Below are 72,089 nucleotides of genomic sequence, written 5' to 3'. Positions count from 1 at the left end.
TAGCCAGCTGTATCCTGTGGGCTAGGGTTAGCTGTTAGCCTAGCACCGGCCTAACTCCCACTCACTTTCCTGGGTTTGACTTCTCAGATTGTTCCTGGCAGTCCAGAGTGTTTTAGAGAAAGTCAGCATTGGTGATGATCAGCCTGGTCAGCGTGGATTAGCTTTTAGCATAGCGTGGAGCTATTTTTGAGTGCCCCGAATTTGAGTGCCCCTTCTGCGGGACGGTGGCACAGGACACGAGGCCTGGGTCCTGTGGCAACCCGTATTCCCATAACTAGCAGAGTCTGGAGGTGCTGAGCTGCCCTCAACACCATACGCAACACCATATTCTCCTGAAGTCACGCTTAGCCAAGCTGTAGAGCTTTTGCTTCCTCAAAGTATTAATTAGGGGCGGAGTTTAGTGAAAGGTGAGCTATGATTGGTTTACTTTCCAGTTTTCTGTATTGAGTATTGACACACTCATGCAGAAAGTATTGACAGAGAGAAGCCTGAGCCCTTAAAGCAGCAGTATGCAAGTATTGGTTATTTTTTGCTCTTGGGCTCCCCCTAGAGTTAGGGAGTGTAATTCACTTTTACTCCGCTGCAGTAAAAAACCCCTCATGGACAGCTGTACACGTGCATTTCTGGACAAGCTGATCTGAAGGTGGAGCAGTATGTGGGCTGAGGCGGTAGAGTAACACTACAGTATTTTACACTAATATGAGTCTATGGGTTCTGCAGCGTTACACAGCAGCAGTTCTGGAGAGAGGTTCTCCTCCTGCAGCTCCACCACCAAAGCTCCATAGTGCAGTAGCAGCAGCAGCAGCGATCCGGCCCGGAGTGGGAATGACGGAGACGCCGTTCTCCCCCTGTTACAGACAGTGGAGCATCAGCATGATCCTGAAGCTGCTGATTTAAGCTAGAACTGCTGCTTAATGTTGCAATGAGTAATTACCTCTGACCATACTAAGCCAGGCTGAGTCATAAAACTGGACTTTCTTTACTGCAGCTGAGTGAGGCTTAGAGAACTAAAAACACTGTGAATGAGTGAATGAGTGAGCGGCTAGGAGAAAGTGTAGGTGTCAGCTATGTGGTCGCTTACTCAGACAGCACTGAACAACTCTCACTTTTCCTTCCAGCCACACATACACTGAATGTGCAAATGTTTGTGGACACCCCTTCTAATGAAAGCATTCAGCTACTTTGCAGCTACATTGCTGACACACATGCAAATACATGCAAATACACTAGTCCCTGTAGAGAAGTACTGCTGATAGAATAGGACTCTCTGGAGCAGATAAACATGAACCTATTGGCACCATGCTGCTGCCTAATGCCCGGCGTGGGCTAGAAGTGTATAATGTCCCCTAGAATTGAGCTGTGAGTGATGGGTGGTGCTCCATCCAATACTTTTGGGATGATGTGGATTGGTGACCATCCAACATCCTGACCTAACCAAGACTCTTGTCCCTGAATGCAATCAAATCCTCACAGCAATGCTCCTCCATAAGCTAGCAGAAAGTCTTCTTCCCTGGACAGTAGAGACAGTTACTCCAACAGAAGCAGGAGAAGCTCTTTTAATACCCTTGATTTCAGAACAAACAATGAATGAGCAGGTGTCCCAATACTTTTGTCCATATAATGTCAGAATTAAGCTCTCTCTCTCTCTCTGTCTGTTCATATTATTGCTGTATCATGAAACATACACACACACACACACACACATATCATCCAACATTTACCTTAAGCCCCAAACAGCGAAGTCTTTCATTACTCTGTTGGTTCTGCTTCCTCAGTTTCAGACACTACACCTAATTCTCACAGGAAACAGCAGTCTGTCCTTCCGTTCAGCAAGAGAGAGAACGAGCGCGAGAGCTAGCGTGAAGCGCGAGAAAGACAGCACTGCAGTCGTTTCTCCTTGTTCTATTCATATTTGCCTGAGGGTTGCGTCCCAATTGAATCCATTGCCTGGGTTGCATTTCTCAGCCGCTGCCTCAGGAAAGGCTGCCCCGAAGTGAAGGATCCTTTGTATACAGCCTAGAAATGCAGCCTATGTTCTGAGTTATAGTGAGGAGGCAACTGATGTATCCTCTCTGCCCCTCAGTTACCCACAGTTCTCTGCACACATGCAACATGCGACTGTTGCATTTGCATGACCAACGGCCCCTAATCCCAAGTCCCTGCGTCGTCGCTGTACGCCTGGGCTGGAGTACTAGAGTTATCAGACCTCACAGAGCGTCCGCCGCTTTACAGCTTCCTTTAGAAATCTTCACTGGAGGACCGTTTGCATGTCTGGAAGTCCCTCCAACATGGACAAAAGTCCGCACGTCTGCCGCAGCATGCCGTTTACCGCTGCACTGCAGGCGGCGGAGCGTATCGGAAACGGGAATTCCTCTAGGAATCATGATCCTCTAGGAATTCTCCTGTGAGGAGTTTAGCAAAGCAGAGAAGGAGCCGAGCGTCTCTTCACGCTAACACCACATCACCTCATCTCTGACTGGGCCGACTAAAGACCAGCACTGACTGAGCTTCATTCTGGTAGAGGAAGCATCAAGCTCTTCCCACTGAGGGGTCTGACCCGGCACTGAGGGGTCTGACCTGGCACTGAGGGGTCTGACCCGGCACTCAGGGGCCTGTTTCTCCAGGGGTGTAACCAAACCTAGCTGAAACAGTTTAAATGACTTAGCATTAGCTTTAGCATTAACATTTTCAATTCCAAACATGAGTAAACCTGTCCCACCACTCAGCCATGGAGGAAACGATAAACCTATATATATATATAATTTACCACGTCAGCAGATTCTCTGCATTCTCTGGGGTGATGGAGCTCCATCCAATACCTCCTCACCCAAATGTTCCAACATCTAGTGTAAAGCAAAAGGAGGCGGGTGGACTCGTACTCTGACAATTACTGTAAAATTTATGTAAAATTTTCACATCTCCCAGATACACTTTTATTTATTTTTTTTTTCAAAAAAACAAAATCTTTATAAAATCAGTTTTTTTTAAATAATAAACATTTGACTTTAATTTATATTTGAGACAAAATTTCTACACAAAATATTAACTAAATGACTCCTGGCTGTCATGCCTGCCCCTGTTGTCATGTCTGCCTTTGTTTGGTTTTGTCATGTGCTCCCAAACACATGGCTCTGTTTGTGTCTTTTCCGCCCTAGCCACGCCTGTCCATTAGTGTTTCCACCAGTGTTTCTTTTGTGGCCATGCCCCCTTGTTAGTCCCAGGTGTTCCTCGTGAGTCTCTTGTTAGTAGTCTAGAGTATCAAAAAGACCTTCCAGCCCTGGGCTGTGGAGCAGCAGATTCTCTGCATTCTCTGGGGTGATGGAGCTCCATCCAAAACCTCCTCACCCAAATGTTCCAACATCTAGTGTAAAGCAAAGGAAAGGGTGGACTCGTACTCTGACAATTACTGGCCTTGATTTCAGACGAACTGCTGGATAAGCAGCTGTCTATAACCCTCTGGGCATGCCGGGCTGGTTTCCCAGGCAGGGGACTCTAGGATTTGGCCTAATTCCTGTCCAGGAAACCAACCCGATAGTGTAAGACTGCTATCCTAGACTCATCCTAGTACAGATACTAATGTTTTATTTAAGTCTAAACCAGGACGTGCATGGAAGATTAGAAACTTTAGGAACTTTTGTGGGTTTCTAGTGAGGGGACAGCTGTCCCAACTCAGGCTTTACACACCATCTCAGTCAGCAGAGACCACACAAGACCGCACACACACACCTCCTACAATCTTCTATCAGGCCAAGATACCAGAGGCCTATCTCTGACCATGGTGAGATCAGTCAGAGTTGCTCCTCCAGAACCTCACAGAAGGTTTAAACATAAATATATTAAATATAAATATCTGAAATTGAGGCTCTTTGATAGACTGATCTGTGCACATTCTAATCCCTGTGTCATTCTGTCCTCTGATTGACCACTCAGCAGATCGTCTCATCATGTGGGGCCTCTTCCCCCTCTGTGAACGCAGATGTATATACAGTATATGAGTAATGGACTATATCCTGCTAGGATGGAGTCTTCATGGGACAGTCCTTCCGGGTACCCGCCCTGTCTCAGCTGCAGCCTTGGCTTTGGAACGCAGCTATGGTTTCAATGGACACTCAATTGTTCCAAAATTGTCCCAAAATGGAGCTAATAAGACTGGGACACAGCCTCGTTTCTATCTATAAATATTCAAACCACCCATAAACTCTTAATATTTCATTACAGCTACTGGTTATATACTGGAGATATAAGCTGCTGATCATAACGGCGCTGTCCAGTAAAAGACACGTGTCTCCAAAACGGTGGCTTTACAGGACAAGGCCAACTTTGAATCAATGGTAGTCAATGCAAATGAATGTTAATTCATTTTTCAAAGTCATTTGTAACGACTAAATCTGCTGCTTTGAAAGCGCATATGTATTCACAGTATATCGCTGCTGTTCAGTGTAAACCATGTATCTCAATTTTTGTCCGTTTTTAGTTTTTTTCTCCATGGTTTGACCCTTGTAGCTGCTTCTGTAAACTGTGTATATAATTCTGAATGAATGGACCAATAGAAATGCTCTAAATGACTTGGAATAGAGTCGTATTTTCCATTGACCTTCATTTAAAGTGAAGGATGTTTTTGCCTTCTCCTGTAAAATCACCAATTAGGAGATGCAGGTTTTTCATTGGGCAGTGGCGATATGCACTGTACTATATTACACTGTGAGCTATATTTATGCCTCATTTCACAAACATGCAAACATTTCACGTCTCCCACTTATAACTTTTTGTTACTTTTCTAAAAAACAAAATCTTTATAAATTAATTTTTTTAAATATTAAACATTTGACTTTTTAAATTAAAAATGCTTGATTTATATTTGAGACACAATTTCTACACAAAATATTAACTAAATGACTTCGGCTGTCATGCCTGCCCCTGTTGTCATGTCTGCCTTTGTTTGTGTCATGTCTGCCCTAGCCACGCCTGTCCATTAGTGTTTCCACCAGTGTTTCCTTTGTAACCACGCCCCCTTGTTAGTCCCAGCTGTTCCTCGTGAGTCTCTTGTTAGTGTCTGTATAAGTACCCCTTTGTTTCAGTCGTCCCTTGTCTGGTCTTGTGCATGTGTGTGAGCTGATGTTCCTGTGTGTGTGTGTGTGTGTGTGTGTGTGTGTGTGTGTGTGTGTGTGTGTGTGTGTGTGTGTGTGTATATATATATATGTTCCTGTGTATGTTCCTGTGTGTGTGTGTGTGTATGTGTATGTTCCTGTGTGTGTGTATGTGTATGTTCCTGTGTATTTGTATGTGTATGTTCCTGTGTATGTGTATGTGTATGTTCCTGTGTGTGTGTATGTGTATGTTCCTGTGTATGTGTATGTGTATGTATGTTCATGTGTGTGTGTGTGTGTGTGTGTGTGTGTGTGTGTGTGTGTGCCAGTTCCCGGTTTGTAGATTTGGCCTGTTTATGTGAGTCTTTTGTGCTTGTTTGGTTTCTGTTTTCTTGTCTTGTATTCAAACAATTATCCTGTGAGTACGCCCGCCTCTGTCTCGTGACAAACTGTGACAGAAGACCAGACCCAAAAAGTTGGAAGTAGCAGATAATCCCTGGGCCAGATGTGCCCTGAGATGGACCCCCCTTCTGGGACCCCCCCGTTGGGTATGTATGGAAAGAGAAGGAGCCTTCCTCCACCCGATGCTGCAGGAGACTGTGATGGCGGGGTTCCCCTGGTCTCTCCCTCATATGAAGGTTTTCCTCTATGGAGGAGTCCGTCCAAGCTCCAGTGTCTGCGCCCAGGGTCCCGCCGCCCACCGGGTCTGCTCCAGTACCAGCGGCGCCCATGACACCGGCCCAAACATTATTGACTATCTTCACCTCCTGATTTAGACCCCTAACTAAATATATTAAAATTAAATATATTAATTAAAAAATATTCATTCTTCCTTTTTTTCATCTTACTCTATTAACAGTTATTTATGTCATTTCAGTCATTAAAAAACTGAAGATTAGGACTTTAACTTACTTTTGGGAGGAGAACCACACCCTTAACCCCTTAACTCCATCTCCAGGTCTTCATCCCCTTTATATATACACACACCTCACGGTCTACAACCTTCGTGCCCACCTCCACCCCGTCTCCTCCCTCTTCGTCAGACCAGGGGTCAGGCTTCACGCGCAGACCACAGAACAGCCGAGCCGGACTCCTGCCCACCGATGCCTGTCCCAGTGCTCTGCTCAGCTCTGTTACCTCTATAAAACTGCATAAAATCTGCAAACAGTTCCAATAAAAGTCATGTGACCCACACTCAGTGATGTCACTTCCTCTGGCGGGAAACATGTAAAGAAAGTAAGATATGTTTTGTATGAACTTCTGATCTCATTGTTTTGTATGAAATGTTGAGGATGAATCAACAGTATAGTCATTTTTGTCAGATCTTTTATTGTGCTGAAAATTCTATTTTTAGACTTTTTAGCGCTCAGTGGAACCTAGTTTGAGGTTAAGCCACAAAACGGTGGAACATTTCAACTCTGTTACTGGTTTAAATGGTTTAAACAGTCAAATCCGTCCTAAAAGTGTTAAAATAAGCACCATGTTCATGGTTCAGCGTGTACCGGGTTCATGGTGTCAAAGGCAGCCTCGAGGAGGATGAGCAATGAGGAACGTGCAGCTCTCCCTGGCTGTCCAGGGCCACAGGAACCCACAGTAAGGCGGTTTCTCTCTAATGTCTCGGCCTCTATCCAGACTGGATGATGTGCAGACAGCAGTTCCCGCACAGCCTCTGCCAAGATTCAGACAAAAATGACCAGAATGAAAGGAATGAATGAGCTGAAGTTGTGTTGAGGTCCAGGGTTTAGTCAGTGCTGGTTGTTTTTAATGAGCTACATGACTGAAATGTACTTGTTTACGTACTTACTTTGCTCACTAAGCCCTGATCATGTTTTAATTACATGCATTCTTATAGATAGTCTCGAGAACTGGGCTGGACTGTCAGAAAAAGGTCCTGAAGTGGTTCAGTTTATACCTGCAAGGCAGAAATGACTTTGTGGAAATAGGAAATTGAGTTTCTGAGAGTGAGCCGGTGACCTGTGGTGTGCCCCAGGGTTTGCTTCTTGGGCCCCTTTTGTTTAATCTTATGGTTTCTCTTGACCAGATCCTACAAAACTACAGGACACCTTATCACAGCTATGCAGATGATACATACAGTTATAGTTATAAGATAAAGCAGATTACCTTAAATCCAGTCGATCTGCCTGTCAAATCTAAAGAACGAGCTTGTAGGCTTGGCATGCTGACGGACTCTGGTCTCAGTTTCTGCAGTCCTGTTAAAGCAGGGACTGGATCTGCATTTTAGCACCTGAAGAACATCAACAAGATTAGAGATGTTCTGGCTAAAGCAGACCCTCATCCAGGCCTTTATTTCTAGCAGCAATTAGCTAGTCTGCTGCTCTTAAATGGAACCAGTTGACGGAAAACATTAGAAGAGCCTCAACAGAAGACAAGAAATTTTAGTTCTACTACTATAACTTCATATTACTTAATTATCCTAATTAAAATTAGTTTGATGTTTAATATCTTCTCATTTTAACAATTTTTGGTATTTTTTGCATGTTTTTAATGTTTTAATTTGCATTATCTCTTACTTTTCATGTCTAAACCACCTGATTTCTCAGAATGAACTGTGTTCAATTTATCCAGGAGGTTTAATGGAATTGTCTGAGTCCGACCATTAAATCCCACTCTAGCATTATGTCCTCTATGATCCTCTATGATTCTATGGTTCGAATCCCGGTCATGCTGCTAGCCATCGGCAGCCGGGGCCCAATTGGCCTTGCTCTCTCCACGGTGGGTAACAGGGCAGGTAGATGGCGCTCTCTCCCCATATCTCTTCGCTGCGGTGCTGGTCATCCCTGGCTTCTGCAAGGTGGTGCGTCGAAGCTGGGTATGCGGCGTGTTGCTTGCCCAGTGATGTTGCATCTGCGGCAGTTCGAAAAATAAGTGCACCAGTCAGAAGGGGGCGCATGTTCGTCCATTCTCACTAGTGTCTCATGCGATTGGGGGAGAGAGTACGTACGGGTTGGGTAAATGACGGCCCAAATTGGGGAGAAAATGTGTGAAAAATGTATTCATAAAAATATATATATATATACACTGTACATTGCCCTCAGCAGCCGGAGTCAGAGAGAGCACAACAGACAGCACTCTTTCCCCTTACCATCCTTAAGCGATATTGGACATTATCGATATTGATATTTCCAGCCTTGTGTCGGGAGCATTGCTAGTGCTAGGGGGGAGCTAGAAAGGGGTGGGTTAATTGGCAGCAACACAAATGGGTAAAAATGCACTAAATAAATAATAACAAATATGTGGTAGCAATGTCAGCACCACGGTAGTGATGGTAATGTCGCAATAGCAATGCTAATGCCATGGTAGCTTAGCTAATGCTGCAGTAACAATGCTAATGCCAATGTAGCAATGTTGACGAGGCCAGCAGTAGCAATGCTAATGCCAGGAGACCCAACCTCAGCTTACCTAAGATCACAGCTCCTCCCAGCAGCACAGATACCTGTTAGCTTCGTGGCAAAATATCGTCCTCAGACCATCAGTCTCCTCACTCACTCTTACCACTATGGAATTTGTGAAGTTGTGGGAATTAAGTGGCAAAAGTCCTTTTAGGAGTCATTTATGGAGTCTTACAGGATTTTGACAGAGCGGGTTAACCGAGAACGCCCCTTAGTGAAGCACATCCCCAGCTTTTGGTGTGACCTCTGTTCTCTGGGTTCCTCTGGTATGTTCTTACACACTGCACTGGGGATGCACTGGTGATTATGTTATCCACCCTGAGCAAATTCCTCACACTAGAATCCAGTACTCCCCTGATTTCCCAGTAGACCCTTCATGACATGCTAGCTGGAGCAACAGTCAACACAAACATGTTTGAGCTGGAAACCTCCAGATCAAAGAAGATCTTACTGGAATATTCGTGAGGTCACTGAGAAAACTCCCTCAGCCTGGATCTCTACAGCCTCCCAGATTATAGTTATGGTGATATGAATTATTAGGGTCTATAAGCATTATTCTGAGGGTTGAACTGATTCTAGTAGGGCTCTACTTCTAGGCCTTCAGTTTAGACCATGGATTTCTGATAGATGGATGGATGGATTTATCTGAGGCATGTAGCATGGGAGCTTGTCTGCAGCGGCAACCTCCATTTCTGGACACTGAACCTGCTCACACTCCTGCTCACAATCACAATCAGCGATGTATCTAGAACCTCCAGGAGAACTACAGTGACATTTGCTCTCTGATTAAATTGATCCTACCCACAAGGAATCCAAACAACATTGGTTGTGAGTACTATTGGTTCTCAGACTTGTCTCGTACTCGATCATATTTGTATTCAGACTTGCCTCATACTCTAAAGTATTTGTACTCATTCTTTCTTGTACTCAATAGTATTTGTACACAGACTTTTCCTGTACTCAGTAGTATTTGTACTCATTCTTTCTTGTACTCAATAGTATTTGTACACAGACTTTTCCTGTACTCAATAGTATTTGTACTCATACTTTCTTGTACTCAATAGTATTTGTACTTATTCTTTCTTGTACTCAGTAGTATTTGTACTCATACTTTCCTGTACTCTAAAGTATTTGTACTCATTCTTTCTTGGACTCAATAGTATTTGTACTCATACTTTCCTGTACTCAATAGTATTTGTATTGAAACTTGCCTTGTATTCTAAAGTATTTGTACTCAGACTTGTCTTGTACTCAATAGTATTTGTACTCAGACTTGTCTTGTACTCAATAGTATTTGTACACAGACTTGTCCTGTACTCAGTAGTATTTGTACTCATTCTTTCTTGTACTCAGTAGTATTTGTACTCATTCTTTCTTGCACTCAGTAGTATTTGTACTCATTCTTTCTTGTACTCAATAGTATTTGTACTCATTCTTTCCTGTACTCAATAGTATTTGTACTCATTCTTTCTTGTACTCAGTAGTATTTGTACTCATACTTTCCTGTACTCAATAGTATTTGTACTCATTCTTTTCTGTACTCAATAGTATTTGTACTCATTCTTTCTTGTACTCAGTAGTATTTGTACTCATTCTTTCCTGTACTCAGTAGTATTTGTATTCAGACTTGCCTCATACTCTTAAGTATTTGTACACAGACTTGTCTTATACTCGATAGTATTTGTACACATAACATTGGTTGAATCCACTGTCAGTTGCAAATGATACTGGTGGTTAATTTCAGGTGTTTGGCCTTCAGTTCTGCTCCTGAAGTCCTAACCAATGGGAACACACCCTTGGTTGTATCCTGATCCTTGTTTTCAACTCAACAATAAAATCTTAATTCTGTTCAGATTGATACACTGATACTGATTTATCATCTATTCAATAAAAAAACAAGCTAAAATTAGACATGTATTTCCAAGTCCAAGAAACTAGATAGAATAGAAAGCCCTGACGGTTCCACCCAGCATCTCCAGCTTTTCCAGCAGCAGAACTGTCCCTTGTATCTCTTCCTCTCCGTTCAGGGGTTTTGTTGTTGCTCATGTTGAACTTCAACACATAGCAATGGCAGGAAATGACTGAAGGTCAGCAGGAGGACAAAGGTGATCTTAGAGTCAGAGAGAGTCACTCTTATTTCAGTCACAAGTGGCATAACACCAGCCACTAACTACAGTGACAGAGGACCCCAGTAAAAACGCTACTGCACGTACAGAGGCGTCAGCATGAGCTCTTTAGAGGAAACGGCATGCCTCACTTCTTTTAATGAGGTACAATCTAAGCCAGCCAATCAGAACAGAGCTCATTAACACATCTTAAAGTCACAGTAGCAAAACCAGCCTGTTTTATTTTACTTATGCTGGAAGGTTCTGGTGAAACGGCAAAGCAGAGCTTCAGCCAATAATCCAGACTGACCAGCGTCCAGACCAGTTCCAGAGAAGAGTCAAGGCAGATCAGCTGCAGGAGAGCTGAGAGGCTGGCAGAGTGATTTCCTGCTACCGGATGCCGTGTGGTTGTGAAGCAGATCTTAGGGTGAAGGGGGGCTAATTAGAATTATTCAAGGCTGGAATCTAAAGTGTCTCTGCCCATCTGTGCTCAAACATTATTTTGTACTCAGACGCGGGACTGACTGTATATGTACTCAGACACGGGACTGACTGTATTTTTACTCAGACACGGAACTGACAGTATTTGTACTCGGACTCGGGACTGACAGTATTTATACTCAGACTCGGAACTCACAGTATTTGTACTCAGATGCGGGACTGACTGTATTTGTACTCAGACGCGGGACTGACTGTATTTGTACTCAGACTCGGGACTGACAGTATTTGTACTCAGACGCGGGACTGACAGTATTTGTACTCGGACTCGGGACTGACAGTATTTATACTCAGACTCGGAACTCACAGTATTTGTACTCAGACGCGGGACTGACTGTATTTGTACTCAGACGCGGGACTGACAGTATTTGTACTCAGACTCGGGACTGACTGTATTTGTACTCAGACGCGGAACTGACAGTATTTGTACTCAGACGCGGAACTGACAGTATTTGTACTCAGACGCAGAACTGACTGTATTTGTACTCAGACTCGGGACTGACTGTATTTGTACTCAGACGCGGGACTGACTGTATTTGTACTCAGACTCGGGACTGACAGTATTTGTACTCAGACGCGGAACTGACTGTATTTGTACTCAGACGCAGAACTGACTGTATTTGTACTCAGACTCGGGACTGACTGTATTTGTACTCAAACTCGGGACTGACTGTATTTGTACTCAAGACTCTGGACTGACTGTATTTGTACTCAAGACTCTGGACTGACTGTATTTGTACTCAGACTCGGGACTGACTGTATTTGTACTCAAGACTCTGGACTGACTGTATTTGTACTCAGACTCGGGACTGACTGTATTTGTACTCAGACTCGGAACTGACAGTATTTGTACTCAGACTCGGGACTGACTGTATTTGTACTCAGACGCGGGACTGACAATATTTGTACTCAAGACTCGGGACTGACTGTATTTGTACTCAGACTCGGGACTGACTGTATTTGTACTCAGACTCGGGACTGACTGTATTTGTACTCAAGACTCTGGACTGACTGTATTTGTACTCAGACTCGGGACTGACTGTATTTGTACTCAAGACTCTGGACTGACTGTATTTGTACTCAGACTCGGGACTGACTGTATTTGTACTCAGACTCGGGACTGACTGTATTTGTACTCAAGACTCGGGACTGACTGTATTTGTACTCAGACTCGGGACTGACTGTATTTGTACTCAGACTCGGGACTGACTGTATTTGTACTCAAGACTCTGGACTGACTGTATTTGTACTCAGACTCGGGACTGACTGTATTTGTACTCAAGACTCGGAACTGACAGTATTTGTACTCAGACTCGGGACTGACTGTATTTGTACTCAGACGCGGAACTGACAGTATTTGTACTCAAGACTCGGGACTGACTGTATTTGTACTCAAGACTCGGGACTGACTGTATTTGTACTCAAGACTCGGGCCTGACTGTATTTGTACTCAGATTCGGGACTGACTGTATTTGTACTCAGACTTGGATTGGACTCAGTATTTGTACTCAAACGTGTTTCAGACATCATTGTATTTTGTACTCAGTAGTATTTGTAGTCAGACTTTTTGAAGTCAGCAAAAATAGGTACACAATCCAGAATGTTAATTATTTAAACAGTATAGTAAAATAAAAATATGTAGAGCAATAGTTCACTTTCAGAGAATTTTACCAAAAAACCCTGACAAGACTGTGAAATTTGCACTGTATTGACTTTCCTTAGACGTTATTATTTTGACTGTTTTGACCCAAATCCTGACTCATCACAGTCCTGAGGTCCACATAGGAGGTCTTGATCACAACTCCTGATTCCAGAAGGTGGGCTAGGATTAAAGTGACGGAGAACGCAGAAGACAAAACAAATCTGTTTGGTCAAGTTGCATTTTTTTAGATTAGTGTTGTGCAGGTTTAGTCATACACTACATAGACAAAAGTATTGGGACACCTGCTCATTCAGTGAATCTAAAATCAAGACTGTTAAAAAAAGCTTCTCCTGCTTCTGTTGGAGTAATTGTCTCTACTGTCCAGGGAAGAAGGCTTTCTACTAGATTTTGGAGGAACATTGCTGTGAGGATTTGATCCAAGAACGTTGGTGAAGTCAGGATGTTGGATGATGATCACCACCCCACCTCATCATCCCCAACTCATCCCAAAATGATTGGGTGGAGCATGATTGGGGGGGGGGTGTATACACCCCTCTAGCCCATGCCTGGCATTAGGTGGCATGGTGCCATTAGGCTCATGGGAGCCCCAGAGAGTCCTATTCTATTGGTGGTGCTTCTTCTCTACAGCTGTAATGTCTTCTAGTCTCAGCAGGAGAGCTTCTGAGCTCCCTGCCTCCCTGTATTTGAGCCGGGTTTGTCGAAGCTCATCATAACATAAGGGAATATGAGCCATTCTTTCGTTCTGAACACACAACAAGCTCTAAATCTTGCTTGCAGACACCGTAACACAAACGTGGGCTGTCTGGGTCTCGTGCTGTTATGGGATTACCAGGTTAAAGTTTTGAAACTGGATTTTTTTCATGTGCGAACAGTTTAAGGAACTATATCGCTTCCGATCTCCCACAAAGACACAAAGGGACTTTTCTCTACAGAATGTGGAAGAAGGCCAGAGACTCGAGTGTTGGTGAGCAGCTTTAGTACACACACTCTCAGCTTCTGCTGGCCTCCACTGGACAGAAATGGACATTAGGGTGTAAGGGTGAGCAGAGGCAGAGTGAAGGTGGGTCATGAGGGCAGAGGTGATGGTTCTTCAACAGAATCCTGGGTATGCAGAGCGCCATCTGCTGTCCTCAAGGCACCATGCTAAGAACATTATAGCCCAGCCGGCTGCAGCAGCAGCAGTGTGGACGTTCTCAGAAGGTAAATAAAGGAGTTGAGGTTCTGCAGTGTGGAGCTATTTGAGCTATTTTACAGTGGAACCTGAAAACAGACCATAATATCAGACCCTTTATAAAACTCTCACTGAAACGCTCTCACTGTTTTACCAGCGGGAGAACCGGAGAACCGCCCAGTCGCCTTTCTCTGTTTATAAACCAGCACTGAAGAACCCGTTCAGAACCGAGTGGAGGCTAACGCTAATGCTAATGCTAACACACACACACACTATAGAAACCCAAAGCAGATAAACATGAACCTTGATGGTCATGATAGCAACATGGAGAATTTAAACACTGAGCAACTCGGGCAGCTCCTATAATCGATCATTTATTGTAATCAAGGTCGAATGTTCACTTAATCGTGGTACTGTTTTGAGGTCGTATCACCCAGCGCCGGTCTAAAGCCCCCTAGAGCTGTGGAACCAATACTTTTGGGACGAGTTGAGGAGTCGGGGGGGGTATTGTGGGGTCTTTTTTCTCCTTGATTGCAGAAGAAACAATGATTGAGTAGGTGTCCCAATACTTCTGTCAAAACTTGAGTTTTCTCTTAAGTAATTCTCTTCTAGTAACAGACGGCCAAATCCCCTCGATTACATCACAGACTGAGGAGGGGCTGGAGTTGCAGCAGAAGAGAAGTTCCTTTGGAGGAACCCACCAGGGTTGCTGGGATGTTCGACCTTAAAGAAACACCATCAAGCAGCACATGACCAGAAGGAAAGCCTAGATTCAGAAGCTTTATCAGAAGCTCTAAACCCGGCTTATTTTATTCCCCCCGGTGCAGCCCACCCTGCACATATTCTGCAGTCTATGGGCTGGTTTCCGGGACAGACAATGAGCCTATTTATGGAGTAGGACCTCCTGTTGCACTCAAAACAGCTTCAGTTCAAAAGTGCATGGATTCCACAAGATGCTGGATCCATTCCTTGGAGATTCTGGTCCATGTTGACATGGTTTCATCACTCCTGCAGGCTTTTCAGGAGAACGTTCAGCACTGGGGTCAGGAGGGGATGCAGATCGTCAAGTCCGTGGCATTGAAGCGATGATTGATGGGTATTAGCGATGCCAAAGCGTAGCAAGAAAGCTTTCCCCACACCATTACACCACCGCCACCTCCACCACCTCCAGCAGCCTGGACTGCTGACGCCAGGCAGACGCCAGTCCTCTTCCAGACTCTGCAGCCTCAGCGCCTTGGCTGACAGGAGTGGCTTCCTGCTCACCATAATTGTAGAGTACGCTTCTCTGAGCTACTGTAGCCTTTCTGTCCGCTCCAACCAGCTTGCAGACCTGCCGAACTGCCGCTCACTGGAGGCGTTTTCCTTATTCCACCATTCTGAGGCACTAAAAAAAGCCCACGCCTGGCATTAGGGGGCATGGGAGCCCCAGAGAGTCCTATTCTATTGGTGGTACTTCTTCTCTACAGGGACTAGACAAGCTCTGTGTCCTCTAATGTCTTCTAGTCTCAGCAGGAGAGAGCTTCTGAGCTCCCTGCCTCCCCGTGTTTGAGCCGGTTCTGTTGAAGCTCATGTCCACGAGGTGTTCAGACTTCCCAGCTCATCATATCACAAGGGAATATGAGCCATTCCTTTATTCTGAACTTGCCACAACCTCTAAATCTTGCTTGCAGACAGCGTAACGCAAACGTCTGGGCGAGGAGGATGTGCACCAACAAGGCCTGTCTGGGTCTCGTACTGTTCTGGGATTTCCAGGCTATAGTTTTGAAACTGGATCTGATTCCTTTCCTTATTCCTCCATTCTGAGGCACTGAGAAGTACAGAACACACTGAGGGAGGTCCTAAAGGTCACATCAATGGTTTGGTTTCCTAACCAGGAATTAAGCCAGGAGATTTACTACAGGATGGGCATAGTGACTGCTTACACCTGAAGAGGTCATCTGCACTGACCAGTGCTTCTTTACTGCAGCAAGTACCCCACCACCTGAAGATAACCCGTCCACAGTGCTAACGCCAGAATTTAACTTCACACACACACCCCCACACACACACACACACACACCCAAAGAAACGAAATCGCTGCTGGGCTGAGCTTTCATTTTTTTTAAAAATATTTTAATGCACCATTAATAAAGGGTCCAACGCATTAATACAAGAGAAATATTGCAAATAATATTAAAATAATACAACAAATTCAAAGAAAAAAAACAAAAAAAAAACAAAACAAATAAGAACTGAATGATAGGTATGTACAATTTTTTCTCGCAATGGGAAAGTAGGAAAAAGGAAGAACATATTTACAGACTGGAACCAGTGTGTTTCTACGAGAAACAAACACCTCTACAATATTTACACGCATTTCTTTCCAAGTTTTTTTTCTTTGTTGTCCTCTTCCGTTTCGAAATCTTGGTTTCCGAGAGTCGGTGTGTACTGAGGGACCGCTGCAACTCTACATATATTACATGGCTTCCTTTCAAAGAAGGGACAGACTGCTGACGGGGCCTTTTTTTTTCTTTTTTTTCTTTTTTTGGACAAGTTAAAAGTAGCTAAAAATGAAGATTAAAAGCAGGGAGAGGAAAAAAAAAAAAAAACTGAAAATAATAATAATTATAATAACACTGCCTGAGCTGAGAGAGCTGCAGACTGGCAGGCACCTCCGCTTCGTTCTGCTTTCCCATGCCTCCTTAAATGTACTTTGGAAAATAAAAGCATCCCATTGGCTGCACTGGAAAAGGGCTATGAAGGTTGGGAAGCATTGGGAACCTTTAATTCCACACTAATTCCCAGGCTAATTACTAAATCTGATTCAAGTTCATTAGAACCCCTTGGTCCACCAGAAAGAAAGGACAAATATACCTTGAAAGCTGAAAGCCGGTTGTCTAAGAGCTGTCACATATAGCGGATGAGGAGGAGTACGGACACGGTCAGAACTGAGGCATTCTGCAAGAACGGGGGGGGGGGGGGGGGGGGGTGTTTGTCAAAAATGCCAACAGTAGCTGTTTCGGCGTGAGTCACACCTGCATTTGAAAAAATATAGAATTGCAGTAATGAAACTTCATATAAAACAGAAGTCCTTGTATTTTGAGTGTGGCAAAACAAAAAGTTTGAGAAAAAAAAACCAAAAAAAAAAAACAACGCTTATCAAGAACCCAGAACGAAGGCCGTTATCCCACCCTTTCACCCCACCTGCCACCGCCCAGCTAGCTTTGTGCGCATGTGAGCACTAGAGACACCAGTGCGTGCTGTTGCTCAACAACCACAATCTGGCACACAGACCTCTGAAAATAACAAGAAACCAAAAGCAGCTGCAGGAAGGAAATAGAGATAATGGCCATACAGCCTGGAGGAGAGCTCTCAAGATTTATGAATCATAAGTGGTGCCGAAACCCCTATGAAGACATCGGTCTTCCAATCACTCCTACACCCAACAGCTGCGTGGTCAGATCCAGACAAAAACGTGGTCACGTCTCTATTAATACATCAGGTCTGGCGAGCACATGTAACGAATCCCGCCAAGCGTCCATTACAGTAACTGAATATGGACACCGAGTACAATACGGCCCCGTCTGCCCTGCACTGGAGGACCGGAGCGGACCAGGCTGGGGAAGCTGAGCATGTGGGAGAAGGAGAAGCGTAAGCCTGGATGGAGGAGTAGTGCAAATCTGTCCCAGGACTTTAGTTGAGAGTTCCTCTGCAGTTCTCCGTCCCACACAAGCAGGGGATCTTGTTTTCCTCGATGGGGAACTTGTAGTCATACGTGATCTCTTCATTCACTCCGATTGGCTGCTTGGAATAGATGACGATCTTCTTCTGAGACTCGATGGTGATCACCTTCGCGTAGCAGTTCGGCTGGAAAACAAGAGGAGGAAGTTGAAATTTGGCACAGCTCGTTGCGGGGAAATGTAAAAGTAGTTCTCACACACACACACACACACACACACACACACACACACACACACACACACACACACACACACACACACACACACACACAGGAAAAGGACATTCAGAAAAGTGTTTATTGCCCTCCATTATCAGAGTTATTACTTTTAGGCAAACCCTTTCCAGGACATCCGTACACATGAACCTAGGAGGGGTTTTATTATTAATGGACCAAACAGGCCAAAATTACTTAGGATAAAAGTAATGGGACACTCATTCATTGTTCCTTCTGAAATCAATAGTATTAAAAAAAAAAAAGTGCATCCTGCTTTTGGGGGGGAAACTGTCTCTACTGTCCAAGGAAGAAGGCTTTCTACTAGATTTTGGAGGAGAAGCAGTGCTGTAAGGATTTGGATTCGGTGACTAACCCCCCCCCCCCCCCCTCATATGTACCGTAACACAGAGCGCAAGACTGCTGCTAACCACCAACCATTTCCATCCTCTGAATTAACCCTCTCTGCCAATGAGAAACAGCATCTAACGGAAAGCTCTCCCAGTCAAAACAACCACAATTGCAGGTCCCTACAATTACAGACTACTGGATTTGTTAAATAAGCCGGGCAGAGGCGACTGTTTTAGCACTGTAATCACTGCTGTTGCACCATCTGTGCTCCAGTGCTTAATTAAATCGAGCCCACCAGTCCTGACCCAAGCAACAAACCAGAACCCATCGTAGGGCATTTACAGCAGTCTTTGGATACTCCTGCAGTGCACATGGCTGCTCGGAAAACAGCCGACTACACTAACCAGCTCAACTGCAAACCCTTCTGTAGACAAACGGCTTTAGAGGGCTGTGTTCGAGTACGGAGCAGGGCAGCATAACCTGTGTGTTGGGTTTGGGTGTGAATTCAAATAATACAAAACTCAGTTTGAACAGTAAGATCATGGCTACATCACACCACAGCACACCATCACAGTAGCAATAATTTGTGTTTTTTTTTGTTGTTTTTTTGTCTTTTTGTTAATTTTTTTCCATCACAAGGTCAAGAAATATCCATATCTTAGTATAATCTCATCATACTGGCATGCTTATTTTTTATTATCTGATTTTACTGACTTACTGCTAATAGTAAGCTTGTTTTGTTTGTTACTTTTATAATTTATTGATTAAAGTATAATATTTTATATAAAACAACCTTTTGTATTTGTATCTTTTTCCCCAGCTTCTCTAAATGGAGTTTTTCTTCTTTTTTTTAAATTTATTAATAATAAAAAAAAAATGATAATAATAATAATAATAATAATAATAATAATAAAACATTTAATTTTAACAGTAAGATAAAAACTAAATAATACCAAAATATACTATGACAGCAGTAATAATTTATATAGAACACAGAAATATCCACATCTCAGCACATTATACTGGCATGCCTGTTATTATTTATGATCTTTGATTTTACTGAATTTTATTGCTAAATATTATGCTTGTTTTGTTTGTTACTTTTATAATGTCTGCATTAAATTCTAACATTAAATAAAACCTTTTGTATTTGTTTTTATTCATTTTTAATTTTCAGATTCTCTAAATTGAGTTTTATTTAATAATATTTTAAAAAAAATATATGATTATTATTAATACTACTAATAATAATAAATAATAACAACAACAATACAATTTTTTGGTTGGTTTTCTGATTTTTTCTTTTTTGTTACAGTTATAATTTATTTATTAAGTTATAACACTCTGATATATATAAAAAATAATAACTTTTGTACTTTTGTTTGTGTTTATTTGTGTCTAAATGGTGTTTAATTTCATTTATGTATTTGATTTCTGAACAGTTTTATTTTGGATGGAATTATTTTTAATGGTATTATTTTTTAGGTACACTGTCTACCTCATTTCCTCGGTGCGTTTGAGCTGCATTTCTGTCTAAAAGGTGCTCAACAAATACAGATAATCATTATAACGAGCAGGTTTTCCCACGCCCTGTTTATATTAGAAACCGCCGGGTAATGATGTAAGAACATGTGAGACAGGTGTTCAGAAAGGTATTTGTTTCAGATAGTTACAGCTAAGAGCTTTGATGACTTATTTGTTTAATCAAAATTTTGCAAATGAACTGCACATACTCCAAAGTCCATGTGCGTGCAAGAAACTGATAAGCAAGCAAGGAAACCAGCACACCATGCCAGTGTGTGGGAGCCGCTTTACTGTGTGTTACTTACTGTGCAGCAGTGGTTGATGAAGCGAGCCAGGTTTCCACACTTTGTGGCATCGATGATGGTGTCGTGATCGACACGGAACAGGTAGCTGCTTCCAATTCCTTCCTGAGCGTAGCGTTTCTCCCGATTGTCCGCCACCATCTGACAAGAGACGATCACGGTCAGAAACAAGGACAGTGATTATAATTATAATTATTATAATTATAATCTGTGATTATAATTTTTTATACATTTAAAAACATTGTGCACACAAACAGGGAGATTCAATCACTTCTGAAAGCACTCGCTTGGTGATTTCACTCAGAAAACCAGACTGAAAGGTTTCAGACAGGTTCCACTCTGTAATCAGGACGTCACTTTTTCCCGTCAACATAGAAGCTTCTGTTAACATATGACCATTCCTGTAACTCCCCGGAAACTAACAGCCTTGGGCCTTGTGTCAGTAAATGTTGACAATAGCTGTAGCTGTGTTACACTGCCAGTAAACACCTGGTAGAACCGCATGTGCGAGGGAGGCTTAGGATATACTGTAACACAGAGCGCATGTGTGCTCATCGCCAACCACCAATCACTTGTCATTTCCAACATCTGACTTAAATCACCTCTGCTCACCTAGAGCAAAGCTCTTCCAGTCAAAACAACCATTTTCGGACACTGGCCACCACGACTGCACGATATAAGCGTCCTGTATCGAAGCTTATGATCATACGGGTCTACCAGCAGTGGCAAAAACCACAGTTTCACACCTGGCTTCGCTTCTAGGCAAGAACTGTAAGAGGCCTTTGCTAATTTCTGCTGACGAATGAGAAGAATTCCCTCCCATTATGGTAGACTTGCATGAACATACTCTTTCATACACACCTGCTGATTCAGCTATGTGGTATTTGGCCACGCCCAAATGCTCAAAATCACTAATTTTAGCCAATCATTAACATCTGCTTTGAGACTTGATTTCCACACATCCAATGACACACGCTGCACTGTACCAACCTATTCTCAATGTCTGAGTCCTGTCACACACCCTGCAGGTATTTACAGCCTGATCATCCTCTCACAGCGCCGTCTGCAGGAGCAGGAAGTTACTACCACCTAAAACACGCAAGGTGACTCCTTTTTTGCCTGGGGAGCTTATTGTTTGTTAGTCACTGTTACAATCATAGACCCAGTCTCTCTCACTGCAGAAGGCAATAATACCCAAATTAGGCCTGTAAAAGGCACATTGTCCTCAGACTGTGACTAATAATTTACTGACAAGCCTTTACCTCACAGACACAACCCAGGAAAAAAAAGAGACAGTGCTGTACTTCATATAAGCAAGGCTATGGGCTCCTGGGAAAAGGGGCAAATACCCACACTCCAAGATATAATACAGCAGTCAGTCTAGTCAGAGTCTAGCTTCATTTGTCACTTCCTGTTAGGAGCCATTATCAGCCATGAGACGAACTGAACAGGCCAAGATATTTTTAGGTGGGGTCTACACTCAGCAGAGACCACATGAAGTTATAAATAACAGTCAACAGTAGCCTACTTGAGCATGTGGCTAATTCTCGAGGCATTTTCTTTCGTTGAGAAATATCAAAATATCTACACGCACTGGGGTCAACCTACTGGACAATCCGCTGACAGTCAGACCAGGCAGGGGCAGAGGACGGCCACAGCGCAGGTATTGAAGTGCTGGGCAAGCACCAGTAATTGGTCTCACGCTTGCTTGCTTTAGGATCTGTTTACTGTTGACTCAGCATCACTGTTCTCACTGTATCAGCGTCTGTATAACACCCCTGAACTTCAACGCAGCTACACTGCTGCTTCACTGCACAGAACACCCTTTTAAGAACTGTTAGGATTGAATATGCTTATCAGGGGAACGTCTGTTAAAAAAAAAATAAATAAATTGGAAAGCAAAGTTCAATTTTATTTTTTGGAAAGATTCAGGTAGATTGAAAAAACATGGACGGGTTCACATATGTCCTGAGAACGAGAGAAAGACACAGACATGGCCGATTCAGACATATAAAGGTCACTGAGGACCCTTTGTGAACGTGCAAACTACCCCAGGACCTTGTCCATTTAATCCTGTCCAAAAAGAGCTTCAGTATTTTTCATTAGGCCTGGATAAGATCACTTGTTCCTGAAATTATTTGACAATTCTGACAAAAAAAAATTAAATAACACATTTCTAACTTTACCCTATTTTCTACCCAATCCCCCTTCACATGGACCCCCCCCCCCCCATAACTAGCAATGCCCCAAACACTAGGAAGCTGAAGACCCGCACAAGTCTCCTTCAACACATGTGAACTCGTCACTGCCATTTTTCCAACTGCTGCTGATACAGAACGCTCTGAGGAAAGCGAGGCTCCTATGCTCCGATACAACAGTTAACAGATGCCGGAGCTGACCAACATCACACTAGGAGTGATGTGTGGGGAGAAAGTGCCATCATCTCACCCCTGAGCCTATTGTGCTCTTTTGGACTCCGGCTGCTGATAGCAAGCAGCATGAGCCAGGACTGGAGCCAGGATTACCTTAATTTCTTAATTCACCTTAATCAATATAAATAACCATCAAATAACTCTGTTGGTTACCTTTAATAATTAAGGCCCCTACCTATAACAAGACTATTTTCTGCAGGTACTATGATTTGACATTTTAGATGGGTCTCTGTGGGTGTTTCAATAAATTAATGTTGAATTAACATCAGATCAAAGGTTCACCAGTGTTTCAACAGATCAGGATTATAGCATGTAGCAATAGAAACGCGATATACAGCGTGTGGTGATGGTCTTGGAGACAGTGACATCATCAATACACTTGCTGATGTAGCCAGTGACTGATGCTGTGTACTCCTCCAAGTTAACAGTCTCTCTCCCCTCCGTCATGGACATTTACACCACCCGCTGCATCCGCAAAGCAACCAGCATTGTGGATGACTCCACCCACCCTTCACACAGACTGTTCTCCCTCCTGCCATCAGGAAGAAGGTACCGCAGCATCCGGTCCAACACGACCAGGCTCTGCAACAGCTTCTTCCCCCAAGCCATCAGACTTCTCAACCCAACTCATCTTCTGAACTGATATCTTTTCTGGTACATGTATTCATTCTCCCTCTCTCTCTCTTTCCAACCATTTACCCCAGATAACATGGGAAGCATTTTTTGCACAAGCATTTGCACTAATAACGTTACTACCTCACTGGACTCTATTTATTGCACATTGCACAACTTGCACACTACCGTCATTATTTATTATCCTCTGTCTGTACTGTGTTGTGTTGTCTGTCCGCACTTGTTTGTTTGTGTTGCACTTGTGTTGTATGCACTGTCTATGTTGCACCATGGTTCTGGAGGAACGTTGTTTCGTTTCACTGTGTACTCTGTATGTAGTTGAAATGACAATAAAACCCACTTGACTTGACTTTGTCCATACAGTCTAAAGCAGCCTCTTGCCATTTCACTGGGTTTCTTACTACCACTCCAGAGAGTAGATCCACGATGCAGATTAACCATCACACACTTCATTTGGGGTGTTTAACACTGCTTGCTTATTACATACAATTACTACATAAACTTGCATACTGCAAATATTTAGGTTCTCCATCTTCCATCTAATTCCATGAATTTGACCTGCCTCGTCTGACGCCTTGCTTCACCTCCCAGTTCCCAGAAATAACAAATGAGGATATCAACCAGATCATGTTTGACCCTCACATCTCCCACCCAAACCCCTGATACTATTACACTTGGAAGTGCGTCACAGTGCGAAAGGAAAATGATTATGACTTCCCAACTCGTGCAAGACTATAACATTAGATCCGGAGCTGGAACATTTCTAGACGTGCAGCCAGCTCACCTCACCTGGAAATACCCAGGAAACGGGGGCGAAGGGCAGCCGGCCAGATCAGAGCGAAACGTCACTCTGGTTTCCGCTGTCTCTAACACAGTGGTTGTCAACCTTCCACCTTCCTGCTATATTCAGCTATAACTCACAAATTCATACCCATAAAAAAAATTCAAAACCTCCATCCGCTGATTCAAATGTAGCACAGCTGCCCACTGAGGTCAACCACATCCACGGCTCAAACACCTCTGTTTAGAGAGGGAGGACAAGTGAGGAAATGCTACTCCTCCATTTGTTTGGAAAGGGTGGCCTGGGGCGTGTTTGAGCATTTTATCTGGACGCTCATAAAACCAGGCTACCGAGTCACGAACTTAAGAAAAAACTAAGAAATAAAAAAAAACAACATTTGGCAGCACATTTACAGAACCCTGGAAGAGCAATGCGCTACCTGGATTAGATTTAACTTCTATTATTTATATTGTGTATATAGGGGTAATTCAGCTACGTTTTGCATCCGAGTGTCTTGCTGCTGTGACACTGAATTTCCCCACTGTGGGACTAAAAAAGGACTCTGTCCTCTTCTCTTATACCAGAATAAATATTTAATAAATCATTTTCTATGTAATGCTGATCTAGAGAGGTAGATTTACTCTTAATTTCTATATTTTAGAAATAAGGCCACATACATCGGCATAACTGCACATGTACATGACAAATATCAGACACCAACCCATAATTCTCAAATCACGGGTGCCCAGACTGTCTTGGGCACCTACCTACTTACAAATATATATATTTTTAAAGAATTAAAGAATTATTTTTAATACCAATACTGCATATTGTACCTCGATCACATTTTGTTACAATTTATTTAATTTGAAATATAAAATAAAGCTGTTTTTTCTCTCTTTGGGTGAAGGGAGTGTGGTAAGCTCATTTCCTGTATTGGTGCATCTCTAAAATGAGAGCATATCCAAAAGCTGAAACTCAAAGGGTGACCTGGCGCTCTCTCCGGGGTGGGTACATGGCGCTCCCTCCCCTCGTGAGTCATAAAGCAATGTTGGCCAGCACAGGTCTGTTAGCTGGTGTGGTCGGGTGGGATGGGGGACCTGGCGCTTTTAATCCGGCGTGTCCACTGCCTGGCGACGCTGCTCATAAGGACTCTCTGTGGGTTGATAGGTGACACTATGATGCGTATCATAGTATATACGATGCATATAGAATTATTGATTAACGTACACTTATATTTACTCTAATACTGAGTGTGCCAGACGATACGTATCCAGACTCCGACTCCGTGAACAAAGTCAGGACTTTATAAGAAGTTTTAAGCATCCTAAAAGCAGAGCTGGGCAATATGACGATATTTTATCGTATCGTGATAACGATATGCTTTTCTAGGCATATGGAGGAGAAAGTTAGTGCTTAATAAACACTGATCAGCTGCAGGTTTAATTAGATTAAGTTCAGCAGATGTTGAATATAAATCAGGAGAGGATCTGAACAGTAGTTTGAGATTCTGTCGCTACTGATGTTTTTAGTGTGTGATTAAATGACTCTGCATTAATTATGATAAATATCGTGTGTTGCGACTCAGTAGCGTAATATCGCCCAGCCCTACTTAAAAGTATCCACTAAAGCGGTCAGTCTGGAAACCTCAGGTCATATTATAAATACTTGCAGGGATCTGCTGGTCTGTGTTTTTATGGACTTAATGGATTTGAAGCCTGTTTCTCTTAAGGAAAAGCAGGGGCTGGCTGTGCTCGTATCAGAGGAGACGTGTGTCCAGAGCGGTGAGGTAAGCCGACCGATTACCACATTCTAATATCTTAAAAACAGCTTCCAGGGCTGGTCTCTATATTGCGGCTTGGAGCCCTCTCATGGCTGCCAGCAGAGTGACTGTACTTCATACTTGGCAGTTCTGAGACCTCTCAAGCCAGACACACTGAATTTTAGTCTATTTTAAGCCCAATTTGGTCGTAGTGGATTGAGTGAATTTCAGTGTAGTGTGGGAGGGGAAGCCATGCCCAATTAATAGAGTGAGCACACAGGCGACTGGCTGGATCTCTAACGGGGCAGGGGTTTTAGTTACTCTCTTTTTCCAAGACTTATCTGGGCTGCTAAGGGCTGCTAACTTTCCGTCTGGGTCTGAGAAGTAGATTTACTTTACTTTATTTATTTACTAGAATACTGAGTGTGTCAGTCGGTATGTATCCAGAACCAGCTCCTGCAGCAGCACATGAAAGCAGTTTGGCCTTAAAGATTTAAGTTTTAACTAAGGCGATCTGGCAAAACGATCTACTCTCCCAATATTAAAAGTTTTCATGATACACAAAATTTATCATGATTATATTTATGACATTTAGCAGACGCTCTTCTCCAGAATGCTTTGCTATTTACCCAAGAAAAACCTCAGCTAGTTTGAAAAGGCTAAAAATTAAAAGTTTCGACTCTACTAATCACAAGTCAATAAGGTGACCACTCTGCTATTCGCCCAAGTCCTCTCAGAAGAGGAGGGTCTTCAGTCTGGGTTTGAAGACAGCGAGTGTTGGACTCTGCTGTTCGGACACCCAGGGGAAGCTCGTTCCACCACTTCGGTGCAGGACAGTAAAAAGTCCGGACGCTCGTCTTCCGTGGATCTTAAAGGATGGCGGGTCGAACCGAGCCGTACTTGAAGCTGGAAGGGCTCTTGGTGCGGATCGGCTTTTGACCATCGCCATCAAGTACGGAGGGGCTGGCTGGTCCAGTCTGGGCTTTGTAGACCAGCGTCAGGGTTTTAAATCTGATACAGGTAGCAGCTACAGGAAGCCAGTGAAAAGAATGCAACAGTGGAGTTGCTGCATTCGTGCCGCTGCATTCTGGATAAGTTGCACAAGTTGATACATGTAATCACAGACTAAACACATCAGCACCGACAGATTCTTAAAATATACCATTCAGATACTCTCCAGTACAGGGAGAGCACTGCTGCTCTAATCTAATCCAATCAGTCTGATTACACTGTTTACAAGGAAACCTGCAGTTAATCAGTGTTTAAGCATCATCAATATCCTCAATATGATAAGAAAAGCATATTGTGCATCACAATAACTTAATTTATCACAATACGATAAAATATGGTCATATCGCCCAGCTTTAGTCTTACGCATCTTAGCCTGAAAGCATCCATTAAAGCGTACAGTCTGGAAATCTCAAATTACAAAAGCCTGCAGGATCTGCTGGTTTGTGCTTTGAAGGACTTTGTGGATTTGAAGCCTGTTTCTCTTTAAGAAAGAGAATCTGTCCCAAACACACTACCATTACCACCATTCCAAAGAAAATCAAAGCAGACTCCCTATGATGATAAGCGTCCCAACCAACCACACTCGCTCAAGTGAATGCGCTGGGTTAAGGAAGCTGGTGCTGGGTTCCAGTAAGAGCACTGCAGATGTGCAGAGGTCACAGTCTAGTGCAGCTCCTGCAGAAACGGCGAGTGTGAATGCAGCTCAGTACAGCCGCTATGATATAGGTGTTGGTTGCTAAGGCGTTGCTATGGTAGAGCTGATGACTGCTAAATTGCTGCTACAGTATTGGTGTTTGTTGAGAAGGCATCTTTAAGTGGCTGCTAGGGTATTGGTAGGTAGTTACCAGGGTGTTGCTATGGAATACCTGTTGACTGCTAGTGTTACAGCATAGGTGTTTTTTTTTGCTAAGGCATTGTTAAGTGGATGCTAGGGTGTTTGTATGCAGTTGCTATGGTATAGCTGTTGACTGCTAAAGTGTTGCTATAGTACAGGTGTTTTTTTTTTTGCTTAGGCATTGTAAGGTTGCTGCTAGGGTGTTGGTAGGTAGTTGCCAAGGTGTTGCTATGGTATAGCTGTTGTCTGCTAAAGTGTTGCTACAGCATTGTGTTGCTAAAGAGTTGCTACAGTACTGATGTTTGTTACTAAGGCACTGTTAGGTGGCTCCTAGGTAGTTGCTAAAGTGTTGCTATAGTACAGTATAGTACAGTATAGTACTTTTTGCTAAGGCATTGTTAAGTGGCTGCTAGGGTGTTGGTAGGTAGTTGCTAAGGTGTTGCTATGGTACAGCTGTTATCTGCTAAAGTGTTGCTACAGTGTAGGTGTTTCTTGCTAAGGCATTGTTAGGTGGCTGCTAGGGTGTTGGTCAGTAGTTGCTTAGGTGTTGCTACAGTACTGGTGTTTGTTACTAAGGCATTGTTGTTAGGTGGCTGCTAGGAAGTTGAAAAGGTTGAAAAGGTGTTGCTATGATATACCTGTTGGTAGATAAGTCGGAGCTATGTGGTTGCTAGGGTGTTGCTTTGTTATAAGTCTGTGGGAAAAAGTGGGGTGCCAAGAAGCAGCATTACAGGATTTTACACTAATATGACTCTATGGGTTCTGCAGCGTTACACAGCAGCAGTTCTGGAGAGAGGTTCTCCTCCTGCAGCTCCACCACCAAAGCTCCATAGTGCAGTAGCAGCAGCGTTCCGGCCCGGAGTGGGAATGACTGAGACGCCGTTCTCCCTGTTCCAGTCAGTGGAGCTTCAACATGACTCTAGTGTCACAATTCTAAGTTTCTATTATGAACATTTCTACATAATGTTGCTTTAATGCATTCACCTTCCACTGTGTAGGACGTACAGTGTGTCCAAATATTTGTGGACACTCCTTTTAATAAATGCATTCAGCTGCTTTAAGTTGCATCTATTGCTGACAAATCTATTGCTGATGTGCAAATGCAGACACACAGCTTGTCTAGTCCCTATAGAGGTATTGCCAATACAATAGAACTATATGAAGCAGCTGTACATGAACCTATTGGCACCATGCTGCTTAATGCCAGGTGTGGGCTAGAGGGGTATAAAGCACCCCGAGCATTGAGCTGTGGAGCAGTGGAACAACAGAAAAGCTCCTTAGTCTAGTAGAAAGCCTTCCAAGGACAGTAGTGGCCATTTTTAATAACACAATGAATGAGCAGATGTACTTTTGTATGCTGACATCATCACCATTGTGCTAATGACCTCTCAGCAATGATGACGCAGCTGAACTGGGGATGGGCCATGTCTCACGTCTCACGATTCAGCAAACCTAAAAGTGCGTGTCACGGACTTCAGGAAGCAGCTCTGCAGCATTTCAACAGCCTCAAATTCTAGGAAGTTGTCACTTATTTTTAGGAAGCTGTTTGGAGCATGCATACATGCTGATAAAGTGACAATGCTCCCAGCAGGTGAAGGGTGTGCCCTAACACCACTACAAAAGAACACAGGACACTGACGTGGGCACAGGTTGGCAACGGAAAGAGAGTTTCTGTGGAAAACGCAGCAGTTCCAAAGCAAAGCTCAGTGAGGGTTACACGGTAAGGACAGGTTGAAGGCTTCAAACTAATGATTCAGAAAACCTAAACAACGTGTAACACAGCACGGCCAGATCACCCAGTTCACTGTAATGCAGAATCACTAACTCTGTCCTGAGCGATGTCTGAGGATCTGATCATCTTTGCTAAAAGCTACTACACTCTTCTCAGGAAAAACTGTGTGATTTCCTGTAACTCTGCAGCACGGAGAAGCGGCAGACTTACCTGTCTGATGTTTTGGCCCACATACTCAATAACCATTTCATCTGCTGCGATGGGCTCCATGGCAAACAAGCCCCACTCGTGGATACGACTGCGACCGAACCGCAGTTTCTTCTTCCGGAACTGCAAACAGAAATAAACAGGCAGGATAAGACAAAGGTGGGGAATAAATAAATAAATAAATAAATAAACAAACAAACAAACAAACAAGACAGGCAAGCACAGAGAGAGAGAGATACAGAAAGACAGAAGGGTCTGTAAGCAGATAAGCAGACAAGTAGACAGACAGGTTGATTTCATAGCAGATTTTTCAGATAGAAAGATAGACTAGACAGATGCGCAGACAGGATGAAAGGTAAACAGACAGACACAGATGGGCAGACAAAGAAAGACAGGTAAATTTCATAGCAGATTTTTCAGATCAAAAGACAGACTAGATAGATGGGCAGACAGAATGAAAGGTAAGCAGACAGGCAGATGGACAGACAGAAAGACAGACAGAAAGGAAGACAGAGAGAGAGGGAGAGATATAAAGACAGGTAAATTTCATAGCAGATTTTTCAGATAGAAAGATAGACTAGACAGATGGGCAGACAGGATGAAAGGTTAGCAGACAGCCAGACAGACAGACAGACAAATGAACGGAGATAGACAGACAGAGACCAATGAGATACAGTTATATAGCTGGACAGACATACAGACAGGTGAATTAACAGTTTCAGATAGAAAGACAGAGTTAGATGAATAGATCTACAGACATACAGAGAGAATGAGCGATAGACAGAGTGAGAGATGCAGATGGACAGACAGATGATTTAACAGATGGACAAAGACACTGATAGATAAACAGAGACCAATGAGATACAGTTAGATAGATGGAGAAAGAGATGGACAGACAGGAAAGATAGAGAGTTCAATAGATCTACAGACATACTGAGAAAACGACAGATAGACAGACAGACAGACAGAGAGACAGACGAATATCACAGGCAGACAGAAATGAGTTAAGAAGTGTGTTTAAATGGGTTTAAATAACAAACAAACACACAAAAACATTAAGGATAACCAAACACTGTTCAGTTTCTGTTAGACAGAAAGCATAGATGTCCCATGAGGCATATCAGCAAAACAAAGCAAAGCAACAGACACTCGTCACTGCGAACAAGTGAGAGGAGCATGCTAAAAGAGGGAAGTAGTCCTTGATCCCCAGCATAAACACATACACACCTATCAACTCCTCTAACTTTATCCTTCGGCTGGGTGTAGCCTGACCTATTCATAGTGATGCCATAAGCCTCTCTTACCATCACCTAAAATGGGCTTGCAAGGAGAAACAGCTGCCTATTCAACAGTCCATTACTTCATCTCCTACTGATAGGATATATGATGCAAGACCAATAAAGCTGTTGTAATCTCAACATGTCTGATAAACAGTCAAGGCCAGAGTAGGAGACTTCACCTTGAGCTGGTTGAGTTTGAGCAGGTCCGAGTCCATCACTGCAGGCGTGCCGATAGCACTGAGGAGACGCCTCTGCTCGGAGCGCCTCTCAGACAGCAGGCGGTTTGAGCCCTGGAACAAAAAGGTGGGGTGCGCAATTTTAGCATGTTTGCTTTGGGCTAAACTCGGCTTTATGAAACAGTCATTAGGATGAATCTGAGACGTTACTTTCATTTCAAAACACAAACGAAAATGAAATGAAGAAAACACATTTAATTCATGCTGGTAATTACACTCTGTAATTACACACAGTCTGGAGTTTAGTCCCCACCCTCATTTGTTTTGATGTCAAGAAATAGCCATAATACAACCTTCTATTCTCCTACAATCTCTCAGTTATGAGTGAAATTTATATTACAAAAACATTTTATTATGTAATAATAATTATTATATTATAACTGGAGCAAACCACGTTCCCACTGATAAAACATACAGCTTTAAAATATTATTTGGGATACCGCATAGCAACGCTCTAGCAACCACTAAGCATCTGAAATACTACAGCATCCACCTAGCAACGCTACAACATCCATTTAGCCACCACTTAACACCATACAAACAAAGCACCCATCAAGCAACCACTTAGCAAGACCATCGCAACCACCTGGGCTACCATAGCAACCACCACCCAAGACATCTTACAAAAAAAGCACCCATTTAGGAGCCAATTAGCAAGATCCATTTAGCAGGCCATCACAACCACCTAGGCTACGGTAGCAAACCCCTGGGACATCAAAGAAACCACATAGCTACTGTATAGCAAGCATCTGAAATACTACAGCAACCACCTTGCAACACTACGGCGCCCATCTAGCAGCCGTCTGCGGGAGCAACACCATATCAACCACCTAGCAAATACGAAGCAGCATTATAGCAACCACCTAAACTTGTCCAGCTACCACCTTGCAACACATTTAATACCCTAGCAGCTACTAAGCAACACCAAAGGCACCACCTAGAAACCACTTAACCACTGGTGCACCGAGCAGATTCAAGGATCGGAAATCGGCCCGATACTAACCAAATTAGCTGGATTGGGTCTCGGATAATTAGTCTGATCCAAAGATCTGATACATTTACTGCACCCGATTCCCACACCGCCGTTGTTCTAGACTTTATAACCCAGGATCAGAGAAACCTACAGACTTCGTACACAGATCATAGTGAACAGCAGGACTCCCCCTATCTAACCAGCAACCGGTCATCAACTGGTCATCAACTATTAGCGAGTAATCCAGCTCGTCCTCCAAATAAGGAGAACCGAGAAGGGAGGGGCTGCTCGCTCCTCTTTAGTCTCACAGACTTCAGAATAAAAGTCCTGAGCCCAGACGGCACTGAGCCGAGGTCCAGCACAGCTATTTATTTTAGTGACCAATAAACAACAGTTACGTTCATTTATATCCATGTTCATTTGTTAAAGTTAGTAAATTATTGATTACATCAATCCAGATGCCTTAAGTATTTCCCAGATGGTCAGGTGGTTAATATAGTTTATTAATTCAACAATGGTATCAGATCTGTATCGGGTATCAGCCAATACGTAAAGTTTATGTATCGGTATCTGTATCGGATCAGAAAGAGATGGATCGGTGCATCCAGAAACAACAGCACCTAGTAGCATCATAGCAACCATGTAGCAAAACCATACAAACCACCTTGCAAAACCAACAGCCTGGAAGAGGGACCATTTGAGCTGCATAAACTGGGTTTCCTTCAGGAGTAAGATTTAAACCTTTGAACCATGAAACCAATGTTCAAGTTCTGAGAGCGAGGCACTGATGTCAGGGCCTTAAACTCCAAGCAACCAACAGCAGTTCCAGACTTCAACTTCTAATGCCTGTAACTTAAGAATAACTCTGCCAGTTTGCATTAATTTACATATAATTACCGAAGAATAAAGTTCTACTAGTCCTAAAAGTCACAGACGTCATAAAACTAAGAGGCTAACATGGAAACTAAACTGAAATAAACCCAGAATCTAAGGCAAAATTCTAGATCAGTAAAATACCGCAATGTCGTAGTCCACAGCTTCCTGCACGGCCTCAGGGAGGTCCAGGTCCAGGTAGACGTCCTTCTCCTTGCGGCTGATGGCGTAGTAGCCCTCACTGCGGGCGCAGCCTGTGACGTGCTCTCTGAGCTGATTGACCGCTGCCTTCTTCTTACGCCGCGGGTTTGGGATGTTGGTCAGTGCAGAGGTGGGTTAAGGGTCAGAACTTAGTTAGGAGAAGCAGAACATTGAAAAAAAAACACCAATAGTAAATTCTTCTAGAACATCCCCCTTCACAAACACCCGAGAGAGAGACCTTCAGAAGTCGAAGATTGAGGTCAGGGTCAAATTAAGTTCAAGTAATCTGCCTGGACCACCAACACAACTCATTAAATCTGGAGAACATCACAAACAAAAACCTGTAGAAAACCTGCAGAAATCACGACTCCATTAAATTCTCACCGACACTGTTCTCTTACCCTGCTCTCTAACCCCCCCAGGTGGCCATCCCAGCCATTCGCAAAAAAGGATATTAGGATGAGGGACCCAGTGTGTGTCATTGAGCCAGTCTGTGTTGGTGTCATTCTGCAGAAGCTTCTCGTAGGTGTTCTTCAACAGCCTCATGTCCTCAATGTCCAGCCCAGCATTCCAGATGTCATAGAGGATGGTCATCTGTTCAAACTCGCTGCGATGTTCGAACGAGACCTGATGTTCGAACGTGGCCGAGGGCGCAGCCGGGGCTTGTTTGGGCCTCCTTTGGGTGGACGGAGTTATGCCAGCTTCCTGAAGGAACAGACGTTCACTCTTCCTCACGTCCTCACGTTCAAGCTCAACAGATTCGTCCAGGCCGAAGTCGGAGTCGGCCGAATCGGAGCTGGAGCTGGACAGCTCGCCTGACTCCAGCTGCTCCACGTCAACGTCCTCCTCCGGGTCCTGTTGGTAGAGACAAAGGAGGACATGAGGACAGACATGAGATATGAACAGCCTCAGCTTAGAATTGGGGATATTTGAATATGTAGAGGTTATAAATGATATTAAAGCTATGGTGCCTTCATTCATATCAGTGGCTCCTGAATTATATCCACATAATTTCCATGGTCTTGCTAGCTCTTCCCAGGACTTTGCAAGTGATCAGGTGTGTCAGATAAGACAAAATACCTATACTTCAGTGGAAATACAAAATTGCATGAGACCTTGAAATACTAGTATGTCTCAATACTTTTAAAATACATTGAAAACATAAAAAAAAAATCAATGTTTTGATTATAAAATGACAAAATCAAAATATCATAGCATGATGATGGCACCATAGCATATGGTTGCACTGTATGCACATCTCTGGGTCTTATTTTCTGTAAGACCACACACACTCTAGCTAATACTGGAATGGCTGACTGATATACTAGAGCTCATTCAGATAGTAATATAGTAGGTATTTAGATAGTAGTAGAACGATTGTCAATTGTCTATATTTAATTGTAATTAAATGGTGCTCATGTGGGCTTGTTTGTGGGGGGGGGGGGCAATTAAGCCTTTGCAGACTTAATTGGACACTCATGACCTGTTAATACGTGTAAACATCAGTATGGTCCATTACTATTACAGTGTTGTGTAATATGGTGCAAACTATTTAATTACAATTAAATATAGACAACTGACAATCGCTCTACTACTATATCTAAATACCTACCATTACTATATGAATTAACTCTAGTATATCAGTCAGCCATTCCAGTTTTAGCTAGTGAGTGACCTCACCCAGAAGAACTTTACTGATGGTCTTACTCAGCTTGACCATCCATTCAATCAAGTCTGCTGGACTGAAATCCTGCAGCCACACTAGCCTTTCTGGACAAGACCGGGCTCTGCTGATTCAACCAGTTCCCAGCAAATAATGACGTAAACAAACAACTTCCACTGTTATTGTTCGTGCTGCTTTTTGGAAGGCAGGGAGCACAATTAATGCACCCATGTTACAGAGATGTTGAACTTGAACAGACGGCCTATAAATATTACACAGACCAAGTCTGACCACCTAGTTGTTGTAATGAGGATGAGGTAAGCTGCATGAAGAAATAACAGTAAAACAGCTCTGCATCTGAAGCCTTCAGACAGCCTTCAGACAGCCAGACGTTGCAGAAAGTTATGAAATTATTATTGCATCACTCCTGTCATGCAAGTAAAAACCGTAAGCAAAATACAGGCACAAGTAATGAGAGGGTTGCAAAAAAAGACAGACACACACCTCTAACTTCCCCTTCCTCTGTTTTTTGCCCTGTTCCTCCTTCTTTTGCTTGGGGAGCTGCACATCCACATTCTCCTTATCTTTCTTAGTCCTCTTTTTACTCTTCGCTTTCTCCAGCTCCTCCTCTTTCTTGACTGACCCTTTCTTTTTGGAAGAAGGGCTGGTGAACGGGGCCTCCGCCGAATCCGCGGCCTCGCACACAAGGCCAGTGTAAAGTTCCACTGCCTCCACCCTGCCAGCCTGCGCATCCCCGATAACCTCCTCCGGAGCCTCCTGCACACCGTGCTGGTTGAGGTCTGCGGGGAGTAAGACAGTGGAGTCCTGTTTTGTCCTCTTTTGTGCAGAAGAGATGGGAGAATGAGGGAGGAGAGCTAGGTATTTGGAGTAGTTGTGTTCCTGCAGGACGAACATGCCTTCTGGGTCCAGCAGAGGGAGCCGAGGGTGAGGAGCGAATAAATCCCCCTCATCCTCCTCCAGCTTGTGCTCCTCGGCCTCGTCGGAGGTTTCCGTTTCCTCTGAGTCTATGTCCGCGTCGGGGTCCATCTTTAATGCTACGTCAGCCAGCACAGACAGGTCAGGCGTGGATGCTGTGGCCAGCTGTAGCAAGCTGGAGGCTCCAACCTGCTCCCTCAGCCTTAGCCTCTGCTCTAGCTGATCCTCTTCATCGTCCTCATCCTCCTCCTGCAACGCAGGGTACAACGAAGAACAAGGGGGAGGGGTGGAGGCCGACTGGCTGGCTGTTCTGGGGCGGCCGCGGGGGCGCCCCTTCTGAGTTGGCGTGGTTGGGACGGGGGCTGGCTCCTCGTAGGCAATTCGGACCAGAGAAGCATGGTCCAGGGGCAGGTTTTGGACCGTGAGACAAACCGGAGCGGCAGGAGTTTTGGGAGATTCTTTGCCTGCTCCACGTCTGGAAGGGGACTTTGAAGGGGGTGTCTGTGGGGACTGATGGGGGCCAGGACTTTTTCTGGGCTCCTCTGGCCGAAGGGAGCGCACAGGAGGAGGGACAGTGAGAACTGAAGTAGGGGACTGCGGCAGGGTGCTAGCCTCGCCTGGGCGCGAGGCGAAGGGGCGGAGCATTGGAAGAGGTTTGGAGGAGTTGGGTGGGGCAACAGAAGTGGGAGTGGTTCCAGGAGAGGTGGCAGTGAGCACATCTGGAGGCTGAGATTTGACAGGAGAAAGGAGGAGAGACTGAGAGGGAGTTGGAGTCGCAGGTGGAGACTGCGGCCCAGCACAGGGTTCGGGGGTTGGTTTGACCTCGTTCTCCTCCATGGAGAAGGACACGGTCTTGCGCCGCTTCTTGAGAGGAGGCAAGATGGGAGAGGAAGGGCGAGGACAAGGCGGAGATGGCGGTCGCTGATCTGCGGGGGTCTTTTCTTCTGTGACGGGAAAAGAAAAAAAAATAAAACAATAAGTGAGAGAAAGAAAAGGAAACTGGATTTTTAGTTCAACAGAAGCAGGAGTAAGGATCTTTTTGCTTACCAGGTTTAACCTCCACAGCAGCCACGGCAGACGACTGGTCGGCTTTTGCTTTCTCCCTGTGCAAAGTAAAACAGTGTCAGGTCACTTGCATCCATTTAAATGTTTTTCCTCCAGCCACATTTATATGAACCCTGTGGAAATCCATGTCTGGATGTTTACTGCACGCATCAATAAATTATAATAAGCTGGATAGAGCCATTTATACATGCTAATTGATGTGTCTATACTGCACTCTTTAACTAAGTGTTTCTTTTACTTAGCTTTACTTCAGTGTACTTAGTGTGTATATATTCTCTCTTTTTATATTGATATTTATTAATATTACATCGGTAAATGGAGGTAAACTGCAAAGTAAGTATGTCATTGTACAGTGTAACTGCTCGTTTCTGCTGTGCACATGACTATTAACTCTTAAATCTTGAATCTTCCTCAATTTTCTTGATATAAGACATAAGAGACTTTTTATTCTACATGTTCCCACCGTGATACAGTTCATTCAGTTCGTGATCCCAGGGGGGAAACTTTACTTTACTTAGATTTTTGGAGTGTTTGTATGTGGATACAGTTTACAATAAAACCAAAATTTAGTCTGAGATCTCGCTTGCTGAAATGAGACAAAGCATTTCAGAATAAATGGTTACAAACACCTCAAATCTCATCAGAAACTGCAGAGCATACAAATGTGCGTCCTGTAGTCGCTGATGAAGACGAAGATTAAGAATGACTAGGTATTTTTAACGGAAGAAGCGAGAATCTAAAAGTTAGCTGCTATTCTGAATGTTGCTCACGCTCAGAATTTGCCTCGCTGTGTCCCAGCTGAGCTCAGCTACAAAAACATTACAAAGAACAACTCTGGCTGCGTCAGTCGGGACATATGATACATGTACGGTGCATATGATGTGTGTTATTATGCCGTTGGGAGCGAGTGGCAGGTTTATTTGACTTATTTAAACACATTAACTAAGTAAAGTAATTTATATAAAATCGTCTGAGGTGCCCAGAAATCTCCCAATAAGTACTAAAAAGGGCTCAAATGTGAGATTAGGTGAACTCCCTGCCTCCAATCAAACAGGTACGTACTTCTCTTCCTCTTTTTCCGTGTCCATAGCCAAGCTATCCATCGTAGACTCGTCCATCGTGTCCAACCCCTCACTCTCCTCTGCTCGGCCCACTTCAGTCTCATCTTCATCTTCTGAGGACGAAGATGACGAAGAGGAGGATGAAGACGAGGATGAGGAATTTTCAGATGATGAAGAGATGCTCTCATCGTCACTGTCTGCACTGAGGGCTTCATCTGGGTTGGACGATAGAAATAAAAAGGACATTTAGAATTTGTATTGAAATGTTTATATTGGTCGTATTAATATTTGTCAAATAGACTTGAGAAGATGAACACTTCTCACCCTCCGACTCATCTTTTTCACTGTCATCCTCATCCTCCTTATACAAAAAAAACACAAAAAGCACACAGCCGTACATTACTGACAGTCAACTTTTTCATCAGCCTCAAGCACCGTCACCAATACAATTTCTACAGATCCCTCCTGTCTTTGTATATTCTGTATTTTGTGTATATATTGTTTGTATTTTGTATTTAATATAATTTTTATATAACTATTTGAATATGTTTAGTATGTATATAGTTTTGTCTTCCTGTAGAGCATCAACCTGAGCCTCACCACAAGCATTTCAATGCATAAATGTCCTGACAAATAAACCTGAAACTTGAAATCTTCACATGACCAAGTTTAAAACTCCCAGAAAGGTCCAGGACTCGCAAAAAACAAAAAAAAATAAAAAAGAGCACTGCTGCCATCTAGTGTCCACTCAATGCAAAACCTAGTTATTTGCTTGCTAAATAAAAAACGCAGAAGTACTTTGCAAGACGTTCAACTGAGACATGGAGTCACAAGGAAAGATATGCCAGAAATACTTTTCATAAATTATATTAAAATATTATTATACTTTTTCATAAATTGTTTTCTTACCAGTTCTCAGAGCTTAGCACTCACTTTTAAAACAGCTGATATTTTTAAGTGTCAACACAAAAGGTATCCATGTGAAAATATTTTATCTGCAACACTTAAACTTTCACTCGTTTTCATTTAACACAACAGTGAAAATCATTAAATTTTGCTTTATCAATAACCTTGAGAATGAGAACGCTGTTCAGACTGATCAAAAATCTTCAAAATTTGCTTGTAAATTAACTAAAAGTAAATAAATTAACTATATAAATGAATGAATGAATGAATTAATTAATTAATTAATTAATTAATACATTAAAAAAAAAAAGTACATATTCAGAACCTCACACACCTTTTCAGAAGAAGACTCGTCTGACGTCTCCTCTCCTTCACTGTCCAGATCGTAAGGTTTACGAGCCTTGGCTCTCTTCCTCCTCCGAGCTGCCCCTCGGTCAGGTGCCCGGCTCTCCTCCGGCCGAACTGGAGCGTCCGGACCCTTGCCCTGGTATGAGTCTGAGAGGAGTGGAATCGAGAGGAGAGGATGTTAAACCGAGCTCAGATCAACAGAGGAGAAACATAAATATATGCATACAAAAATATATGTATGATTATAATTCTCCTTTAACCTCATACATGAGTCTAGACGTTCGTACTGTATTTACTCAGGTAGCTGACAAGGAAGCTACCAGGTTCTGCAGCGCTCTGCAAACATCGCATCTAAACAATCACACAGTCGAACACCTCAAACCACACACGGTTCAGTATCTTGCTTATGTGGTCTCTGACACACTTGTGTGTGAGATATACTTGATGCATGCAAGCTGCATGGTTGAAAGCGACAGTAGCAGCCATACTGAGGTCTAAATACTGTACACACACACGTCAGTTTTACCAACAACAGTACGCCATGCAGTGGTGGCCAACTTTCAATGAAAAGGACAGAGACAGAGCAGGTACTCGGTCCAGGCCTGAAAAGAGACCAAGAAGAAGTAGTTCACCTTCATCCTCCTCATCCGGTGGAGTGGAAGGCCTGGCTCTTTTCAGTGACGCGTCCTCTGCGAGCTCCTGAGGCTCTTTCCTTTTCACCTGGAAAATGAACACCCACACATTAGTCACTCTTGCCAGCACTGGTGCTCGTGCTGCTGCCTCCAGCTCTCAAACAACCGTCAGCATTTCTCGAAAGAGGAAGAACCTTGGATGAGTCTAGAATGATGTCAAGTTAAAGTTTCCTTCAATCAAAACACATCAAATAACAAAATGTGAACCTTGTACAGCAACATTCAGCACTATTAAGGGAAGCTGGTAGTACCCATCCACGATGCTTGTTGTTTCACACTGGACACGACACACAAGTCAACCACATATAAACTCTGTCGAACCAATTTGAGCTTCTGGGTGTCCGAACGGCAGAGTCGCTCGCTGTCTTCCAATGCAGACTGAAGACCTCTGAGACTTCTGAGAGGACTTGGGCGAATAGCAGAGTGGTCTCCTTACTGACTTGTGTTTAGTAGAGTCGAAACGTAGAGGAGCTTTGAATTTTAGTCTTTTCAAACTAGCTGAGGTTCTTCTTAAGCAAATAGCAAAGCACTTTTGTAAGTCGCTCTGGATAAGAGCGTCTGCTAAATGTAAATGTAATTAGCTGTTAAGACCTCACTGCTTCCTGCAGGTTTATAATTATTAATTTATATTAATTATTAATTTTCATTTAAACACAACAGTGAATTTCTTTTAAATTTTGCTTCATCAATAACATTAAAAATGAGAATGCTGTTCAGACTGATCACAATTCTCAGATATCAGAAATCTTTGCTTGTAAATGATCTAAAAGTAAATAAATTAACTTAATTAATTAAAAACTGGATAAACTGTCAAACAACTATTTGACCATAGATTTTTGTTTTTAATTAGCTGTTAAGACCTCATTGCTTCCTGCAGGCTTATAATCATGTTTATATTTAACACAACTGTGAAAAAAAATACAATTTTGCTTCATCAGTAACATTAAAAATGAGAATTCTGTTCACTGATCACAATTCAGATATCAGAAATCTTCGCTTGTAAATGATCTAAAAGTAAATAAATTAACTAAATAAATGAATTAATGAATTAATTAAAAATTGTATAATCTGTCAAACAACTATTTGACCATAGATTTTGTATTTATTTAGATGTTAAGACCTCTCTGCTTCCTGCAGGCTTATAATTAAGTTTTCACTTAACACAACAATGAAAAACAAAATTTTGCTTCATCAGTAACATTAAAAATGAGAATGCAGTTTACACTAATCACAATTCTCAGATATCAGAAACCTTCGCATGTAAATGAATAATAATGAATAATGAATGAATTATTAATGAAAAACTGGATAATCTGTCAAACAACTATTTGACCATAGAGCTTTGCTTTTAATTTTTGCTTTGCTTTAATTAGACCTCACTGCTTCCGGCAGGCTTATAATTATGTGAGCTAGCTGGTTTGGTTTTTTGTTTTTGTTTTTTTAAGTATTGGGACACCTGCTTATTAATTTCTTCCAAAATCAAATAAAAATAAGAGTTTCTCCTGCTTTTGTTGGAGTAACTGTCTCTTCTGTCCAGGGAAAAAGGCTTTCTACTATATTTAAGAGCCCTGCTTTGAATAACTCACCTCACCTCCCTACCCCCTAACTCTCCAACTCTCCCCAAAAGTACTGGATGGAGCCCCAACATCATTCCAGAGAACAGCGTTCTTCCACTGCTCCACAGCACTGCTCAATGCTGGGGGGCCTTATACCCCTCTAGCCCACACCACATCTGCTCCAGAACTTCTACTCTGCTGGCAGAACTTCTCAACAGGGACTAGACAAGCTGTGTGTGTGTGTGTGTGTGTGTGTGTGTGTGTGTGTGTGTAAGCACTTGAAGTAAAATGGGCTTCAGCCATGCATAAATGAGAGAAGCAGGTGCATTTGAGGTATGTAAAACCAGGTACCTTAAAAGATGGCAGCCGCAGCGCCCCCCGCAGTGTGAAGCCCTCCAAGCCTCCGCTCTTCGCCCAGTCCACTAGAGACATGAGTGGCTCGCGTGGCCGACTGCTCGTCTTCTCTTCCTTCTTCTCCTCCTCTCTCACCACTGCAACACTCCTCATAGCTGTCTGGAAAGGCTGATAACACAGGAAAAAGATGGGAGTTCAAGCTGAATTCTTGGATTACATGGACTTCTCTCTCGATTAGTAATTAGCACAGATTACTATCACTTATTATTATTTAGAGTCAAGTAATCTTGTATTCTTGCACTGCAGCTCATGAAAAGCCAGAGGGCAGCTGAATGCGCTGTTTACATGTGAGCATGTCACTCAGACATGCCTAGCATGAGCTCTCTGCATTATTAGTAATACATAAGTGTGTAGATCTGAACACTTAATCAATCAATTCAATTATGATTCTTAATTAATTGTATCAGTACTTTTGTATATCTCAATTATATATTTTACCACTACAATGTAGTATAACTATTTCAGAACTTCTGCCGATATCAGCCTGATACTGGTACCCATTAATATCAATATGCCATCCCAGTATTTTCCCTACATGTAAACAAGTCAGACGTCCTCCACCCCTGCCCTCCAGCCAAATGCTGCCCAGCTTGGACAAAATATGGACAAAAAACCATGTATTTTACACAAGAATGACCTAGTATTGTACATGAAGGGGGAGGTTAGCCAGAATCTATATCCATCTATATAAATAAATAGATATTTTTATGGGTTGTTTCAGTTTTTGTAAATGACAAAAAGACATATTGGCCACTTGTGTCAAGACTAATAATCCTTGTTATTATTACTGAAGAACAAATTTAGCTGATCAGATTCAGATTTTTAGTTCCCCGTGAAAATCACAATTCAAATTCTCCTAATCTGGGAAGTAGGTGTTTATCTCCTCAGTAAAACACTGATATTAGAATAAACACTAATAATATCACTCCTACAGAAGGTGGTGGTGGTTCTCCATCACTGTGTTCATCATTAGAACATCTCCAAAGTTCTCCTCTCTCATGGAGTCTAGTGTTATTTAGAGTTCTCCTCAGATCAACACCTGGTTTGGTGGTAAATCAGGGCTTAATGATGGTAAATCAGAAGAGCTGCTGCTGCTGCTGCTGATGGAGTTGAACACATCCTCCACACTGTGCTGGCTGGACTGGGGGTGTCCAGGAGAAACCTGAAGGAACCGAGCTCTGTTCCTCAGACTAGCTCACCCACAAGATCTCACTACTTTCTTTCTTCAGAATGAGAAGCTCTTGTTTCTCATTTTTACTGGATTTATGTTCACCTGCTTTATCTGTTCTGATAAGATCTGAAGTTTCTAAAGGGAAAAACTCTCTCACTGCTGAGAAAGATGCTTTGAACAATGTGCTTCGGTGCCAAAAACATCTATGAATGATCTCCTTATCAGTCAATCCCAAAAAATATGAATTACAGACACAACAGATCTCCCAGGCTCCTCCTAGTCTTACCTTAGCCTTTCTCTCCTTACGCTCCCACCACTCGTCGAAGGTTCCGAAGGCCACGTTCTCTACCATCTTGCGGTTCAAGTCCCTCTGCATGATGTTCTTCATCTCCTCGATGAGAAGAGCCAGTACTTGCTGGACTGTGGCTTCGTGGGGATTTTGGTCCATCATGGCCATCGGGTTTCCCGTTTCCCCATAGTGCTCTCCTTCCACGGCCGGCGCCGCGCCATAGGCTGGCACGGGGTAAGGTGACGGGTAGTGCTGAGGCAAGACGTGTGGGGGCCAAGGAGAGTGCGGGGGAGGGATAGCGTGGTGGTGGGGATGTGGTAACTGTGCGGCGTGAGGGTCTGGGTATGGGTACTGCATGTGAGGGGGCATATAGCGGTGGTCCTGGTCATAGTGGTTGCCTGCGGTACCGTCTTGGTCCATGTAAGGGTGATGTGGGTGTGGAGGTGGTGCATGGGGATGGGTCATAGAATGGAGGTGATAGGATGGTGGGTATTCAGAAGCTGGCGGGTGGTCTCCAGGGGGCACCGCAGAGCCATTGCTCGTAGTCACCCTGATCTGGTGCAAGCGGCTGAGCATCTGGGTCTGCATCTGGAAGGACATGCCACTGTACTGGCTCATCAACTCCATGGAGTTGGCATAATCGTACATGTGGTGGGGCAGCGGAGGTGGGTACTCCGGGTGCAGCTCCATGTGGGGCAGCGGAGGAGGAATGCCAGGAGGTGGAGGGGGTTGGAGGGAGAAGCCAGGCGGGGGTGGAGGAGGCAGGTGGGGAGGGTAAGAGGGGATAGGCGGAGGAGGCATGTTGGAGCTGAAGTGCTGTGTGCTGTCTGGGGGAGGACTAGCGGAGGGGTCTGCAGTCTGCGAGGGAAGGATCGTCTGCGACGTTGTCGTGGGCGAAGAGGACGAGGAGGCAGCAGCATGATGTGGCATCACCGTGGAGATGGCAGCGTCATTATCTTCTTCTTCCGATATCTCCATGTCTTCCCCAGAGGAATGAGGAGATGGCTGGAGGACGAGACAAAAGGGGACAGTGTGAGATGCATTTAGGTAAGCTTGATAAACAAGTCCTAGCTCCATTTAGAGTTCCTGCGTCTAGTCCTCTTCGTCTAGTTTCACCAAGGACTGCTTTGTTCAAAGATATCTGCCTGGATGATTCCACTGGAATAAAATCCGCATGATTTCCCCAGACTCCTACAGACAGCCCAAGCTGACATCCAGGATGCTCAAGCTTAATGAGCCGGGGTCCTCAAAAAACACTGCTGTACACAAACCAATCACTGTGTCTTTAATTGTCTGCCTTACCAATTACAGGTCCAGACAACTGTCGCTGTGATTAGGGACTGAAACCCTTGTTTGATCGAAACAATCAAAAGTTACTTACACTATATATGGACAAAAGTATTGGGACAATTGCAATGTATTGTTTCTTTGAAAAGCAATGGGTATTCAAAAGTAACTCCACTGTCAAAGAAAGGCTTTCTAATAGATTTTGGAGCTGTTAGTGATCCAGGACATTGGACGATCACTACCCCACCTCATCCCAAAAGTACTAGATGGAGCACAATCATTCCAGAGAACACACATATTTACACATAGTGTAATGCTCAAGATCTAACTTTAGGTATGACTGTGTTAAGAAGCTGAAAAATGTGGGTGTGTTTATGTGGGTGTAGTAATACAGCCCTTTGAGAAAGGTCACTTACCTGTCCTTCTCCGTTGTAGGTGGGCGGAGTGTGAGCACCTACACTCTTGTGTGCATCAGAGGTCATGTGGGAGTGTTCCTCCTGGGAGAGAAGCAGTTGGTCCTGTACAGAGTCCAATAGTAGGCCGGAGCCTGAAGCACTGGAAGCCTCGACCTCCGCAGGGCTTTTCCGGGTTTCGCCGCCGCCTCCTCCTCCGCCTTGCCTCTTCCCTCTGTTCCGTCGTCCGTCCCGGTCTGCTCTTCTCCTCTGCCCTCCATCCGCCTCCCTTTGCTTCTTAAGGCTTGCCCTCTCTCCGTCTCCTTCCCTCTGCTTACTCGACTCTCCGTCGGCATTCTGCAGCCCTTTCCGCTCTTCCTCGTTCCTGTCCTCCTCTTCGTCGTCCGAGGCGAGGAAGGAGAACTTTGATTTTTGCTCCTTTAGGAGCATCTCAATACGCGAGTCCAGACTGCTGCTGTGGTGAACAAACGGCAGGCTCTCATTGGTGGAGTCCGGTTCTGGAGAGGAAGAGTCTCGCTGAGGAAGAGGAGGAGAGAGGGATGCTGTGGAGGAGGGGAGGTGGTGAGGGAGGGAGGTGGAGGAGGGAGAGGTGGAGGACGAAGGGATGGAGGCATGGGGAGGAGAGGAGGGTGGAGGAGTGCGTGGGGGTTGTGGAGGGGTGCTGGGGCGGCGTTTGGGTAACGTCCACTGCTCTTCTCGGGTTGGGCTTGCTTGCCCGAAGTCCAGCGAGCTGAGCGTTTCAGCCACTGCAGCGGCGATGACGGAGGCTGGAGGGAGGGGAGGGGGTGGAGGAGGTGGTGGTGGGGGCAAGGGGGTGTGGTGAGAGTGGGCTCGATAATCATTGTCCATTGAGCCTCTGTCCCCTGTGCCTTGCGGACGGAAGGATGGTGAGGGGTCCAGTCTGGATGACGAAGGGGTGTCGTGAGCAGGTAAGTCTTTAGTTTGGGGGTAGCCTCCATATGAAGCGGAGGAAGGGGGTGGGGAGAGGCTGTTTGAGGAGCGGTGGGTGGAGTATCGAGGGTCTGAGCTGTTGGCGTAGTCTCCATCTCGCTCCCTGTCTCTGTCCCAGTCTCGGTCTCTGCTGCTCCTCCGTCGGCTGTGGTGGTTATGCGAATGGTGGTGGTTCCGGTGCCTACCATGCTCGCTGGATCGCGAGCCGGAACTGTCCCGCCGGTACGGCCTGCCGTCCCCTCTCTCCTCGCGCCGTTCAGGGTGGTGGGAGTGGTGGGAGTGATGGGAATGGTAGGAGGTTTTGGCGGAGGAAGCAGACGAAGAGTTAACGTCCTGTTGGTGGTGATAAGATGAGCGGCGAGAAGCTCCATAGCGCCCCGCAGAGTCTCTGTCTCGCTCCCTCTCTCTAGGCCCCCTGTCCCTCTCTCGGTCAACCACAGGCGGAGACTCGTATAAGGAGCCAGTGGGTGGCATGTGTGGGTGTGGGGGCATATGAATGCCTGCTCCGCCTGCGTTATGATACGGAGGGTAGCCCGGGGGCTCGTTGGGTCGAAAGGGTGCCGCAGGAGGAGGAAACCCGGGCCGGCCTCTGTGGTACATGGAGGGGTCTTGAGGGGGAGGTGCATGGGGGTCTTCATAGTAACGTGGGGGCTTGAACCCTGATGAGGACGACACCGCAGAGGAAGAGCAGGATGAAGAAGGGAGCATGTCCTGTGAAGCGTAAGCAGTGCTCAGGGGAGCCCCACCAAACCCTGCATGCCTGCAAGCACAGACACAAACAGGAAATTAATGTAGGCGACAAAGGAAGTGTAGTAATGATATTGGCTTTGCGCCCATGTCTAATCTTAACCAGTGTAACCAGTATACACTTACTTTGGCATGTTTGGCTTTTAAATAACTAAGGGTGTGTGTGTGTATACCTTCATACTGAAATATCTGCAGGTCCTGCGTGATCCACGCAACAAAAAGAAACTTAAAACCTAACTGCTGGATCCCTAAACCTGCCTAATTAAATAATAATGACCTGATATCAATATTAAAAACCATGATTTTAATAAAGCTCCTTTATTTACTGCCACAAATGACATTTAAATGTTAAAAATGGAAATGTTCACCTTATTGTGGCTGCATCCCAACTCGCACACGCCTTTACTTTACTGAGGCAGCAACACTAATCAATGCAGTTCTACAGGGGGCTGGTTGTGAAACACTGTGCAGTGTAGTAGTAGTAGTAGTGTGGGGTTTGGGACACAGCTGGATCGAAAACCAGAACTGTCCCGCCGGTACGGCCTGCCGTCCCCTCTCTCCTCGCGCCGTTCGGGGTGGTGGGAGTGGTGGGAGTGATGGGAATGGTAGGAGATTTTGGAGGAGGAAGCGGACGAAGAGTTAACGTCCTGTTGGTGGTGATAAGATGAGCCCTCTCTTTACTTTATATATATACACACACAGGCAGAAGTGAACCCGTGCTTAACCCAGCGTTTAGCTCGTTCAGGTGCCTTTGGTTCATATCGAACACCTGCTCAGGTGGCCTTGTCCGCTTGTTTGGTGCGCACCAGAGTTCACACCCTCTCTAACAAACCACACTAACGGAGTAATCGCACCAGGGCACCAGACACCAGACGAGTGTAAACACACCCTTAGAAAACTTTGTTTTAAGCAGTATTAAAAGACATGAAAATCTGTAGTTTGACCAACCTGGCCCCAGAGTAGCCTGAATCCTGGGAAAAGGGGGTCCCAGAGCGTGATGTGTAAGGAGTACCCCCACCCTGTGAGGAGGAAGAAGAACCTGGTGTGTAGGGCCCCCCGAGTGAGGATGGAGGAGTATCCAGACGCTGTTCACCAAATGCAGTGTCCCCAGAGCATGGGGTCGTACTGGCAGGAGGTGGGACTGGCACCTGATCTACCGAGAGCCTCCGTCTGACATCAGATGACTGAGGGGGGGAAAGGTGAATAAGGGTCACAGCAAAATAGACACTGATAACATGACAGTGTTCACCTTAAAACAATGAACAAAAAAACAACTTACTAAAAACATTTTTAAGGAGATTGTAACAGGAGATGTAACCATTATAACTTTATTTGTTTAAAAACTTTAAGCTATAACACAAAAAACACTTCAATTTAAAATACTAAAAAGTATTAAAATGGAAAGGGAAACTGGATTTCCCCACAATACTGTAATACAGTAGACTGAAGTAATGTGTAAACACTAAGAAGCTTCAAACGTTCACTTCCCCAGTCTATTTATATGGAAAATATGCTTTAAAAACAGCTCATTCTGAATTTCTCAGAAATCACAGGGAACTAAGCAATTTACCACTCTCCGCCTATGCAGATTCCACAAGTTAGACCTGTCCATTTATAACTGGAGATATTTCAACTAGTCAATACAGTACAGAATCAGAACAGAGCTCATTTATTTTATATTAATCTTTACATATTTGAATTTACTTTGTTTAATTACAGTATAATTATGGCCTTTTGTGCAATATATATATATAAAAATGTTTATGATTGTTTTAATAATAAATCTATAATTGCTTGTGATCACAAAAAACTAACCTTAAACCCATAGCTGTTGTTCCTTCCCTTCAATAATAAAATGACAAGCGTTATTTCAACCTCAACTGCTCTTAAAAGGTACAGTACGGGTAGGCAATAAACTGTTAAACTACTGTTCAATTTTAGACATGTTGAGGCAGCTGTTTATGGTGCAAAAATGGATCTCTCCGAACAAATAAGCATTTCAATGGACAGCCAGAAAAAGGACAGATGCAAAATTACAATCCCATAAAACATTTACAGCTTTGGCAGACACTCTTATCCCGAGTGACTTGCAATTTTAATCACGCTACAGAAATGGGTGAATGCACTGGTGGATGTCTTGCTCATGGGCTCTTACTGGTATAGGGTGGCACACTCGCCAGGACAGAGAAAGGGAGCCCTCAGGATATGCAGCATCACATACCTTTCTCAATTCATGGTGGATTTTCATCACTCAAAATCCAGAACCCAGAGAGTACTTACTGTGTCAGGCTGGGCTGGAGCAGGGGGCTGAAATTTCTCGGTGAGGGCCTTGCCTCCGGTCGGCACCGTCTGAGGGGTGTATGAGCCGCTAACGATCAGGTCGTAATACTTCATCCTCTGCTGGCCTGAAAACATCCACAGAAATCACATATAAAGGGCTGGGAATATACACACACACACACACACACACACTTATACTGGCGGACTTAAGCAGGTGAGCTGCTGCTCAGCATATTGTTATTATATTGCTGAATGCAAATGTGATATGCTGAGTAATATATTGGTAATGTCAAGCAAAAACCTTGTATCTCCTTTTTGTCAATATTCCAATTGACCAACATAAATGTTCCAAATTAATATTGACTTCAATTGAAAGTTGTCATTCTGGTGATTAGAGGAGATACATTAAAAGTTTGTAGATACAATTTCTGCCGATACCCAAGCCAAGATCAAAATCAATCGCCCACACAAACTCACTGGAACATTGGATACTGATCAGGATAATTAAATGATTAATTTAATTATTATTTTATTGAACTTAAAAATAGTGATTTATTCAAATAGCGAATTAAAAATATACTACAAACACAAGCACGTGTGAAACATTCACAACCTCTAAAATCTCAGGCATAAATTACCTTACAATTTACCTCTATAAACTGAAAACACAAAGAACCTCAAAGCATATGCAAATTATTCCAAACCTCAAGGAAGGACATTCTCAGTTTCAGTAGGCTTCATCTCTCTCACTACCAGAGGCCTCAAACAGCAGACAGTGCTGCCATCAGACAGAAAGCTCAAGCTCACGACCTAGACAAGTCTGTACCTTTGATGTCCAGCTGGGCATGGACGATGTTGCCCATGACAGAGGTGTTGTGCAGGTGTTTGACTGTGTCTTTGGCCCCTCTGGTGCTGGTGAAGAGGACACGGGCCAGGCCCAAGTGCTTCCGGGTCTTCGGGTGAAACAGGATCTCCATTTCTTCCACCTCCCCAAACTTGGTGCACATCTCTAATAGGAAGGGCTCCTTGATGTTATCATTCAGCCGGGCAAACGTCACCTCCTTCAATGGAATAGGACCCACATAGTACTCGTCCAGCTGTTGGAACAATGAAATAAAGAGGAGAATGTCATTAGGAGAAGGTTAAACAGTGAAGAAAGGCAGAAAGCATGTAAAGTGGAGCAGACTACAGGGAGTAAAAGGTCCGCTCAATAGTGGGGTTCCAGAAACGAAGTAAATATCCCATCTTTGAAAGGGAGAGGTTGTCACGTCTTAGGTAGCCTTTAATTCTAGTTGATATAATACCATCTGTAATGATCCGTCACAAAGGGCATGTTTATAAAAAATAATAATAAATAAAAATAATTAATAAATATTACACCCACTAAGCCTTACATTTATAACATAGCATCACATTAATCCATTTTGAAGAGTAAAGTGTGAACTGCTTCCATGCTAAATGTTTGATAGGCCCATGTTGGAGGGATCTACGAGACGCACCCACTGCCCTCCTATTGACCGCGCCGAAACTCATGCAAACATGTGACTCCATTTACTGCTGTGTTTGATGCCAAGCTACACAGTGAAAGCATAAAAAACAGCCTAATTAACCATTAATTAATACAGTTTTGGGAGATGTACCTTTTTTGGCGATTCATACTGCCTATCAAACATATTAATAACATATTAATATGTTAACATATTAACATATTAAATCATATATTCTTAAACGCTGTTTTTAATGGCAGTGTGTTTAATGGCAGGATCTCTGTGGCTGTACACGGATTTGCACATCCCTAAAAAAAATCCAATGGGAAGGCCTGGTTGGGATGGTCATGCTTTAGATCTTGACACACACACGGATTCTTTTCCTGAACGATACACGTCGCTGCCTGCTCACAACCTTGCGCTCCGACGCTCTTTTATATTCACTCTTATGTAAATAAATGCAAAAGTAAACACAATGGGCAAAAATCATGTCTATATATTGTATGATGAGTCGATCATACATGTAATATAACACACACTTTAGAAATTGGTAGCCAATAGAAAAGGCTTGTACTGCAACCCTTCATCATATTTGTTGCAGTCTTGCTCACTGAGAGTTTGCTTACTCTCCGAACGGCTGCTTCTCCTTACGGTTCCTACTGACTCTTGTTGAGGAGCTCACACTGCAAAGATTCATCACAGAGAACGTTAAATATTATACTTAAAAGTTGTGGGGTATTGTTGCAGATGCCCAAAATGCCTTCTACAGGAAAACCAGGCCTAAAAACCAGGCCTGAAATTCATGCAGTGTGCCTTCGGCATTGGCTAAAGCAAACAACAGCCACCAAGTGGACCGGTTTCCAGCACAGACACCCTGCACTTTCACACACGTGGGACTGCCTGCTGACAGCAGAGCAATGGGAAGCGTCAGACCAGACCAGACACCAGTCTGTTCCAAAATTTACATTTCCTGTCTCCACACGTCACTGCAGACCTCAGAACCTCCAGTACCGGGACTACAACTTATGAAATGTTAAGAATTTATCAATACCTTCAGGGAGCACCAGCACTCAGCCAGAATAGGTGAAAAAGAAAACGCGAGCAGTCCTTGCACGCAGCAGAGGAGGCTGGTACTTGCTTCAGTCCTATAATATACATTTACTGTAGACTCTGCAGGACACAGACATGAAGAACATACCTTAAATTTGGGTAAAGGAAGCGACAGCTCTGTGTGCCTGGACCAGATCCTTCGGGGCCGAGGGTCACGTAACTCCCCCACAGGTGGGAACCCAGAGTCCTGAGAGTCAGAAGGACAATTCAATAAGATGCAAAGCTGTTTAAGGAATCATGTAGAAATCAGAATCCAACAAATACATCCTCCAATAGTTTGCTATGTTAATGAGATGTACTGCAGATGTAGACTGTTGCTTAAAATGATAAATATCAGTAGTCTTTTCATGTCCATGTTAAATAGTGACCTGCATGTTTCTGCATTCAGTCCTTCATGTCTCAAAATATCAAATATAATAAAGAATAGCCATTATACTAAGGGCAAAATCTAGCACAGGCATCCAAATATGTAGTTACATGTCGATGATGCTTCATCAACATCTAGAAAATGTCAGAATTGAATAGCATAAAATATGCCAAATATACATGTCTGTGCACTGTTTTTAAGCAATTATCTGATCTGATAGCACGCATCCCTACGAAATCCAAGGCATGGCAGGCCAACCATGCACCAAGAGATCTAATATCCAGAACAGCCTAGTTCTAATTCTAATCTAAAAGACATCTGATCCAGTTAATCAAGGCCTTCAGCAGCAGCATATGAACATTACTACCAGGCACAGGGCTGGGCGATATGGTAAAAGTACTAGATCACAATATTTAAAGACATTTTTACAATACATGTAATCACAGACAAGTGAAAACTACTACTCAGATCCTCTCCTGTATTGAATACAGTGACATTAATTCAACATCTGCTGCTCTTCACCTAATCAAACCAGTCCAACTACACTGTTGGTAATGAAACCTGCAGCTGATCAGTGTTTATTAAGCACGAACAATATGTATATCTCTGTTTACCTAGAGAAGCATATTATCTATGACAATAACAAAACTGCCCTGTCCTAACAAGACATGCTGTAGCTAACCTTAGAAGGCAGGACTGCCAGACCTCCAGACACGACAATGCCCAGTATTTTCTGCATGCTTTCATTTTGAATGTCATGAGACCAACCTTACTCAGAACAGCCGAAATCAGTCTACTGACAAGTACCGTATTCCCTCCCCTAAATGCCCATCAAATACTTTACACGGAGTACTTCAACATCTGTTTACAATAGATTAGCTACACTGTCTGATGACTTCGGTTGTTTTATCGCTGCCTGAGGCGTCTTTCATCACCGGCAAGGAGACTGCGGAGAGCATATACCGGCACACTGAAGTGAATCCCATCGTATCTGTAGATCTTCTGCGCGACCCTGCGGGTGGCTGGGTCCTGTACAAGCTTGTAGCTCTTCCATTGCAGACTGAGAGCTCGCTGGGTGTCCGCCCCACTGTCTGGATCCATGCTATCACTGTGGAGAAAGCGAAGTGGTACCAGATCAGTGGGATTCACATCACACAATGACAAAGACTGTTCAAACAGGAGAACATCGGAGATCAACCGGCAGGACCATAATAATGATGATGATGATGATCACGCTGGTGGGCCACGCCGGAGGACCAAGCCAGTGGACCAAGCCGGTTACGATGGTCGACCAGTGTTGTCATAACGGTCATGCTGGTCAACAAGCTTAGTCATGAGAGTATTGTGGTCTGTGCGTGGGTCAGTGGGCCAACTTAACCATTATTTAACAGGGTAATGATCACTTAAGAATGGGTCAGATCTTCACCAAGAGCTTAATGCAACCCTTGGTCAACATCTGAGCTACTCTTCACTGTGCTATTGTCTGTTGGAGCTGTAGGAGCTGTGGGGCTGTAGGAGCTGTAGGAGCTGTAGGAGCTGTAGGAGCTGTAAGGCTGTAAGGGCTGTAAGGGCTGTAGGAGCTGTAAGGCTGTAGGAGCTGTAAGGCTGTAGGAGCTGTAAGGGCTGTAGGGGCTGTAGGGGCTGTAGGGGCTGTAAAGCTGTAGGAGCTGTGGGGCTGTAAGGCTGTAGGAGCTGTAGGGGCTGTAGGAGCTGTAAGGCTGTAAGGGCTGTAAGGGCTGTAGGAGCTGTAAGGCTGTAGGAGCTGTAAGAGCTGTAGGAGCTGTAAGGGCTGTAGGGCTGTAGGAGCTGTAGGAGCTGTAAGGCTGTAAGGGCTGTAAGGGCTGTAGGAGCTGTAAGGCTGTAGGAGCTGTAAGAGCTGTAAGGGCTGTAAGGGCTGTAGGAGCTGTAGGAGCTGTAAGGGCTGTAGGGCTGTAGGAGCTGTAAGAGCTGTAAGGGCTGTAGGAGCTGTAGGAGCTGTAAGGGCTGTAGGAGCTGTAGGGCTGTAGGAGCTGTAAGGGCTGTAGGAGCTGTAAGGGCTGTAGGAGCTGTAAGGGCTGTAGGAGCTGTAGGGCTGTAGGAGCTGTAAGGGCTGTAGGAGCTGTAAGGGCTGTAGGAGCTGTAAGGGCTGTAGGAGCTGTAGGGGCTGTAGGAGCTGTAGGAGCTGTAAGGGCTGTAAGGCTGTAGGAGCTGTAGGAGCTGTAGGGGCTGTGTAAGAGGAGTTGGTCAGGTTTCTGTTGTGATGCTCTCTGCAGTTGCACAGTTGCCCCAAAAGCAGTTATAGACCCAGAGTCACTACATTAACCTCCATCCCAACACGGTTTTAACACCGTTTCCCACCAGCTGACATTACCCAAAGACTTCTAAAGGCTAGCTGGACTGATATAAGCACGATAAACACTGAAACTGTTGGCTACCTGCAGAGTATATGGCTACAAAAGAGACGTGAGCTGCAGGAGCCCCGGGTTTCTCGGCACGCTCATTTCTGCCCCGAGTCTCCGCGGCGAATCCCACCGAGCATAAACACAGCGGCTCCCACTCACCCAAGTCTCTTCACCCGCCTTTACAGACTCGAAAGAAGCTAAAAAACGGCCGCCAGCACCGCGTTAGCCCCCCAGCTAGCAAGCTAACGCGCTAACAGGCTAAAAACGGCCGCCACAATGCAGCTAAACAACATAACATGCTAAGCTAACGTGCTAGCTAGCTAGCTAACTAGCCGCTCGGCAGGCCGCTACAGCGGACGAGAAAACCGGAGATCCTCGGGCGCGAAAAACGGCTTCTTTTCGACTCCAAGACCCCGCTGCCCGGCCTCGGAGGGTGCTGCCCGCGTTCCGGTGCCTCTTCATGACATTTAAAAGCGCGATATCCCACCTAAAAGCGACGTTTTAGGGAAACAATCGGGGTTAAACAGACAGCGGCCATCGCGTAACCAACCTGAGAGCCTCGCCTGTCCGCCATTCGTCACTAGAACAACATTCCTCCGATTCGGCTCAAGCACTTTCCGCGCTGGTTCTGACTCTCTGTGCTGGTTAATAAAATTCATCAACGCGCTGGATTATTACATTAAGGGTTGAACTGGTCATATTTGTCTATTTAATGTAAACACTAAAGCGAGCTACGGCATCTGAAGCAGGTTTGGAGTTTTTAATCTGGCAATCTGAGCGTGTGTGTGGGGTTTAGAATGGCGAATCTGCCGTTTTGCTGCTAAAGACGTCACTAGAGTGTCAGGCGGGACGGTTGTAGGTGAAGGCTGGGCCAAGTTCATCAAAATAAACAAATACTAACAAACAAACAAATAAATGTATTTAATAGAGATAAGTAATGTTAGTAATGTCCCAATATCATGTTATATAAGGCAGTCTATTTACAAATAATTAAGTATAAAAAAAAATTAAAAAAAACGTTTATTTACAATTTAGGTTTGTGTATAAAGTTTGCTGTTACTTAATGAACTCTTTATAAAAGGTTTTTAAATATAATAGGCATGTTACGCCAAGTTAGATCAATGTCCTTTTCTTTTTAAGCTGCTGCCTCTTGCCCCTTAGCGAGCAGGTGTCCCAATACTTTTGTCTATATGTACACACATATATGCAGCCTTACAGTGGTAATTTTTTCCATATATTTCATATAAATAAAACCTAAAATTTCATCAGAATTTGACAGGAACAAACAAATGAGAGCGAATTATTAAAATCAATCATTTATTTATAGAGGAAAATGATCCAATAGTACAGATGTGTGACAAAAAATCCTCAACCCTGTTATATTGGTGAGTTCCCTTCCATGAACTGCTTGCTTCAGGTCCTTCCACAACATTTCTTTTGGGTTAAGGTCAGATCTTTGACCTGGCCGTTCTAAACCATTACCTTTATTATTCTTTAGCCATTCTTTGGTAGAATGACTTGTGCGCTCAGGGTCATTGTCTTGTTGCATGACCCACATATTCCCTTGAGATTCAGCTCATGGACAGATGTCCTGCTCCCATTAGAATTTGCTGGCATAATTCAGAATTCATTGTTCCATCAATGATGGCAAGCGGCTCGGGCACCAGAAAACAGGCCCTGTACTACCACCTGATACTACCACCACCATGTTTTACAGATGGTATCCAGCATCTAGTTTTCTCATTTAAACCAAAAAGATCTATTTTGGTCTCATCAGTCCACCAAACATGGCTCCAGTAGCCTTCTGGCTTGGGCATGTGATCTTTAGCAAACTGCAACCCACACCATTGTTGTTCATTGTTCTTCTGACGGTGGACTCATGAACATTAACATTAGCCAGTGTGAGAAAGACCTTTAGATGCTTAGAAGTTTCTTTGGGTTTCTTCGTGACCGCAAGGACTTGCTCTTTTTTTGGACGACCGCTCCTAGGGAGGGTAATAATGGCCTTGAATTTCCTCCATTTGTACACAGTCTGCATACTGTGGACTGGTGGAGTTCAAAGTCTTTGGAGATGCTTTGGTAACCTTTTCCAGCCTGATGAGCATCTACGACTCTTCTTCTGAGGTCCTCAGAAACCTCCTTCGTTCATGCCGTGATATACTTCCACAGACAGAGGAAGTTTGGACTCTAATCTCGCCTTCAATTTATCTGCTAATCCTAAAGATTCACAGTCGTTTGCCACTCAGATCTGTAGAACTGGATTATTTTCCTTAGTAAATAAATACCCAGGTTTAATATTTTCTCTCATTTGCTTGATTTGGTTCTCCTCACCTACTCAAGGACATCTGATGACGTTTTAGGTCACATTGCTGCAGAAATATAAAAAATAGGGTTTCACAAAGTTATATATATATATATAAATAAATATATATATTGTATACCCAAAGAGCTGTTTGGGAACAGTGTGGCAGAAGGAAGCTCATGAGGAATGAGGTAGAACATACTACTCAAAACTCCTCACAGACAAAGACCAGCACACACACTACCTGCCGCACCACTGGGCCCCCCTAAAGCAAACCTACCAGAGGCCTACCAGACGGGTTCCAGATGTCCCAATGGCTCTAGTGATTTTTTTTTCTATAAAGGCCTGGTTGGATATTGGATCGGAGACACTGCTCTGAATGCATGGTCCCAATTACTGATGATGTTCGACACTTTTATTTGTGGCCTCATCATTAGCATGCAATAAATAAGCCTTTGTGGAGCCTCAGGTTGTAGACAGGAACAACCGTCCAGACAGACAAAGCCATCTCTCTCTATTTGGAGAACTGGAGAGCATTTCAGACTTCTTTAATCTGGTCTAGTCATTCCAGAGACACAATGGATCTGGAGTTATCGCCGTCTTCCTCTGAGCGTGTGCAGTTCTGCAGTACCAGAACGTGTGCTGCCTGGTGCTTATCAAGGCCTTTGATATTAAACAGGGCTGTTATTAAGAACAGACGAGCAGAAGTTCACTGCAGAAAGGTCTACTAACAGGCTGCCATAACATTAAAACCACTGCCAGACAATAACATTGTCTACCTGGCTCCAGTGGCTCCTGTCTAGGGGTGGGATCTACATATTAGGCAGTAAGTGAACAGTCAGTTCTCGAAGGTGATGGAGGGAGTGAAGCAGGACAAATCTGAGACAAGAAAAGAACCAAATGTGATGATCAGATCTAGACGACTGGGTCAGAACATCTCCAAAACATCAGGCGGGTCCAGTGGGCTTTTTCTACTATGCAGTGGTCAGAACCTTCCAAAAGGGCTCAAAGAAAGGACAGGGTCAGGACCCTCACACACTTTACAGGACTTAAGATCTGCTGTGGTGGCACAAGGGACACCTACAAAATATTAGTGGTTTTAATGTTATGGCTGATTGGTGCGTTTACACTAATGTCGAGTCGTTAATTAACTTTAATAAAAACATGTCAGGAATTTAGTAGAAATAGCTAACACATTTTTGAAATTGGAAAATAATAGAAATTATAGATTTATATAGGTAGTATTCTTTTAAAAATACAGATATAATTAGCACCATGTTGTCGTATTTTCCCGCTCCGGCGACAGACGCACCTATGCATGATGGGTATTGTAGTTTTCTGGCTATCTGTCCCAAAGCAAAATGAGTTGCAACATCTCGCCTTTAAAACTACAACCTTAAAACAGGTTAAAAAACGAGCTAACCTGCCAACCTAGCTAATCGAAATAGCTGGATAACCAGTTGAACTACCGAATAAAGGCGGCATTTCTGGTTTTTGCTCAATATTAGACGCCGCCTGTGCGATTTTGGAGGGTTACCTGAAGGGGAATATGCCGCCATCTTGCGCCGGTCTGTGGAACTAGCTGCAACCAGCAACAGAAACAATCAAAGGATTGACAAGCTAATCAATACACAAATAAAGAGACTAATCATTTAATGCCCACCTCATTCGAGAAGGTTATAGACTATGATTTTATTAAGTTTACTTTATTAAGTAATTAATTTTAATTAATTAAAAAAAAAAAGGTTAATGCACCTGCCTTAACTGATTGAAGTGCTTATCTTTCCATTACAGACCAATTTTCGCTCATTTTCTGAACCCTTCTTTGACCATCAACATACTAACAATTAAAAAAAAAAGCGCCATGTACAGATTAGTGGCGTCCCACCTCGAGGACGGGCTACAACCGCAGAAGACCACACCAGCTCCCACTTCTTTCAGCCAAGAACAGAAAGCTGAGGCTGCAGTGAGCACAGCCTCAGCCACACTGGACAGACGAAGACGTAGGGGAAAAAACATGGGGTCAGAATTTGGAGACAATACCACAAATGGACCCAACTTGTCTTGTAGGAACGGTCCAGGCTGGTGGAGGTGGTGGTGATGGTGTAATGGTGTGGGGAATGGAACCATTTCATGGCAGACTTAGGGCTCATTAATGCCAGTCCACCATCTCAGCATCATGACCTTCATGACCACAGCTTACCATCTTCTAACGGCTGCTTCCAGCGTGATGATGCACCAGGTCACAAAGGAGAAGTCAAGACCGTGAGTTCAGGGTTCTTCAGCGCTGGTTCTTCTCACTTACCGGATCGGAATCCAATAGAACACCATTGGGATGTGGTAGAAGGAGAGATTGAGGGCATGACCGTTCTCCTGCAAAACCTGCAGGACTTGAGGGTTGCAATCATGTCAGCATGGACCAGAATCAGAACATCTTGTGAAATCCATGCCAGGAATAACTGAGGCAAGACAACATTCATATTCACAGATCGAAATTTGGCCTCCGCCCTTAACACATCCGTGCAGCAGGAGCAGAGAGGGTGACGGGCCTCGCTCAAGCGCCCAACAGTGGCAGCTTGAGAGTGTAGTGAGTATGGTGTTCCTAATAAAGTGGTCAGTGAGTGCTTAGTGTGCTTAATACTGTAATATAAAAAATATGGTTTAAGGACTAGACAATTCTAAGCTCTTTTCTGGACGTTTATTTCTATAGTACAATTCCATACAAAATTCCAAAGTGCCGACAAAGAAAAACAAAAGTATCCAACTTAACAAATAATCCACAACGGCATGTCGGGGAGCAGCACGAGGTGACGGGAGAGGGGAATACTACGTTCTACAAACTAGTCACACGCACTTAGCACCGTCCTCGGGAGATTAAGCCTAGTCCTCTTCTCGTGGGTCCAGGGCTAAACCTAATCCACATCTGGGAATCGTGCTCTAACGCAACAGTATGAGAGGATATAAAATGTAGAACAATGGTGGTGGAGCCGATGCTGGTCCCAGGTTGAACGGAGTGTCAGTAGGGCGGAGGACACGGACTTCTGTTGGGAATTCAATAGGGCCTCTCCCTGCGGTCCTGCCTGTGTTCATTCCTGGGAAAAGAAAGAGGATCAGCTCTACTCCGCTAAATCTCGGCAAACAGGCAGACAGATGTGTCCAGCACACGCTGACCAGTCTACACGCTGACCTGATCACTCCAGATAATCAATTTATTTACAGTTTAGATACTGAATACTGTTTGGATTTCTCAGCGCTCACCGTGAGTCCATCTTGCCTGGCCCGAAACCTCCCCTGTCTCCACCTCTGCCTCCTCTGAAGCCCCCTCGGTCACCACCTCGTCCTCGGAACCCACCACGGTCAAAACCACCCCTGCCTCGCTCACGGTCTCCTCCAAAGCCCCCTGGGGGAAAAAATGGTGGTTAGCAAAGATAATAATGTCCAATACATCATTTTCCTTAAAAAATGCTTTGATTGGCTTTTTGTAAATCTAAAGCCCTAAGAAAGACTTTATGGACAGAAGTATTGGGACACCTGTTCATTCATTGCTTCTTCTAAAATCTAGGGTATATAAATCTAGGGTCTAAGGCTTTCTACTAGATTTTGCATGAGCATTTCTGCGAGGATTTAACTGCACTCAGCTAGTGTTACAATACTGCTACTGTTGCAATAATAAGGTCAAACGGGCCACAGTGAGCTAGCTAAACAGAGCTAGCTACATTTAGCAGCTACAGTGACAGACTGGCCCACCTACACCTCCCAACGGACACCATGAGGTATCCCAACCTGAAAACGACGGGTGAAGAGGCTCCTGGCTATTTGGCACATTACCTCCCATAGGTGGCATTCCTCCACCAGAACCCTCAGGCTTGGGTGCTTTACACTGGTTACACTCGTTACGCCACGAGAAGTTCAGATTTCCACACGACCTTCAAAACACAAATGAACACGTTACACATCAGTCCATAAACCATCTTCCACAAAGAAACAAATATCACACACACACACACTCACGGGTTTGAACATTTCCAGTCTCCAGCTCTCTGCTGGCCTCCTCCTCCTCCACCGCCGCCGCCATTGTTACCAGGGAAACCACCACCACCACCACCTCCACCTCCCCTGCCACCGCCAAATCCACCTCTTCCCATTGGTCCTAAAAACGGGGAGAGCATTTTAGGAACATTACTATTTTACAACCCCCAATGAACAGATAGTGCAGTAAGACAAATACAATATATGGACAAAAGTATTTGGACATCAGCTCATTCATTGTTTCTTCCAAAATGAAGGTTACTGAAAAAGAGTTTATCCTGCTTTTGCTGAACTAACACTGTCTTACTGTCCAGGGAAGAAGGCTTTCTACTAGATTTTGGACCACTGCTGTGAGGATCTGATTGCACTCAGAGACAAGCACGTTTTTGAGGACAGGATGTTGGGATGATCTCAACCCACCTCATCCCCACAATCCTTCCTCCACTGCTCCACAGCTCAGGGGCTTTATACATACCCCTCTAGCCCACACCTAGCATCAGGCATGGTATCAATCTTGGTATCTGATCCAGAGAGTCCTATTATTCTAATGGCAGTACTTCTCTACAGGGACTAGACAAGTTGTGTGGGTGTGTGTGCAAAGTAAAGTAGCTGAATGCATTCGTAAGAAGGGACGTCTGGACATCATGTAGTGTACACAGCTCACCTCCTCGTCCACGGCCACCTCTCATTCCTCCACCTCCACGTCCAAAGTCAGCCCGGCGAGTGGCAAAGGACACCTTAATGGGGTTCCCATTAAAATCTTTACCTGAAAGGATCCAGATGAGAAATCTCAGCATCCGTTTGGTCACACAGTGCAGGTTCCAACCATTCATAGTACGCTCTCTGTAATCTAGCTCATTATAGCAGGTTTACAAGAACCTTAAAATTACCTATGTTCATAAGAATGAACCTCATTCACCACAAGCTTCTAAAAAGCTCTTAAGAATTGTCTTAAATCAATTCTTGAGAAAAGTCCTAACAGAAGGTCTAGGTCCGATTCATGACGTGACTTTTTAAAGTGCTGAATTGTTCACAGCTCTGCTCTTATTTTGATGGATCCCAGTGTCCTTCTAAACTCAATAAATCCCAAATAAAGCTTATATGACAAGCAGCAACGCATATAGAAAATACATGGTGCAGCAGAGCTGAAACTCCACCACTGACATACAGAAAGGTCTTTGGAGGAGCTTTAGCTCCAGCTTTAGTGCTGGAATGAGGTTGTGGTGGTGTCTTTTCTGTAGAACGGGGTGAACCCAGTGTGTGCGTCGTTTCGTTGCAGTAAACGTAAAATGGTGAATTCATCATCGCTGGGACTGCATTTCTTTCCACGATCTCAGCGTGTTCAGAATAAAACATGTTGGACTTGGTATAACGGTTTCACTACGTTAAAAACTCACACTTGTGGTGTGAATAGGCCTGAAGACTCTATCTAGTATCTACAACCAATTATTTAGTAGCCACTATGAACCATGTGTAAATAATGTTCACTATGAACTAGGGCTGGGCGATATGGTAAAAATATGATATCCCAATATTTCCACGATACACAATATTACACAAAATACATGATCACAGACAAAATGCATCAGTGTACATCAGTGCTGCACTTCATCTAATTTAACAGCACTAATTACACGGCTGATAATGAACCATGCTCTTCAAGCACTGAGGATGTCCTCGAGATGCTCAGAAGAGCATATTGTGAATCACGCTAACAACATTTATCACAATACGGGGCCCCGGGTGGTCTAGCGGACTAAGGCACCGTCACTATGACCAGTGGATTGCTGTTACCCGTCGGCACCAGATAATTGGCCGTCCAAGCTGGGGAGAAAATGTGAAAATATATAATAATAATAATAAAATTAAATTAAAAAACACACAATACGATAAAATATCGGCATATTGCCCAGCCCTCCTATGAACAAAAAGAAAGGAAAAAGGTCTTAGAGCAGAAGAGTTCAATTACTGCCATACTGTTCAAGTATCCCAAATACAAACCCACCATCAAACCAGTCAATGGCAGCTTTAGCCGAAGGAGGATCATCGAACGAAACGGTGGCCTCTCCTTTCAGCTTGCCCGTCTCTCTGTCGGTGTACAGGTTTATCATGGGCAAGCCAGTCTTCTTATTGATCTGCATAAGATGGAGAAATATATAAGCAAGTGAAAGAGAGTACTAAAATACAAGGTCATGTCCAGCATTCTGGATGTCCATCACATGGACCTCGCTTCCTACCTTAATGATGCCGATCTGTTTAAAGAAATCTGCGACAGAGTCCACGGTATAGTCGTCTCCCAGGCCTTGCACAAAGATGGTGTTGTTATCGGAGTTATCCTGCTCCTGCACTGCAGAGCAAAAACCACGTCAGGACCCGTCAATCAGCATCATACGGCCTTTACTGAGCATCAGATTCATCTGGCAGCGAAAGCTCATCATCACTGTGTTGTTTAAAAGACTGAAGGTTTTACTTACTGTTGGGCCCACCGGGTCCGTGGTCCCGTGGTCCTTTGGAGTGAAGCAGAAAGCATTACTACTGATGTCAACACAACACAACACACACACACACACGACACTAAATACACACCAAACCTGATCTGATCGAATCTGATTTTCTAGAACACACAACAGAACGATCTAATCTCAGAGAATCGGAAACGTATTAATGCAAGTTCATTAATTACCACATCGTTAAATGGCAGCACATGCAAAGTCATTTGAACGAGCAAAGCCCGACAACCCTACACTAAAACCTTAACGTCTTCAAAACACACCGGATTCATTTCAAGGGTGACCATTTACTACCCAACTGACTCAAAGTGAAGAATCCTCTTGAATTCAGATGTGCAAAACTACACTAATGATGATGTGTGTGTGTGTGTGTGTGTGTGTGTGTGTGTTTCACGGCACTCTAGACCCAGGAACCAACTGATCATTATTGAGCTCCTTGCTCTTCCCATATAACTCAAGATCAAGAAGCATCAGGCATTTTTTGCTACCTTGCTTAAGGTCTTCACGGTCAACGGCATGAGGGAAAAAGCCCCCCATTGACTACCCTCAAGTTTGAAGGGTTTTTTTTTTTTTTTTGCACCATTAAATATATATTAAAAAAAATAAATAAAATCACTGAACATCAAAAAGTTTTGGCAAGAAACCGTCTACAATCACATACCAAGGGTCAGAACTTTCACATTACCATCTGTCCCAATGTACCCAATGAACCCAGTCAGTTTACCATCCACACCATGGACGTTAACACACGCTTCTTGCACGCTTCCAGTTTCTTTAAGGTGTTTAGCTGTTGATGTAACCCGACACTGTGTGGTTTTGGTTGCTTATATAACCCAACCCGAAGGTCTCGACTGAGCATTTCCATTCATTCCTGTCATAAGCGATGATCCAGAGGACACTTTGCAAGACAGGCTCTAGCAACCATTGTTTCAACCCACGTTTGACCACCACCATCAGCCAAACCGTATTTCCGGCCCCACGACCTTGATGTTTAAAAGTTCCATAAGCAATGTAACCACCATGTAACCACCATCTCCTGGAGGTTGTACCAAAATTCAGCTCAGTACACTCTGAACCCAAGTTCTCAGACGCTTGAGAACACCACCAGATTGTCATTTGAGGGAATAAAGACTCTAGAATCACATTATACCAAGTCCAGAACTCCCGACAAAGGTCAGCCAGGCTAAACGTTCAAATCTAACCCCCCCCCTTTTTTTTTTTTAAAGTGGTATGTCAGTTTAGGTATAGGTCCATGAGACGCAAGGTGCACCGTGACAGATCATAGAGGATTCGAGGTCACAGCATTCAAGCAGAGTAGATTTCAGACTTGTGTTGAGATGCTCAGTCCAGTGTGAAGGTGTAATGCTGTATGTCCCTTCTTCCATAAAGATCACATTCATACCATTTTATTTATATTGTGCATAATTCAGCACTTCATCACCAGTGAATCATGGTGTAGAGTTGTCCAGTGGCTGGAGATTACTGAGCACAGTTCAGAATTTACAGACAAAAAAAAAAAAATCATCCAAAAAATAAACTCATAATGCAAGAACATCTGCTGGTGGACCTCGAGACTTTGAGTTGAGACCATTTTCACCATCTTATAGTTTGGATACCATGTTCCCACGATACAGCTGGAGTCTGGGAACTCAGATAACCACATAAACACATCCATTAGTGTATCATTTAAGGTAAGGGATTTAATTAGAAATCATTTCTTCACGGGTCAATGGCGGGACATGGTTAAACTGTGAGTGTGTTGTGCTGTAATGCGCTCAGTCAAGTTCATAGAGAACCTTTTTTTTTCGTTCGTTCAGAGAACCTTGGTGAGAACACGCTGCCACGCTAGCACACGATTATCGTGTTATTTTAACGCTGCACATTTGAATGCTCATTCAACCCAAATGCTTCATCATCGTCTTCATCAAGTGCCTAGAACTTCCTTCTACAGTTACCGTTTACAGTACGTTTACCAATCCAACACAACTGAGGTCACCGTTACCGTTCTCCTGTGAGGTTACCCGATCCCACTCCCTCTTAAAACTCAAGCACGCTTGAAACCCCCTGAAGTTCCTAAGAGTTTGTCACTTACCACCAAACTTATTGAATCCTCCACGATCGCCCATTCTGATGGAGAAGGAAAGAGAAGCGAGACGAATTGAAGGTGGATGAGGCTGGTGCCCCATTTTCACTCTCGATGTTGGGAAGGCCTCCCCTTTTATCATTCCTCAAAACAAAACCCCTCCCCTTTAGCCCTTCACTTCACTTTCTGACTTTACTGACGCTTCTTCCGTTAACCCAAGCTTCCAGCTCATTGTCCATTTTGGGATTCTGTCTGAAAAGCATGCAGGTAGATGAGCTTCGTCGTGACCAGTGAGGTTCCTCGCGCTCAAGGACAGCCTCGGTTTTAACTACATCTTTGCGCATCATTTCAGAGTTGGTATATTATTGGTGGGACTGGTCTACAATCGGGTTCCTTTAAAAGACCAAACTCCTTTCCTCACCGGTAGACCCAATTTCACATTTACTTATCACGCTCAAGAGCAAATTCTGGATTAGCAAGGATAGCGTTCTTTTACTTTAATGGGACTCCCCATCCCCACCGCCCCCCTTTTCTTTCCAGATACCTTCAGAGTTAATCCATTTAGAGTTAACCATTGCTGCTTTGGCATTACCATTCAACAAAGACCACATTACTACCACCAATTTGGAGTAAGCTTCCCACAATCAGCCCTTACTTCCCCCACGGATATGCTAAAATAAATAAATATATAAATAAAAAAACAAAACAAAACGGCTAATCCTGTTGGTCTCCCATTCTTCAAAAAGGAAAAATACGAGAACCTTGAAGAACCAAGAGCCTAGAAGGAGATTGAGATTTCGTTAAAACATTAAATCACACAGTGATCCTGACGAAGAGGATGGAGGTCATAGTGTACAGGGTCATGGAGCACAGGAGTGATGTGGAGAGTTTACAAAGGAACAGCTGAGGTGGAATCCTCCTCTATTGCTAAAATAACGTGACAACAGGCCTAAGTGACTTCTTTTTTTTTTTTGGTCGATGTTGAACAAGCATCATCTTATGCTTGGTGGATTACGACACACAACCGTTTTTTTTAACAGTCATTTAACCACTGTTGATTACTGCAATTGTGTTACTGCTGACGATTACTGAGCCACCCCCAAATCTTTCAACTACATTTTAACATATTCATGAGAAACCATGGTGAAATGCTACATACACCATATGGACAAAAGTATTGGGACACCTACAGAGGCGTTTAAGGCATCCCATTCTAAATCCATAGGTATTCATATGGAGTTGGCCCCGGAGTTTGGGGTAGTGCATGTCATAAGCGACACTCGGTGGCTGAGCTGCCCTCTGCGGTTCCTCCTAAACGCTTCCACTGCTCAATAACACCCCTCACAGCTGATGGTGGAAGAGGAATCTAGGAGGGAGGAAATTTCACCAGCTGACTCCTATTACAGGAGAACCTCCCATTCTTGTGGAAAGGCAGACTGCACGGCTAGGGGCTTGACTTTATACACCCGTGAGGATAGGACTGCATGAAACACCTGAATTCAGCGATTCCTGACAATATGATGACTTTTGTCCATATTGTGTATACCTAGCACTGTTTAAAGAGTACCTGTGCACCTCATACATGAACATGCAACATGAACGTTTGTGTGAAGTAGCCTGATGGACATGTAATCTGTTAGAAGGACCATACAAGACAGCTAATGTATGCAGATGTAACCCAACTCTACGTCAGCAAAAGCCTTTTACTCAGAGCAGAGGTTTTAAAACCACCTACTTGATGGTTCTCCAGTCATGTCATCAATTCTTAATGCCGAGTTTAAGACAAGGTCCTAACATCGTTAAACAGGTGCTTCCAGAGTTTGGATTTTTCAGCCACTTTGCTATTCACCGGAGTTTAACGGCCCCAAACAGTTACCTTCAAAATCGCTCTGAACTTCCACATTACAGTTTAGACCAATCACATTACACAGGTCTGGATTTACACCATATTTGTACTAAAGTACAAATAATAAACCAAAAGTGCATCGATATCATCACACCACTTCATGTACTAAGTTTAACCCACTATTATCATCTCTTTTTTTGCCCTATTATAAAACACTGGTGTTGGCACATGAGAAATATGGGTTTCTAGGGTGCAAAAAGCAAATCAAGTAACGCTTACCCCATTCCTCCTCTGCCTCGGGGTCCTCCGCGACCCCCTCTGTCAAATCCGCTCGCCCCACGACCTCCGAAGCCACCGCTACCTCCACGCCCTCGTCCACCTCGCCCGTCCTGGCCGTACCCACCATCCGGACCACCGTAACCTCCTCCACCTCCACTCATGGGCGGGGTGTCCTGATTGTAACCTGGAACAGATTAGGCCGGTGAGCCCATCAGAACCCACTACATGGCGGGCCAAGTCCGCTGGGACCATAATGAAGATACCCACCTCCTCCCTGTCCATAGCTTTGGGGTGGAGGTGAACTGTAACTGGGGGGCTGGCTGTAAGGGCCCCCGCCATGCGGGGAGGAATGCTGGCCTCCACTACCTCCATATCCCGCACTCTGTCCTCCACTGCCTCCGTATCCTCCACCTTGCCCTCCGCTGCTACCGTAACCACCGCTCTGTCCCCCATAGCTGCTTCCTCCTCCTCCCTGCTGCTGCCCATAACCTGGTGACTGACTGCTGCTGCTGCTGCCGCCGCCGCCGCCACCGCCGCCGCCGCCAAAGCTGGGAACAAAAGGCAAGATTGTGTTAGAGAGTATTACCTTATTATTATTATTATTATTATATAAAACATACCTTCACCTAACAGGATTTAAATCTGACAGCTGTTCTATGCATTTTGTCAAACGTTCATGACGAACAGACCAATAGAAATGCTCCAAAATGTGAAGTTTACCCAATAATAACTGTTAGGAAATTTATTAGTTGTTGCTAGGTGGTTGCCAGGGTTTCCTATGCAGTTGCTGTGGTCCTGCTAAGTTGTGCTGAGGTGGTTGCTATGATGTTCTAAGGTCTCATCACTAAGCTTTGACTCACAAGCCCTTACTAACCTGGAAGCAGGGGGTGAACCGGACTGTTGCTGACTGTAGCCCGAATAGGAGGACTGCTGACTGTAGCCTCCACCCTGTGGGGGCTGACTGCTGTTATATCCACCAGAACTGTAGGACTGACTCGACTGGCTGTAGCCCTGGGACGGGGGCTGTGATCCATATCCACCTGGTCAACGGACAGGAAATTCAAACAAAGTTTATTTCGGCCGTCAGCTGGTGGAGGCATGGTGGAGGCATGGTGGGTCAATGCATGCAAGGCCTCTCAGCTGACTTCTGCAGATGAATTTAATACGTAGAGAAAGTGAGGTAATTGTAAATCTGCCGGGCTACACTTTGTTTACTTCCATCCATCACCGCATTTAATAAAAGGCTGTTCAGTCTGAATTATTATCCTGACAAACATCAATGTCATTATCAACATTTATATCGTTTACTGTAAAAAGGCTGAAAAAATAAATCAAGATACACCTTTCAACCATCACAACTCCGCCACTCAACACTCAAATGATGAACACAGGCCAAACTGACCAGTACCTGACTGGGACTGCCCATAGCTGGACCCATATCCTCCCTGGCTGTACGACCCAGAGCTGCTGTCTGAGCCTTGGTTATATCCTCCATAGCCCTGCTGGCTGTAGCTCTGACCGGAAGGCTGGTTGTAGCCCTGGCTGGACTGACTTCCGTATCCACCATAGCTGCACACAACACAACAAATTCATCAGGAGTTGAATAGTGCTGTTATGGCAAGCTGGTTTAGCCTAAAATACCAGGTGAATATTTATATTCATATTCAGGGGGTATATATATATATATTTTTTACTAGTATAAACCAGACCTAGTCAGAAAAACAAATTAAAATGTTCGTTTGAAGATCGATGTGAAGATCAGACCTCTATGACGTGATGACCGATACATTAATACCTTTATACAAATGATAATGAATATTATGACTTGTCATAAATTATGACTTGTCAGAGATCTTGAATTTGAGGTACAAAAGAGATGCAGAAGTACAAGCTGTAACTCAATTTGTACTAATAGAAGCTCAATTTTTAATTTTAGTAGAAATTTTATTTCAGTTAGATCAGCTACGGAATATTTATCAGATGTTCAGATCCATCAAGTCATTCTGACCGATCATATCGCTGGGATAACATTTTCTTAATGTAATTTTGACGTCGTTACCACTGATTACCACTGATTTACTCTGGCATATCTATCATCACATTTTTAATCATCTAATCAAGTCAAATTTTAAACATCTTTTTAATATAAGATTTGTAAGATGTCTGCAGTTTCAGATCTCAAATACAATCTTAGATATCTACAGTTAAGTTCTGCCTAATAGGAATAATATTATTCATCTTTACTAGTCAGTGTACTATTTGGAACGACATTTTCTACATTTTTAATTTTTAAGATAACGTTTACTAAGTAAATGCTATAATTAGTCAATATTATTAAAACATAATAATATTGGAGACATAAGCCAAACAATAGCACTTCATTGATCCCTAAGGAAATAAGCCTAAATTTATTAAGACATTCCCTAAACTTAAATCGTTCCTTTAGTTTAAGGCAGGGTACATTTTATAAATTTTTAACTTATTTAGGTCTTTTTATTTATATATATATATATATATATATATATATATATATATATATAAAAAAAATGTATATATATTTTTTACATTTGTTTTTTATTTATTTATTTATGTAATAATTGCTCTTTGGGTGTAACCAGGACCCTGGCTCTCCTTGACTCCTTACGTCCAAAAATACTAAACTTAACTTAACCTAAACTTAAATCGTTCCTTTAGTTTAAGGGAGGGTACATCTAATAAAAATGTTAACTTATTTAGGTCTTTTAATATTATATATATATATATATATATATATATATATATATATATATATATATATATATAAAATGTATATATATATTTAACATTTGTTTTTTATTTATTTATTTATTTTATTTTCACTCTACCCCTCTTATATTCTATATATTTGTGTTATTATTATAATTATTATTAATTTATTTATGTAATAATTGCTCTTCGGGTGTAACCAGGACCCTGGCTCTCCTTGACTCCTTACCTCCAAAAATACTAAACTTAACTTAACCTAAACTTAAATCGTTCCTTTAGTTTAAGGGAGGGTACATCTAATAAAAATGTTAACTTATTTAGGTCTTTTAATATTTTATATTATATATAATTATTTATTTTATATAATGTATATATATTTTTTACATTTGTTTTTTTTTCCTCACTCTACCCCTCTTATATTCTATATATTTTTGTTATTAATTATTATTAATTTATTTATGTAATAATTGCTCTTTGGGTGTAACCAGGACCCTGGCTCTCCTTGACTCCTTACCTCCAAAAATACTAAACTTAACTTAACCTAAACTTAAATCGTTCCTTTAGTTTAAGGGAGGGTACATTTTATAAAAATTTTTTACTTATTTAGGTCTTTTAATATTTTATATATATATATATATATATATAATTATTTATTTTATATAATGTATATATATATGTTTTACATTTGTTTTTTTTTTCCTCTCACTCTACCCCTCTTATATTCTATATATTTGTGTTTTTATTAATTATTATTAATTAATTTATGTAATAATTGCTCTTCGGGTGTATCCAGGACCCTGCCTGTCCTCGACTCCTCACCTCCAAAAATCCCTCAAATATTTACCTCACACACAACTGATCAGCTGAAATGAGATCACAGATATCTCCTATTTATTTTAACTGGTCAAATTATTATAACTACATTATTAACAGAGAAATCTGAGTTATGGCAGAGTGTTTATCCCCGCTGCTGCTGCTGCTGGTTATCGGGGCCTTTCAGGCTGAACCGCGGGACTGAGGAAACCCTGAGAGCCGCAGGGACGGACTCACCCTCCGTGGCTGGCGGTTTGGGAATAATCTGCAGGGAAATAAAACACCTTAATCAGCAGATCAGCAACTCTGATCATAGTCAAACATATCTGCACCAAACACAAACATCATGCACTACATTTATAAGCGCAGTGAAACGCGAACTGGGGCGTTTTGAGCTCCATGTCGCGAAACGAGGTCAGGATCACACGGACCCTGGAAAACAAAATGGCGGAGCCCGACATCTTCTCCCGCGCTCTTTAAAAATAAAACACTTTTATAACAGAAACGCTGCTTTTAACTGCTTCAACGAAACGAGCAAAGACTCAAAACATGCACTTTTGTCGCCATTGGGCCGAATTTGGTAGCTAGGTAGCTATAGCGGTTAGCTGTTAGCTGTTAGCGGTTAGCTGTTAGCTGTTAGCTGTTAGCGGTTAGCTAGCGCTGGGGACCAACAAGCTGAACAGCAGCCCTCACACTCGGGGAGCTCCTCTCTTACCACTTGACGCCATGATCAGCTTTACACTTCAATAAAGTGCAAAACGCCCCTCCGGCTGTAGGTAGTGTGATATCGGGGTAAATCGCGGTGTGTTTCGGCTCAAACGCCAGTGAATAGACCTCCTCTCCTCTTGGGCCGCCCGGCTGAAATGACACCGTGCGGTGCTGCTCGCTGCCGGCCTGTAGGTGGCGCTGCGCGACCCCATCACTGCGTCTGTTATTGTAATTGTTGTTAAATATGAAAACACACTCAATAAGCACCTTAATAGGAACCTAACCTAACCTAGACCTAACCTCTGGCGCAATGTTTAATCAGCCAGGGCAGAAACAGCAGGCCAGCAGGTAGAGATCAGAATCAGGGAAACGACGGAAACTCAGTGTTGATGGTCGAGCTCAACAGAGGATGGTCAGGCTGGTTGGAGCTGGCAGAAAGGCTACAGTAGCTCATGCTGAATCTAGTGATATGTACTGAATCGGATGAGACATGCTGAATCTAATGATACGTACTGAATCGGATGATACATGCTGAATCTAATGGTCCATAGTGAATCTAATAATACGTACTGAATCGGATGAGACATGCTGAATCTAATGGTCCATAGTGAATCTAATGATACGTACTGAATCGGATGAGACATGCTGAATC

General features: G+C 43.6%; 3 protein-coding genes across 3 annotated transcripts in view; all 3 read right to left on the bottom strand.

Annotated features, from left to right (window-relative positions):
* The window catches only part of hsd3b7 (hydroxy-delta-5-steroid dehydrogenase, 3 beta- and steroid delta-isomerase), a 44,039-nt gene extending 42,277 nt beyond the window's left edge, over positions 1–1,762 (bottom strand). Inside the window, exon 1 of the mRNA XM_072693445.1 lies at positions 1,722–1,762. The gene's annotated coding sequence lies outside the window, so the exon portion shown is untranslated. The remainder of the gene's footprint in view (positions 1–1,721) is intronic.
* A 14,756-nt stretch (positions 1,763–16,518) lies between these two features.
* Positions 16,519–54,697, bottom strand: setd1a (SET domain containing 1A, histone lysine methyltransferase). Its single transcript, XM_072693544.1, has 21 exons — positions 54,673–54,697; positions 52,705–52,849; positions 51,463–51,561; positions 49,604–49,874; positions 48,778–48,902; positions 47,446–47,681; positions 44,803–46,510; positions 43,097–44,104; positions 41,577–41,747; positions 39,610–39,697; positions 38,964–39,124; positions 38,048–38,084; positions 37,725–37,938; positions 36,645–36,700; positions 35,166–36,541; positions 33,454–33,853; positions 32,942–33,120; positions 30,895–31,005; positions 29,439–29,558; positions 20,046–20,183; positions 16,519–17,780 (listed from the first exon to the last, which is right to left on the bottom strand). The coding sequence occupies exons 2-21, from the start codon at positions 52,840–52,842 to the stop codon at positions 17,607–17,609; spliced, it is 6,810 nt and encodes a 2,269-aa protein (XP_072549645.1). The 5' UTR covers positions 52,843–52,849; positions 54,673–54,697; the 3' UTR covers positions 16,519–17,606.
* Positions 54,698–59,108: 4,411 nt separating this feature from the next.
* On the bottom strand, positions 59,109–71,616 carry fus (FUS RNA binding protein). The gene is made up of 15 exons (XM_072693415.1): positions 71,445–71,616; positions 70,967–70,994; positions 68,580–68,740; positions 68,046–68,211; positions 67,439–67,719; positions 67,172–67,355; positions 65,056–65,090; positions 62,928–62,960; positions 62,691–62,800; positions 62,459–62,588; positions 61,118–61,219; positions 60,436–60,574; positions 60,253–60,350; positions 59,683–59,824; positions 59,109–59,516 (listed from the first exon to the last, which is right to left on the bottom strand). Exons 1-15 carry the CDS (start codon positions 71,455–71,457, stop codon positions 59,477–59,479), a joined length of 1,662 nt encoding a protein of 553 aa, XP_072549516.1. The 5' UTR covers positions 71,458–71,616; the 3' UTR covers positions 59,109–59,476.
* Positions 71,617–72,089: the final 473 nt, after the last annotated feature.

This window comes from Salminus brasiliensis, chromosome 12, assembly GCF_030463535.1.
Source record: "Salminus brasiliensis chromosome 12, fSalBra1.hap2, whole genome shotgun sequence".
Lineage (NCBI taxonomy): Eukaryota > Metazoa > Chordata > Actinopteri > Characiformes > Bryconidae > Salminus > Salminus brasiliensis.
The sequence above is the reverse complement of the archived record's forward strand: the minus strand, read 5'-3'. Positions and strand labels throughout refer to the sequence as shown.

Coding starts and splice junctions, on each gene's coding strand:
- fus (XM_072693415.1), bottom strand. Junction 62,589..62,690: donor AACAGATCGGCATCATTAAG/GTAGGAAGCGAG, acceptor CATCTTATGCAG/ATCAATAAGAAGACTGGCTT. Junction 60,351..60,435: donor GACTGGAAATGTTCAAACCC/GTGAGTGTGTGT, acceptor TGTGTTTTGAAG/GTCGTGTGGAAATCTGAACT.
- setd1a (XM_072693544.1), bottom strand. CDS start 52,842: ATGGATCCAGACAGTGGGGCGGACACCCAGCGAGCTCTCAGTCTGCAA. Junction 39,698..41,576: donor TGCGGCTGCCATCTTTTAAG/GTACCTGGTTTT, acceptor TTCATTTTCCAG/GTGAAAAGGAAAGAGCCTCA. Junction 38,085..38,963: donor ACGAGTCTTCTTCTGAAAAG/GTGTGTGAGGTT, acceptor TTTTTGTATAAG/GAGGATGAGGATGACAGTGA.